Source organism: Dermacentor silvarum, chromosome 1 (assembly GCF_013339745.2).
Source record: "Dermacentor silvarum isolate Dsil-2018 chromosome 1, BIME_Dsil_1.4, whole genome shotgun sequence".
NCBI classification, from domain to species: Eukaryota; Metazoa; Arthropoda; class Arachnida; order Ixodida; family Ixodidae; genus Dermacentor; species Dermacentor silvarum.
Genome location: NC_051154.1, coordinates 192,317,400 through 192,389,488, shown reverse-complemented (window position 1 = coordinate 192,389,488; position 72,089 = coordinate 192,317,400). Strand labels below are relative to the sequence as shown.

Genomic DNA, 72,089 nt, shown 5'->3' with positions numbered 1-72,089 from the left:
GCCTGTTTCGCTAAATGAGGCAACCCTCAACCGCGAAACCTAATGGTGATCAGATTCAATCGACGATACAGTCACATGTGCCCAGCAATAACAATGAAATATACCGCTGATTATCACTTCAGGTCTCGACGAAGCAGACGCGGCTGCCGCCGCTACCGACGACGAAACACCACATCCACTGGCACTGGCTGGGCTTGCTGTTGCCATGGCACACCACACTGAGCGCTCACGCGAGCACGTGAAACATGTAACAAGTCAAGCCGCACAAGACAAGCGAAACGGAAGAAAACAATCGAAATAATGCGCGGCGAAGATCACACAACCGAAGTGCGGCCGGCCTGCTCTCTCGTAGTAAAGCGCACAGCCCAAACCGGCGGCATAACATGTTCTGACGCTAGACGTCGCCCGCGTCGGCAAATGGCGCTGCTCAAACGTCGGTTTTTTGTGAAAAGGTCTATAGCCATGGAGAAGGAGAGCTAAATTGCTTCTCAGCAGCGCAGAAGAGCGGAGAAGCTTAACTCATCGGATCCCGAAGTAGTTGCCTGGCAATTAGCGGTTGAGCGTAGGAAGAACGAACAGAAGAAGGCTAAACGTGCTGCGGAGACACGGGAGCAAAGTGAGGAACGTCTAGCGAAGCGGCGTCGCCAGGAGGCTGAGCGACGTGCCTGACCTGCATATAGGGACTTTAGCCTGACCATCTCAGCAGCAGCAACAACAAGACGCCATCGATGACGTCAAAGCTCGCCGATTTACTGACTATCGGTGCAATGCGAAAGCGCCATTGCGACTCGGACCTTCGAGACGGACTTCGTAAACAATCCGTTTGGATATGTGTGCGACGTGTGTGAAAGACTGTGGCACATGAAAGACTTGACGCCGGTAAGTAGAGCCATGCGTGAAACGTTGAGTTTAGCGGCGCCGCCTGAGTGGGGTGAAACCGTGGCGCGGATTTGTACAACGTGCAAGAACTTTCTCGTTAAGCAGATGATTCCACTCTTAAGCGTTGCCAATGGATATCGTTACCCGCCCATGCCACCAGGTCTACCGGTTCTGAACGATGTGGCCGAACGCTACGTGTATATCCTGGCATAGCCGAGCTAAGCCCCTGCTAATTTTTTCTTTGGAGCGCACCGCTCACCCGTAACTATGTATTAAACTTGTGTTATGTGTTTCTACGTCGCCTCGTCGTCACTGCCGGACCCTCTTCGATGGTCAACCTGGTTCGAGCTCCACGCAGACGCTGTTGAAGGTTTAACAAAGCCCGGCCCGTAACAACTGGATGGCAAGCGGTGAGATGTGGTTCGACAAGCCTCGTCTACCAAGTTGCAACTGAATGCAGCGCTTGCGATGGTCTACGCCGGATTCTTGGCTGCAAGGTGGTGAGTGTGGGACTTTCTTTGCTGATTTTTGCCAGGTTTTGTTGAAGTGTTAGAACAGAACGGGTAATTCGAGCTATTGTTGTCGCCTAGTTAGGTTGCGGCAAGATAGTTGTGTATACAGTAGAGAGAGCACCACTGAAAACAGCCATGAATTTGAAGTCGTTGCGTAAACCGGAGTTGTTGGAGCTAGCGAAGGGGTTGCGCCTGGATGTCACTGACGCACTCCGAAAACCAGAGTTGATTGAGGCTATTCTTGCTCTAAAGGCTGAGGATGTTGAGCTTACGGAATGCCTAGAGATCATTAGAGAGAGGGAAACTGCAAAAAGTCAGGCAGAAGAGCGAGAACGGCAGAAACATAAAGAGCAGAAAGAACGTAAAGAACAGGAACGTAAAGAACAGAACGAACGTGAAGAACAGGAACGCAAAGAACAGAACGAACGTGAAGAACGGGAACGTAAGAAACTGAGGGAACGCGCACTATAGAATTGAAGCGACTCGTGATTGAAATGGAACGAGCTCGAGGAGCAGGGCAGAGGAGCGATGGAAACAGTGAAGGAGAGCGCGTCTCATTAAATATGAGAGCTAATGCGAACTTATAAGCTCGGACAGGACATTGGTTTGTTCTTGGTGAACTTCAAGCGGACGTACGAGAAGCAAGGGTTCTCTCGCGAGTCGTGGCCACAGCATCTGCTCACACTTTTACTGGGCGAGGCAACGGACCTAATCGCTCGCTTAACCAGAGAGGAAGCTGAGGATTATGATAAGGTAAAGTCCAGTTTGCTGAGTAAGTATAGGCTGTCTGCGGAAGCGTTTCGTCAGAAGTTCCGCGGAATGCAAAAGGCTAAGAATGAGTCCTATACAGAGTTTGCATATAAGCTTATGTCAAAAATGGAGGAATGGATCAAGGAACAAAAAGCCTATGGTGATCACGTGAAGGTTGTTCAGTGCTTTGAACTTGAACAATTTTATAACCGGTTACCTGAGAACGGGAGGTACTGGGTTCAAGATAGGCCAGAAGTTAGAACGGTTGCCAGAGCCGCTGAACTAGCCCAGGAACTTGTGACGCGTCGGGCTCGCAACGTCAGCGATGGTCGAAAAGGCGATCGCAATTTCAGGTACGGCAGGCCGAAGCTAGGGCCCGAAAAGAGAAAGGACGAGGTTATGAGTGAGGGTACTTCAAAATGTAATAATTCCAGGTGGGAAGGGACCCCTGGAGTAAAAGCAGAATCGCCAAATAAATTGGGAGCGAAGAAACCCTTTCTTTGCTACAACTCTCACAAACCAGGCCACATTGCTGCGCAATGTGACAAAGCAAAGGTAGTGTTTTTATCAGTTGGTTGCAATGACGAGAACGTGAAGCTGCTCGAACCGTATATGCGCGACCTTGAGGTAAACGGGAAACCATGTCGCGTACTGAGCGACTCCGCGGCTACCATGAATATGGTTCACAGCTCTTATGTGGAACCTGAGAGGTTCACGGGCGAGTGCGTCTGGATTAAGCAAGCTGTAGGAACTCACATTGCATGGCTTCCAGCCGCAAATGTATCTATTAAAGGTCCTTTCGGCACACTTGAGACGGAAGCTGCTGTATCGCCTACGCTTCCTCCGCAGTACCCTTAGCTGTTCTCAAATAGGTCGGATGAGATTCTGCGCGAGAAAGGGCTAATGTTCGAAAAGGCTAGCGTGATGGCACAAACGAGACCGAAAGCTTGTGAGTTAGCTGCAGAAGCAGTCGCGGAAACGACGTTAAGTGAAGTGGGTGGCGGTTCGCAACCTCAGGAAGCGGAGTTCGAGAATTCCTCCGCGTTGGAACCATGGGAGTTTGGATCCGCGCAATCAGAAGTCCCCGTAGTGGCAGCAGTTGTCAGATGCAGGGGCGTAGCCATGGGAGGGGGGGGGGGGGGGGGGCTGATGGGGCTCCAGCCTCCCCCCCCCCCCCCGAAATTTTTTCCTGCTGTCATGCACCGCCGATTACAAAACGTTGACGAAAATAAAGCGACAGGACCAGATGGTATCTCTCCAAGGGTTTTGAAACATTGTTCTGAGGCAGTAGCACGTTATCTTTATGTTATATATAAAAAATCACTAGCTGAAGGCAGGCTTCCCGATGACTGGAAGGTTGCTAACGTTGTCCCTGTTTTTAAAAGTGGCTCTAAATTAGAAGTGTCGAATAACAGACCTATTTCCCTGACATCGATTTGTTGTAAACTACTTGAGCATCTTCTATGTTCCGCCTTAATGAAGCACCTGACTTCTGTTGGATTTTTTAATCCTAGACAACACGGCTTTCGAAAAGGATTTTCATGTACAACCCAATTAATTGAATTCTATCACGATATAGCGTCGGCTTTGGACAACAGAGGACAGATTGATTGTTTATTTTTAGATTTCCAAAAAGCGTTTGGTACGGTATCACATTCAGTTTTAATACAAAAGTTGCAGAATTTAAACATTGACAAAGCCGTTTGCAGATGGATTACGGATTACTTAACATCAAGAAAACAGAGGGTGGTTTTAGGTGGATCATGTTCATGTTTAGTTTCTGTCACTTCAGGGGTACCACAGGGTTCTGTATTGGGCCCACTTCTTTTCCTTGTGTTCATAAATGATATTTCGGATGTAATCGGATATAACCCGAAAGGTGCACTGACATTTCCAAAGGCGTGCTTCCGATTTTTAATTCTGGAACTTTATTGGTTTAATGTTCTTATAAACTTGGGCCAACATGCGCGCACTCGAATCCGCATGTACAAGCCGTTCCAAAAATGGAAGCACGCGCTCGCAATCTTCCACACACACGAAAATATTAAGTATCACCATGACTGTCAGCTGGCATCTGATAATTTTCTCCAAACATTTTGAGGAAACGCGCCCAATGTGATCGATCAGCTGGACCAGGGCAGGCAAAGTAAAATGAGAGAAAACAGAAGAAAGTTAACGGCCTGTTAAATTTGAGACAGTTCTTTTTTGCGGGGCAAGGTCTGGCTCTCCGTGACGATAGGCACACTGATCATATGGATTTAAGCAAAGCCCCCGCTGAAAATACTGGTATTTTCAGAGCGCTTCTTCGCATGCGAGCTGATTGTGGAGATACATATCTGAAGAATCATGTGGAAAGTTGCCCCAGCAATGCCTCGTATTTAAACCAGATGTACAAAAACAAATTATAGAAATTTATGGTGAAATTATGAAAGAAAGCCTAGATGCAAAAGTGAACGCTGCAAGCTGCTTCTCCGTACTTGCTGACGAAACGACGAATATTGCTGGAATCGAACAGCTTACTGTTTATGAAAGGTACCTAAACAAGAATGGCAAAGGCATCGAAGGAGTGTTTTTAGGTTTTAGCACAGGAATAAATAGAATCTCTCATTGAGACTGCAGGTTATATGAACATGTGTACAAACTGCTGTAGATTCTAGTCAACCTTCCAGTGCCACTGCCAGCGCAGAGAGAATATTTTTTAACATGAGATTACTCAAAAACTACTTGCGCTCTACAATATCTGAGGAACGCAATTTTTAGGCTGGCGCTTCTATACGGCCACAGAGTCGTCGCGCATCAACGTGTCCGAAGTTATTGAACGCTTCGCTAAACTTCCCCGCCGAGTGAAGTTTATCGTTTAGATAGCGAAGCAGCAAAAATCAATGCACGTAAAAATATCCGTTCCTTCACGTTCCTATATAAGCTCGTAATTATGAAAACGTATAACTGTTCATTAGCTTTTCAAACCACAGAAATTTTCACTGTTTATTGTAACAGTTAGCATGATGATCAAAATTATCATGCGAATACAAAAATTACGAGGACATCAATAACCGATTTTGACCGACCTTGCTCATTTCATTGAAAGCCCGGCCCACGCGGCGTTTCCCAAAAACGGACTCGGATGTTGGGTAAATCAACTTACCGCATCATCTGTGGCTTTCGTTTGCCCTTTTCTATCCTTTTTAGCTATAAGCTTTTACTTCTTTTTTTGAAACGAAGCAATACCCTTCTTTAATTTTGGGTGCAGAATAATTGTTGCCGCTGTGCAGACAGGTAAAATACGCATTTTTGTATTAATTTCTGCACTATTTTTTTATTATTCTAGCGACATGGTGCGGTCGCGACCGCAGCATGGCCCAATGCATATCACGATTTCTGCGATCATAGTTTTGTTCTTGCCTGGATAGTCTGTCTTTATACTCGTATGCGTGAAGCTTACTATCTGTGACTGCGCAACATGTTTATTTGTCTTGTTTGACGCATTATATACAGTGACGTTTCCTTAGATACGTAGATGCATTGCATACTTATACGTGTATTTAAATATCTTGTTGCGAGGTTTTGTCTATACAAGCAGTGAACTTGGTTTCCAGCGACACTTTCTTGCCGTTTATCTTCGCATTCGTATATTCCATTCTATCTTCGCATTTCTAGTGTATATTTTGCAAAACTCTTGCTTTTTATATGTACTCAATGTTGTGACTATAATCTCGGTGTAGTTACAATACACTACGGGTAACAGCTGCTCCTGCGCAATCTATTGCAACGAATGACAGCGTCATTGAGGTTTTTCCCTGGCCGTTGCATATATACAAAAATGTAAACAAGGTTGTTGAATGACAAAGATTCATCAAAATATTTGTCCTCAACTTGTCCATTTTATGGCCTTTACGTTTTTCATATCAGCTGCATGCACTGCTTTGCTGGTTTCGAACTGATATAGTTCTAAAGTTTACATGATATTTTCTTTACTTATTAAATAAAAAAAAAACGCGGAAGCATTGTTATACGTTATTTCTGCCACAATTTTTGGGACATACGAATATATTCTTTTATGAAAAAATACATATTTTACTTGTCTTGACAATGCGTCTCCCGGCCACGGCGGCCGCATTTCGATGGGGGCGAAATGCGAAAACACTCGTGTACTTAGATTTAGGTGCACGTTAAAGAACCCCAGGTGGTCCAAATTTCCGGAGTCCCCCACTACGGCGTGCTTCATAATCAGATCGTGGTTTTGGCACGTAAAACCCCATAATTTAAATTTTTAAAAATTTTGACAATGCGTAGCAGCGTCCAATAATTCGTGTGCAGCATCTAGTATACAATGGCAATGGCAATGCAGTTATTATTCATGTATTTGGTCCCTCGACAACTTCTATAAGGAGGAGGCCGCGCTGCAACTTGAGCCCCCCCCCCGAATCAAATTTCTGGCTACGCCACTGGTCAGATGTGTTTGCAGCGCCCACGTAGGAAGGCCTGCAACGGCTGTTAGAGGTAGACAGGTTAGCCTTGATTAGGAAACTGGTCTCTAAAGCGCAGCTGGAGCCTGAACAAATGACGGAGTTGCAGGAAGTTCTGCAATAATTTCAGGATGTATTAGTAGATAGGCCAGGAAGGAGATCGGTTCTTACGCACGACATCGAGCTCACTTCTTCGGAGCCGCTACGTTCATAGGCTAATTATCGAGTGTCACCGCGCCAACGTGAGATTATGGATGCGGAAGTGAAAAAAAAACTAGCGTAGCTTGCGCTGGAGGCGCAATGCTAACGAAACAGCGGAGCTGATGGGCACCTAGCTATAGTCCTGGCTTTTGGGCTAGGCTAAGCACTACCATGCGAGTCATCCCCAGCATTTTCCGGAATTTATTGGTTGTTGATCGATTAGGTATTGATTGGCTATCGCAAGGTACTGGCTACGTATTTTGGCTAGGCTAAGCACTACCAAGTCATCCCCAGCATTTTCCGGAAATTATTGATTATTGATCGATTATCGATTAGCTATTGATTGGCTATCGCAAGGTATTAGCTACGTATATGGGCTAGGCTAAGCACTGCCAAGTCATCCCCAGCATTTCCGGAGTTTATTGATTATTCATCGATTATCGATTAGCTATTTATTCGCTATCGAGGACTGACTATAAGCTTAAGTACTCCCAACCATGCTTATTTAGGCCCGGATTCAGAAATGCTCCTAACCTTCGACCGTTTCCCTACCTTACGCAAGGAGTCTTTTATGCTACCTAAACGTTAGGACGCCCTCAGAAGGCCATCGCGAATTCTTAAAGCTTCCTTTCACCTTCCCTGCGGAAGGAGCGCCTCACCAAAAGAAGTGGAACGTTAGGGAGAGGCTTCTGGTTTCGAGATTACTTACGAAAAATGCAAAATATTTGTAATGAATTGCCAAATGAAACTTCCGGCGCTGTTAGAATTGCATCTCTACTTCTATACCAGGGCATAAATTTGATTTATGTTGTTAATGACGTAAAAATAGCTCAATAATGATGCACATGACAGGAAAGCAAGCTCAGTCTAGCAACTCTGGCAGCATCTGACAGTTCGGTTGGTCAGGCGTCGCTCTCTTTTTCTTTTTGGCCTGCGTTTTGTTTCGTGCGTGTGTGTGCGTATTTGCCATGACGGGAAAAACTTATTTCACGGAGGAAGAAAAATTGGCTGCGGCTTAACTCAGTTATGCCTGGGTGCGCATAGCGAGAGGTACGGTTAATCTTATTGTTTAGCTTGGTTCTCTGTATACCTGTTACATCTTTATCGTTTAGCTGAATGTTTAGGTTGTTACCTCTCGTTAAGTTATGGTTACATTAAACACTAGACATTTTTAAAGTGTAAGGTATTTATTGTGAAAGTTGATGTGTTGGGTGGTTCATGCGAAGGAGCAGACAAGTTTCCAGGGGCGAAGCGACGTTTATTGCCACATGTTCGTCGGTGCGTGGCTGGTAGAGATAATCCCACGCGCAGGTTCCGGCGCACGCCTTTTATTCGTTTTGCGCGCCTGCGCATTAACAACTGCGGCGATAGGCCGGACACCACAAAAGTCTTCAGTTTCTCAATTGCCACAAAGACGGTGGTCGGTGAGGCGGGAGGATAAGGGGTTGTCGTCCAGTGACTTGAACCCGTTTCGGGTGCCACCCTCATCTGAATCCACCCACCTTGCCGCTTCGTACTTACGACGCTTCTCGAGGCGTGCGGCTCGTTCTTCCTCCGTTTCTTCTGCGTCGTCTACGCCGGGGCTTTTAATGGGTATATGAGTACAATCTCTGCACCCAGTAACCCCGGGGAATCCTCCAATGGCATAAAACCTAGTCATGACTGACCTCGCTTCACTGGCGTTTGGCAGCCGAACGTACTTGGGATACAGACGTAGGCATATCAGCTGTGTCACCTCTCAAATGCATCGGTATATAGAGGGTTGGGATACACACTCAAGGTCGCCTACAAGAGTTTGCATGGCACCCGTTCCGTAAAAACGCGGTGCGATGAGGACCTTCAACAGAGCAGGTAGCGGTGCTCCTCTCTGTTGTCAGTGTTACAATGCCGTTGCAGCTCTGCCAGTATGGCTGTAACAGCTCCATTGGAAAAACGATACCGGGTTAGAAACTCCACTTCGTTGTAGTATTCCAGTGGATACTGCCTGTCAATCATATGCCGGACTGGAGTCAACGGCGGAGGCTTGTACACAGTCCCGTAAAGAAGTTCATTTGCACGTCGAAGAAACCTTGCATAGCTATCGTCTTCGGATAAATATCGCAAGGCCGTCATTCTCGCCGCTCGCTTTTCACAGAAAAACAGAATCACAAAAGAAAAGGCACGAAGCGCGGTCCGCGGAACCAAACTGGAAGTCAATACACGGCGGCTGGCTAGCGCGGCCTTGGCGGCGCACGGCACCTATCCAAGCCGAGCGTACCGCGTGCAAAGTCCTGCGGAGAAGCATGCGTTCATCTAGAGGAGCGCGGTTTGGAAGCATGAAGGTAGCATGCCGGCTCCCTAAGCGCGAGGAAGCACCAAGGAGGCCCCAACTTAGTGCCCCTTAGTAAGGGATGTTCCAGAATTGACGCCAGGTCTCCTTACAGCGTGTGAGACGTTCTTAGTAAGGTAAGGAGTGTTTTTGAATCTGGGCCTTTTAAACTTAGCCAGGCTCAGCTTCGCTAGTTCACAGGGGTATGTGCCATTGCGCTTGGACCCTTTCTGCAATACCGCCAGGATCGGCCCACATTGTTTGTGGACGATCCTAACGGAATAACGGCCGGCTTAAAAAATGTTCACTCTAGGTGTAATCGAGCCTTGCGAGAGCGATTACACCTCGCCTTTGATCTTAATTGAGATGCCGGGCAAGGATCCGCGTCCTTGCGAGGATTACCGCAGGCTAAACGCGATCACTAAAGATCAGATTTACCCTATACCAAACATCGAAGCGCGCATCGAGAAAGTTGTAAGCGCCCGATTCATTTCCACACTGGATCTAGTTCGAGGCAACTGGCAGGTTCCGCTCACAGAGCAGGCTAGCAGATATATGCCGCCTTCATACCGCCGTTGGGAACGTTATGCCGTAAGGTCCTAAGCTTCGGTTTGAAAAATGCACCGTACTGTTTTTTTTTTTTTTTTTCAGGCCTTATGGAGAAAGTGTTGAGAGGGCAGGAAGATTCGCCTTGCCGTACTTAGATGATGTCGCGATATATTCCGCATACTGGACGGAGCATGTGCAACATCTGTGGACAGAAGCCGGCTTAACTGTCAAGGCACCAAAATGTGAGATGGCGCAAGCGGAAGTGATCTATCTCGGTCATGTGATCGGACAGGGCCTTCGCCGTCCCTCTGAGCTAAAGGTGGCTGCGACACGAGATTTCCCGCAGCCCCGTACAAAGACCGATATCCGATCTTTCTTAGGGGTCGCAGGGTACTATCAGCGGTACATCCCGATATATTCTAAACTAGCTAGTGCTTTGACTGATGCTCTGCGAAAAACTGAGCCACAGAGCGTCCTCTGGGAAGAAAAAAAAAATGAATCGGCTTTCAAAGCGCTGAAGAGCGCTCTGACGAGTCAGCCTGTGCTAAGATCGCCGGACTACACGAGGGGATTTGTGGTTCGTTGTGATGCGAGCGAGCGAGGCATGGGCGTCGTACTATGCCAAGAGGGAGAGAGCGAGGAGGAACACCTAAAACCCCTTGATCTTGAATGTAGCGACACTCTCCTCCGCGCGCGCACTTTCCTCCTCAATTCTCCTCGGATTTCTCCCCTCCCCTGGCCGGCGCGGTGCGCACGGCACGCTGAACCCTCCAATGGCTCTCTGTAGCCGCATTAGAATCAATGCGCGCGCTTCTTAATTCGGCCCTTTGAAGCGTTCTATGGGAATTTTTCCCTTGTGAAACTGCCATGACGAAAGTACGCTTCCGATAGAACGTCATGACAATTTTTTTTGAGGATGCGTCGATAAAAACAAGCGGAAGCGCTCCAAAAAAAAAAAAGAAAATGAGTACCAAGCAGTGGCTGAGCGGCTTGCCTCTACGTCACCACTTGGGTTTTCCTTAACGCGGAGGTGTATTGAGCGCATATAATTTAAGCAGCGTAGAATATACACGACAATTTGCTGCACAATCGCGGCTCTTAAAATGCTCAATGAAGGTAGCCAAGAAGAAATGTGATAGTTTACTTAAAGTGAATTCGCCGAAATGAGTGGGCCAATAGCCTTTGCACCAATGCCACTATGCAAAACACGTGCTGTGTTTGCGAAAGAGCCAACACAGAACTTAACACACGCGCCTGTATTCCGTCACAATGAAACGACGAGAAATTGTATTCCATCACCTCTTGGACTACCCTAAGTCCCTTAAAAAAAGAGAGATCGAGAGAGAGAGAAACGAAAGCTGATTGGCCACATGGAAATTTCTCAGACTATGAACCTTGAAATTAACTTACAGTATTCAAGATGTAAAGTTTATCATAGTTCAGGGAGATTATGAAAAGCGCGTGGCTTGTACGTCATGAGCATCCGCGAGTAACACATGCTAGATACGTAACTTCGCTTCCGTGCGTATGGTTTTTACTTCACGGCGGCTGCCAAGATATCATTTAGCGGTTGTTAATTCACTTATTTTAACTTTCGCTTAAGTAACTCACGTTCATAAGCCTATATGCACGAAAGAGGATAATTGTTTGGTTTAATTCAACAAAATAATTCTTATTCCCGCTTTTTCGCACGATGAAAATCGCTACCAGTATTGCATATCTGACGGCACTGAACTACAGAATACTCTAGGCGGCGCCGAAGGTTGCGGACCGTAAAGCCCCTATATATAAAAAGTAGCGCCATTCTTAGATCTTGCCGCCACCGCGCTCACCCCGGCGTTTCCTCCTTGCCGCCTCCTGTCGCCCCAGCCTCCTCCGCTCCCCCATTGGCCAATCCGTGTCACGTGGAAGCACGCGTTGCGCTTTTGTATATTTTTTTTCTTTCCAGCGCGCTCCGACTGCCATTCTCGGGCCTGTGCGACGAAAGTGCTGTACGCACAAGCAGATCAAGCGTGTTAGGGACAAGAACTTCGTTATGATGGCATGCTGCTGCGCCTTAAGTTGCCGCAACCGACAAGGCGAGGGCAAAAGGCTTTTTTTGTTTACCATCCGGCGTGCGCAAATGCTTGCTGCACACTTGATATTTGCGCCGTCTCGCATCGTCGCGTTGCTACTTCCAAAACGGCATTATTAAGACCAGTTACTGACTGACGAAGCAAAATCGCGCCTCAATAACTGCTCCGTAGGGCGCGATCGAAGTTTTCCTCGGATTTAGTCTGGTAGCGCGTTAGCTGTCGTCTGCCACGGCAGGCTCGACGCAGGCGGCGCCACTGTCGATATCGCACCTCGATCTAAAACCCCTATATATAAAAAGCAGCGCCATCCGCCTCCCTCCTCCTCCGTTCCGCTATCGCGCTCGGCGCAGCCAGTGACTTAAGGCGCAGCCAGCGAGATCGTGGCGCGATATCGACAGTGGCGCCGCGTACGTCGGGCCTGCCGTGGCAGAGGACAGCTAACGCGCTACCAGAGGAAATCCGCGGAAAACTTGGATCGCGCCCTACGGAGCAGTTATTGAGGTGCGATTTTGCTTCGTCAGTCAGTAACTGGCCTTAATAATGCCGTTTTGGAAGTAGCAACGCGACGATGCGAGACGGCGCAAATACCAAGTGTGCAGCAAGCGTTTGCGCTCGCCGGATGGTAAACAAAGAAAGCATTTAGCCCGCGCCTTGTCTGTTGCGGCAACTTAAGGCGCAGCAGCATGCCATCACAACGAAGTTCTTGTCCCTAACACGTTTGATCCCTTTATGCGTGCAGCAATTTCGTCGCACAGGCCCGACAATGGCGGTCGGAGCGCGCTGGAAAGAAAAAAATATACAAAAGCGCAACGCGTGCTTTCACGTGATACGAATTGGCCAATGGGGGAGCGGAGAAGGCTGGGGCGACAGGAGGCGGCGAGGAGGAACCACCGGGGTGAGCGCGGTGGCGGCATCATCTAAGAATGGCGCTACTTTATATATATATAGGGTCTTTACCTCGATCGCGCTGGTCGCGCCGAGCGCGATAGTGGAACGGAGGAGGAGGGAAGTGGATGGCGCTACTTTTTATATATAGGGGTTTTAGCGGACCGGACGGATAGGTACTTCGAAAAAAAAAAAAAAACTGCCACGTTAACTACGAAGTATTTCTCCTTGGCGCGCGCACACACGCACGCATTCACACACCGGCACACATACACGCACAAACAATTACAGAATACGAGTTACAAGCAATAACTTAAAAAATAACATTTGAAAACTAACGCACGCGCGAGAACACAAAAAAGCTTTGTCACGGCACTAAGAGTCAACAACAAAGTTCAGCGACTCACTTAAAAAAAAAAAAAAAACTATATGCACAGTTATAGGTGCTCTGTATGGAACTCAACGAAGAGTCCGGCTATGCAAAGAGCATTAAGATCTATATGCAACTTCACCTACAAATATAAGAAAATCTATGACATCTCACAAAGAACGACGTGCTTAGAAGGCGCGAAATCCTTTTTCCTGATGTTTTGGAGCCACTGCTTCCGCCGCACGACATTCCGTTCGCCTCGGGGGATAGAAAATAATGGAATCCCTTTCTCTATCCAGCGGCTGCATTGAAACGCGCAGCAGCAAGGCATTTCCACCGAGAACGAAGCTCAGATTCTTACGGAAAGACGGAATAACTTAGGAAACGCACGTTCAGAGCGGCAGGGCGACCACCGTTTGGCAAACGCATAGAGGAGGTTGACAGCGCCGGCGAGGGTGTCGCGGCGTAGATCAACGAGTGCCGCTACTTTCCAACATCAAGGGCCTTTAGGAACACCCCGTCTTTTACGCCAGCCGGAAACTTACTAGTCGAGAACAGGCCTACAGCGCTACTGAGAAAGAGTGCGCATGTCTTGTATGGGCTGTTCAAAAATTGTCTTGTTATGTTGCGGGCTCGAGGTTCATCATAGAAACGGATCATTGTACTCTGCAGATGGTTGCAGACGACTTCCAAAAATGGTCGCCTCCTGCGTTGGAGTCTCGCTTTGCCGCAATATTCTTTCGAGATACGCTATAAAAAGGGAACTCTCAATGGCGATGCCGATGGCTATGGTCGAAGCCCCTAGATCAAGGATCAGCCTCGATCGTTTTAGCAAAATCAAGTTTTTTTTTCTTCCTGACGTAGGATTGGACAGGTTTTATTTTTGTTTTCGCAGTTGGGTTAAGTCATGTCTTGTGAAGCGTATAACAAATTTATGTATGTATTTAGTGCTGCTGTAAGTTACTAAAAACTGTCAATTTTGAGCGGGGAAATAAGCCTGGTAGCACTGAGTGGGGATTTGTCTCGCGCTTGCTGACTGAGCGGCTGAGTCTCGGCGAAGTTCTGCAGACGCATGGCGGTGAACGAGAAACTGCTGTGGACTCTTCTGAGGCATCTAGACTCTGACCGGGACGTTGAGCTACGTTGGAGAACATCACACTGTTTCGTGCTCAAGATGCCTGTGCGACAACCGACGACGACTGCAAGCATCGACCTGCGTCATCCCTCTGGCCAGTGGATGCCGTCCCCTGCCCAACGGAATCTCCTTCGGCGGCGGGGCAGTCTGTTACGATTCACTTTGAGCGGCCATGCCCAGAACAAGTGCAAACGCGTGGGAAACGGCGTGCCTAATGATCTCGCTCGTCAACATGAACAGACGTGTCCGCCGTGTGGGTCCGAGCAATATGCGAAACCTGCCATGCCGCCTTGCGACCAGCTCACTCCCGCATGGGGCAACTCAATCCCGCTGGGGACTGTTGTCACCGACCCCGGGAACGAGGCGCATACGCCGGACCAAATTCCAAAGCCGACTTATCAGCTTCCGAAAATAATCCCACGAAAGCAAGGACAATTGAGAGTGGGCCCTCTGGTGCGCCAGCGAACGCCGGTTGCTGTCCAAAGACCGAGTCAGAGCCCAGAGTTGTCAAAACACAACAAAATATATTGTTCACACAAGGCAGTTACACACACACTTGCACACTTAGGCTGGACACAACACAATACAAATCAGATGGGTATTCACAAAACACATGAAAATAATTAACGACAAGCACTAAGAGTCCAACACGTAAAGTGCAAAATAAAAAGGAACACTAAGTGTCCAATCGTATTCACCAGTGTTGGTCTTGAAGTCGGACGATCTCGGCGTGGCTCGGGGCAAATCTCGAAGAAAGAACTTCTTCCGGAAATGCAGACGCTCGATGAACCCGTCGACTAGCTTGCCGGGGAACCCCCTTCTTCCGCAGACGCTTGGTCTTCACGTTACATCACTTCACCGGTGCGGACTGAACTCTCGAACTCCTGAATTCCACTGAACGATTCTCGCACGGCGGTTATATAGCTTCCGCAGGCGTTCTCGAACCTTCCTATTGGAGTCGTGATCTCGTAGCATGGCCAAAGCTTGGGAAGCTTCTCGTCTTTTATTGCGATAGCAATTATATGGACACTTCAACCGGATTTCTGCCGTCGTCGTCGCCGTCGCTGTGAGGTTCCGTATAGATAAAATCTTCGCCGCGCGCCGTATGCCCGAGCGGAAGCGTGCGGGGACGCGCGCTATCACGGAGAGCGAACGCACTCATCTCCCACGCGCAAGCAAGGAAGCAGGAAGCCAGCGCCGGAGGGAGCGGGGGGGGGGGGGGAGGGGGTCGCACTACTACTCTGCCAACAACCGCGCTCGTCGCTCGTCCGCACCGTCTCTTATCTCCACACGGCTCTGACCTTTATGCGCCGTGCATTCGCCGCTCAGTTTCCGTTGAAGCGATAGACCGCACGTACCTTCGCCCGCTGCGGCGTATGCTTGCTGCCAGCGTTTTGACAGTCGTTGTCTGCAGTCATTCAGTGTGATCTATTCGTGTTTGTTTGTGCGCGCTCACACCACGCTTGTTCATTCAGTTAGTACTAGTCGGGCGACATTTTCCAACGCACGCTACACATGCAATGCTGCCCGGATCGGCAGTGCAGCGCTACAGGTGTGTCCCTTCGCACGCGCTGCCCACGGGAACGCTTCTCATCAACACCACCGTTTCACACGCGTCTTCTCGTGGTCATCGAGTCTCTCTTCATGTCGGTCTACTTACGCCGCAGCACACCTGCTTACTTAATCAGCTCATGTTTACTACAATTCATATTGCTACCAAAGCCGCTCACCTTACTTCGTATGACATTGCTGTGTTGCTATCGCATTCATTGCTTCGCCCTTAGGGCGAAACTGTGACATTTTTTTTTCTGGTACCTTCGGCCGCCGCCGTCGGAGAGTTGTCAAGGGGGGGGGGGGGGGCGATGACTCATGCTGTTGGCTCACGCTCACGCTGTAGTTATCTCTTTCGACTCGCCGGGTGAGAAGGTGTCTCGGCGCGCGCGTGTCCTCTCTCTCTCTCCGGTTAACGTCGCTTCGTCGAGGCTCTTCTAGACGTTTCGGCGCCGTTGTTAGCGTTGTTGTTTGAGGCGTATGCGCTCTCCCCCTCTGTTGAAGTTGCCGCGGGGCCGGCGTGTTCTTTCGCTGGCTTGCGTGACACGCGGCGCGCGCTTGGATTACGCGCTTTTTTGGGACAGACGGTCACCCCGCTACGACCATCAACCCTTACTACTTCGTCTGGTTTGCCCTGGCACGTCCTAATAAGGCCCTCTGCTATGGGGCACGGGAGAAGGAGAATGCCCAAATGGTGGAGGGTATAGAAAGCCAGCAAGGTGCCACGTGAAGAACACATTTACTTTGCCCTAGCGTGAATGAGCATGGACGCTGGACGTTTAATTCGTGTATGTTTTCTTTGGAGCACCCCGCTCACCCGTAACTATGTATTAAACTTGTGTTATTTGTTGTTACGTCGCCTCGTCTTCCCTGCCGGACCCTCTTCGATGGTCAACCTGGTTAGAGCTCCAAGCAGACGCTGTTGAAGGTTTAACAAACCCCGGCCCGTAACAGTGTGCAACAATGTGGGCCGACCCTGGTGATAGTGCAGAAAGGGTCCAAGCGCAATGGCATATACCCCTGTAGACTCCGGGTGGGGCTCCGGGACCTGTAACGCGTACTTGAGCTACTCTTGTCATAACAAGGGTATCAACGGAGGTTTTTATTCAAATGCTGATAAAAAATAAGGACGGTAAGGAAAAGCTAAGAAGGAAAACAAAGGTAGGGTGTAGCGAGCGAGAGCAGATAAATTGAAGCTAGAGTCCACAGATAGGAGAATGAACAAAAGCCGGCAAAGGCATACAAAAAAAAAAGGTCCATGGTCTAGCAACGGATGACGTCAGCAGAGACATCAGATAGCAAGGCCAACTCTATCGATGAGCTACGTGGTTGGTGATGGTAAATTTAGCGAGACACGGTGATAACCTCGCTAACGACCAGTTTATTAAATAACTTAAGATATCAGCATGAACAAAGTTTGCGCATGAAGGAGTCCATCTTGGCGTCGCACTAGCCCGCGGCACCAACGACGATGGCGGCGACAGTCACTCGATCGTTGGTGACGCTGTGCAAGATGGTGTCGCACGGGCTCGTACTGGTGATCTTGGCGCTGCGGGCTTCGGAGAAGGTGTCGGGGCGGCGGTCGAAAGGACAGCAGACGTCGATGACGATCGCCTACTCGCCGCGCATCAAGACGAGGTCCGGGTGGAGATTAGGGCTGCCGACCGGGCGGTTCTCATGGGTGATGGTGAAGCAGTTCCGGCACGCAGTGCGGAGGCGAGCCACGATGCTATCGTGGCGAGCCGTATATACATGGCGCTATTCGACATGCAGTGGCAGAAAACGTGGGGTTTTCCCACGGCGCGGCCTCCTGCTTATAGAATTATAGAAAACACTTGCCCCAAAGGGTGCAACTGTTTTACAGTGTATACGACAGTGTTCCCCATGACCACCTGTTTCATCGGACGGCAGACATCCGCATGCCTGAAGTATGGATTGGTCTGCTACGCTGGCTCTACAAAGACAACACTATCGTTGCACGCTTTGGCGGAGCCCAGTCCCAACCAGAAGTCGTGATGCGGGGACAGTAGCGCACCCAGGATCTCTGCCAGGGGGGGAGGGGTTGACAGTTTGCCAATACCATCTCAACAGCACTAATTTCAATTTCTTCACGGGAAATTGTCAAAAAAATGCGCTTTTTGTGTAAGTTTGCGAGTGTGCAGACGATTGCGCGGTCTTACATCTTAGTTGCAGTACTCAAAGGCGCAAGGAAAGAAAAGGGGTTAAACAAAAAAAAGGGGGGGGGGGGTTAACTCGGCCTCAGAAAAGATTACAACCCCCCCCCCCCCCCCCCCCCCGTCGGTGCCGCACTGTGCGGGTTGCCGGGTTGCCCAACGTCAACGATGCAATATATGTTTTAAGTTTCAGGACTGGAGCGAGCACTTATAGCAGCTGGAGTCGGCTTTTGTTTCAGGCACATGTACGAAGGAACCTCCGTGACTCGGAAACTGCCTGTTTTAGTGTACGCTGACGACATAGTCCTGCTAACAGAGAGCCCAAATGACCTTGAACAGCGACCTGCTTACACCACCTCGACCTTGGCTTTAATGCCAAAAAATCTGCCGTGTTGCTGCTCTCGGGCCCACAGCCCAATGTCGACATATACCTGCCTGGAGGTCAGCTAATACAGTGGGCCACGGAATACCGGTATCTTGGTGTGGTGTTCAGCATGATAAGTGAATTGCTGACGACGCACGAAGAGAACTTGCGCAAAACATCGCCGAGAGCAGCAAAGGTTCTACGTCGGAAAAGCCTGTGGGGGTGCAACCGCTTCCTGATTGCCCGAGATATGTGGAAATCTGTGCATATACCTGGCCTGACTTTTGCAAATTCAGTTGTCTGCCTCTCATCAAAAACCAGGGAATGGTTGGAGCGGGGCCAGCAAGAAGTGGGCCGTCTGGCCCTTGGTTGTCATGGGCGCGTCGCAGTTGAGGCCATTCAGGGTGATCTGGCTTGGTCCACGTACGAGGCGCGTGAAGCAAGGAGCAAGCTTTCCTACGAGGGACGTCTGCACCCCATGGATGACACACGATGACCTAGGCGTCTGTTTAGATAAACCTGCATAACAGGCAAACAAACCCAGTGGTGTAAATGGGTCCAATTTCTGCGCCGCAAGTATGGATTTCTTGCGAAACCAGTATGCGAGGACCGGCAGTCCAAGTGGACAGTGACCGTAAAGACACAGGTGGCTGAAGAGGAGACCATGAGGTGGCGGAATGACGGCGAAATCTACCTTGCGGATGTACAGCACTCACAAGACCAACATTAAAATGGAGGAGCTGTACGATAACAGCGGTGGCAGTGTGCTCCTCTTTGAGGCACGAGCAGGAGCACTGCATACGCTTGTGTACCGTCGCCGCTTCGACTCGTCCGTTGACCCCATATGTCGGACATGTGGCCTGGAGGAGCAAAATCTTGAACACCTAGTCCTCCGGTGTGCCGGTTTGTGCCCACGACACACGGAGGGCACCACACTCCTGCTAGCACTGAGATTTGAAAGCGAGAATGGAGTGCGGGAACGGGGTGCGGTGGTGTCTACCGCAGTGCGCGTAACGAAGGACAGACTGGCACAGTGGTGGCGTACGACTTGGCAGCAGCACAGTGTGTGACCAACTCTGAAGGGTGAATCGCAGTGTCTCAACGTCAATGTCTGTTCATCAAGATGGGCTGTGTACGCAAAAGTGCTGGGGTCGGCCCTCCCCCCATTCATGTTGTCTTTTCTTCTCTTTCCTTTTTTATCGCCATGTATAATTATTTGCTCCGGCTAGGGTGCTTTAAACGGGTGAGCATGTAGGGGCTGGACAGGGAATGGCCATATAGTGCGCAAGGCGTTGCGCCATATGTTTAGCCTGGCTCTGATGAGCGGATCTTCGATTATCCAGTGGGCGGTTTCCTGCATGTTTTGCTGTAGGTTTGGTAGCGTAGTTTGGGCTCTTGTTATAAGAGCGGCTCGGCTTGAGTTATGAATTGGGCATACCCAGAGGATATGTTCCGTGGTTGGTGAGGCTTAGCATTAGGCACAGTTGGGGTCGGAATATTTAGTCGGGTACATTTGGTGAAGTACTGGAATTGTAGCGAAGCTTCCAGTTTGTAGTCGTCTTAGTATGACCTCGTAGAGGAGGGTGGACCTTAGTGGTAGGGCTGCGTGTAGAGATGGGCAAAACGGCTCACTAGCCACCCTAGGCTCACTTCAGTAAGCGGCTCGGAACGGCTCAGCTTTGAAAAAAAAAAACGATATATGCATAATTTAATAACCGTGTTATTGGTATTTTCGCTGTATTTAGAGAATATTTTTACATATATTAAAAGCGTGAATTTTTAGTTGTAATGAAACTTTCTTTTCTGATATTGGGGATAAAATGCTTATGATACTGTGACAGGCAGAGTGCGGCGTACTTTTTTCAGAAAAAATATGTAACTTCATTATCATTACAGAAGCTTGTCTGTTTTTGTGGTACTTTAAGATCAACTGTTGTCAAAATAAAAACACAAAATGATTGTACATTATGCTTCAACTTTATTCATTTATTCACATACGTACGTTCACTATAATATGAGTAAGCTCTAACGCCATGCAAAATGAATGTAGAAATCATTTCTTGAAGTAATATACAAAAATCATACGAAAGATCCACAAAACTGCCACACGTACCTTTCGTTTTTTTTTTTTTCTCTTGTGTGCACGCGCGATACTGGCGATCATGCCATCATACGCCAGGACAAAAAAAAAAAAGAAAAAAAAAGAAAACAAAAGAAATGAAGTTCTACTACAACACTACAGATCATTGGCCTCGTTTTAATGACGTGCTAATGATACACGCTCAGAAAATGCACTGAAGTGGATGTCATGGGCGACATTTTCATGGCTACACTAATTAGCACAAATGAAGACCAGGACGTAAACTGTACGTTCACCTGTTGTCTTTAAAGATATAGAAGACCATCTTGGAAGTGTTATTGGAACAGCGCACGATGTGCGATCGGTAGAGTCGTGAGACATCGTTCGAACAGCAGCAGGGAACGAACGGTACCCTCCTTTGCCAACTAAGACTTCTTTACTTCTCCCCTCGGTGGCATCGGGTGCCACACCATAGGACGCACAAAAAACCAAAGGGACTGCTGCTCACACCACACACTGCGAGCGAGTACCAGTAGCGCGAGTCTGCCCACACCGGCCACCATTCGTCGGTCAGAAATCGAAACCCAGCAGAATACCCAGCTCTGACGGAACGGTTCGACACGGCTCATTCAAGGAGAGCGAACCGGCTTCCTCACTCCGAAAGAAACGCCGCTCACTTACTGAACCACGGCTCAATCGCTCTTCAAAAGAGCGGCTCAAAAGATCCGGCTCGTTCCTGAGCGCTTTCTAGGAAAGGTTCCTCACGCTCACTGAACGAGAGAGAGCCCAGCCGGCTTCCTCTCCCCGAAAGAACCGCCGATCACTTACTGAACCACAGCTCCCTCGCTCTTCAAGAGAGAGGCGCGCTCCTGAGCGCTCAGGAGCGAACCGGATCTCTTAAGAGCGAGGGAGCCGTGGCGAAAAGATCGGCGCGCTCAGGAGCGAGCCGGATCTTTTGAAGAGCGAGGGAGCCGTGGTTCAGTAAGTGAGCGGCGGTTCTTTCGTTCTTCAGCCGAAGGCGAGGGGGTGAAGGCGATTCTTGCGAGGAAGGGTGGGAGGGCAGTTGCTTTCTCGTACCGCTAATAGATGACGCGGAAGTCGCACCCAGCTTTAACCCAGCAGAAGACACGGCTACAGTGGCTAGTAACACGGCTCTGACGGAACGCATCGGCACGTGCGGCTCTCTGAACGCGAGAGAACCGGCTCCCTTTCTCCAAAAGAACCGCCGCTCATTTTTACTGAACCACCGCTCACTCGCTCTTAAAGAAGAGCCGCTCACAAGATCCGGCTCGCTCCATGCGACCCATCTGTAGCTGCGTGTTTTTGTTGAGTCTGCTTAGCTCTTAATTCTCGCCGCCGGTGCACTTTCGCTCTGTAGTTGGCTTCATAAGCGTCGCCTTGGATGAACGTTTCGGACTGCTTCGAACTGTCATTTCCGAGTTGTTCCTTGCTTTGATGCTGCAAGGCTCGCTGATGAACTAGCTCGTTCCCCGGAATATTGGTGTGTCCAGGAATCCAATGGATTCTTACTCGGATGGATCGTTCTTGTAGTCGGGAGGCTTGGCTGAGGATGTACCTGGCGTATGCCGGTAACTTTCTTCGTGTTTGGAGCGTTTGTATTACTTGCTGAGAGTCTGCGAAGACGTGGATAGCTTTTGGTGATGAGTCTGTCTGAGTGTAGTAAGCTAATGCTTCCGCAATAGCGTACCCTGCGGCTGCTTCAAGTAGCAAGCATGGTTGTGTCATAGAGAGTGAGGATGCTTCACGTGTTCTGAAGTTCAAAAACGCCCCAGTGTTGGACCCTTCCAGAGTGCACGAGGCATCCGTGTAGAGAGAGAGAAAGAGAGAGAGAAAGCACTTTATTTGCACCCGTCAGAGACTATGGGTGATCGGGGTGAGACGCAGCTCCCTCTTTCACCGTCTACCTCCCCCCTAGACGTCGGCCGGAATCAGTTGGCTTCCGGCGGCGGCCTGGGCTTGACAGATGACTTGTTTTTGGGCTTGTTCTTCCTGGCTATGGAGGGAGGATTCCCATGACTCTTTGTTCCCATGTAGACCGTTTAGCGCTGGGCAAGCCCAGAGCATGTAGATAATTTCTTCTTCTTCGGATAAGCTTTTGAGGTACTGCGTATGCCTTTGAGCATAGTATTCCCTCCTCTCTTTGTCCGAGGCTTCATTCATATGCTTCGGAAGTGGACGGTTGTCTGTCACTGTGATATCTTCCCATGGAAGAGTGGTGGGCAGAATTTTAGGTAGGTCTTCGTTACAAAGAGATATGTCGCTTCTGATGGCTCTTCCTGCACGGATCACTGTGAGGCGCTGATTCTGGGCTTGCAGTGTAGATTCCACGTAGTCGCCTATTGGGAGAAGTAGACCTATTCCGTAGAAATATTCGACCTTTGCGTACGTACTTCGGCAGCCCTGTAGCGATCCCGATGCATGTTTCGTTGATGCTTTCAATTGTGTTGAGCTGGCTCGGTGTGAATGGAAGGAAAGGTAGGCCATAGAGGAACCTTGAGTGGACCAGCGCTTGTGCGAGCCGTTTGATTTGACCTTCGTATAGCCCCAAGCACTGCTTGTCAGCTTTCGCAGCACCCTTGTTGTCTGTATTGTCGTGAGCAACGTTTTTTCTACCCATTGCGTGGACTTGGCGTTTTGTTGGTATATGATACCCAGAATCTTGATGTGTTCATTGTGCTGGATGCTTGTGTTTAGAATATGAAGTTGGATTTTATCTCGAACAAATTGTTGCTTTCTGTAGTTTGTAGGCTTAAGAACCACTACAAACTCAGTCTTTTCTGGTGAAACTTCGAGACCCTGTCTGTGAACGAAATTGGTGATAGCGTCTAACCCTCTCTGGAGCTGCTGTTGTTGCACAGGGATATCTCGTGCGTTAGACCATATTGTAATATCGTCAGCGTAGATTCCCGCCGAGATGGAGTGTACTTCTTTTAGAAGATACGCAAGTGGACGCATTGTTATATTGAACAACGTTGGGGAGATGACAGCTCCCTGCGGAACCCCTATTTTATTAGAATATGGTTCACGGTAAATGAATCTATTTTTATAGCAAACGTTCTGTTCTGCAGAAAGCTTCGAACATAATTGTACAGCCTTCTGCCTACAGGTAGTCCAGCCAGCTCTCGGAGTATAGTGTCATGGGGCACCGAGTCTAAGGCCTTCTTTACGTCTGTGCCTACAATAGTGCTCGGCCAATATGGTGAGGGGTCCTTTAGCACATCGGAGTGCAAGCGCCGAAGTGTGTCCTGCGTAGAAAGGTGGGACCTAAAGCCAATTTGGGTCCCATGATAATATTCCCCACGTTCCAACATCCATGAGAGGTGTTTGTTAACCATATGCGTTCCATCACCTTGCCGATAACTGAAGTTAATGATATGGGACGGAGGTTACTGGCACATAATTGTCGGAGCTTTGTTTGGTTTTGGGAGTGGTATTACAGAGGAATTTTTCCGCTCTCCAGGAAGTGCCCCATCTTCCCAGGCATGGTTAATGATGACAAGAACTGGAGTCAGTTATCTTCTGTGAGCTGCTCTGCTGCAATTGTTTGTACGTAATCATATCTGGACCCGGTGCTGTTTTACTGTTTGACTCCTTCAATGCTGTCATAAGCTCCTGGATCGTGAAAGGAGCATCCATTGCTTCATTGCTGTGTTTTTCCTCAGGCCATTTTGGATATTCCGGATCTTTGGCCGGTTGCGGGAAAAATGTGTTGGCAGAAGTATCGGCAGTGGCACGTGCTGTAGATTTGGACGCCAAGCAAATATTTTCAGTGGCTGTTCGAGTTTTGCTCCGAGCTTCTAATTATTTCACAATGTTCCATAACCTTTGATTATTTATCCGGCCGTGTAACTGGTTGCAGTAGTCCTGCCATTGCTGCCTGCGTAACTTGCCCGCGTATTTCGATGCAATTGTCTCGTGAGGAGCTTAAGATTCAGGCGGTTACTAGTTGATTTTTCTCTCCTGTATGCATGTAGTGCATATATGCGTGCCTCCCGCAAGTTAAGGTGCCTGTCGGGCGCATGTTTCTGAGGTCCTTTCTTGTAGATTGCGCTGGCCTTTCGCGTTGCTTCTCGTATGTGTTCTGCAAGTTCCTGCAGGTCTGTGGTCTGCAGGTCTGCAGGTTTGTGGGTCCATATATATTATCGATACTTGTCCCAGTCGATGAATGAACCTTCCGTTGCCTCAGAGAAAATTTCACCCCAGGTAATCACAATAGGCAGGTGGTCGCTGCCAATGTTATCTGGCCATGTGTCCCAGTGTGTGCCTTTTGGTAGGTGCCTAACCCACGTGAGGTCTGGCGATGTCTGTCTCGCTCCTCCGATTCTTGTGTGCTGGTCTGGTGTGTGAAGGAGAGTAAAGCCAGTGTCTTCCATGACTTCCCTTAGTTGCTTCTTCGGAAGATTCTTGTTTGTATCCCCAGAAGACGCTAGGCGCGTTTAAGATCTCCCAGAAATAGTAGTAGAAGAGGCTCTGGCCAGAGCTAAAGTGTTCTTTACCAGAGCCACTCGCCACATGCTCGCCACTCTATTACTCTATGCCCCCATTGCCACTATGTGCCCAAAGCAAGGCAAGCCAAGCCAAGCTTGTCGAGCACGTGAGCAGACGAACGATACAGCAGCGCCAAGGCAGCTCATTCCCAGTTCCCGTGATGCACTTCCATCTGCACTTCCCACACTCAGCGTAGGAATTTCAGGAGCCGCATTTCACTGCCCGCATTTTCAGAGGGAGGATTGTAGCGTAGTAGACCAGAGCTTACTTGTCTCCATCTGACAGAGCGGATATGGGTCCCGAAAAGGACGTCGATCCGAAACAACCCGAGCCGGCGGCTGCAAGCGAGGTAAGGGCACGTAACGCAGCAAGCTCAGGCGTGCTCAGGCGCAACTTGACTACTCCGCACTACCGTCGCCGTGGCGCATGGTCTCCCGACCGCGAGGGAAACGTGCTGGCGCCGAGGCGACATTGAACTCGCCGCACCACACCCGTGTCGTATTTTTGAAAGACGAGCTAGCTCGTGCGACTTTCAAGCATTCCAATTGTATGTTTGTCTTGCTACCTTGATTTTAAATACCAGAAAGCATTGGAGAAACGTGGCCTTACAGCCGTTTTGCTGACGAGACACGAAAGGGCTTCGCTCTTATCGTCGACAGACCTTGAAAGCTTGGTCCATTATCGCGTAGACGCGATGTGTTGCGTTCTGTATTAAAGGAGCGCTCGGGTTGTCGTCCCAAGCCGTCAGCTGAAAAGTGCTGGATGAGGGACGTGACCAGCGCGCGAGACCCGCGTGTCGATGCAATATGAAATTAAGCGACGCGTCTCGGCGTTTGTCGGCGTGCGCCTCGATGCGCAGGAGTGGGTGGGAGCTGTGCACGCGGGCTCGCGGGCATGTGTAGCTTCGCCTCGTGAAATTGGAGCAGCGTCTACGGAATGGGACAAAGCGTGGGGGCAAATAATTTTTTTGCTTGGCTTTTCTTTCTTTTTTCGGTGTTCTGTTTGCGCAGTAGAACTCAACATAAAACGTGACGGGATAGCGAGTTGGCAAAAATGCGCTTCTTTGTGGAATCGGACTATGCTGAAGCGTTCGTTTTCGCCTCGGTAGCGGGAGTGTGTTTCTGCATCACGCTCGTTTTATTATTGTTTCAGAAGTCAAGTCACGCCGCTGAGGGCCAGGAAAAGAATACTGGCGGAGAGAATGCTGCTGCGTCAACCCCTGGTAATAAGTGCTTCTTTTTTCGAGAACGAAAATGATATTGTGCTGATAGCGAGTAAAGATACTCGTCTGATAGTTTTGTACGTTGCCAGCAACTGCAGTTTTCTTTGCTACCATCAGCGAGCCTACCGTGGTGCTCCTGCCATCACGACCCGCGTGCCTCGGAACGGCTAACACCAAGTTTGCAGAAATTGTTGCTGTTATCTTAGACGCATGGTACTGCAGGTATTGCTGCGCGTCACGTTTGTACTTGCGAAAATCCTTCACGCTGAGTAGAAGTTCCTGATTACGGAAGAAAAATACCAGCACTTCCCTATTGCGCGCGGTATCCGTCATTGCATGGGCGCAATGTTGCTTGCATAACTGTGATGCAGCACAGTGAGCATTATGTTTGATTCGATTAAGGTCATACTCCTGTTGCTTTTTTTTCCACCTAGCATTTTGTAATGTGAATTGGAACTGTCTTTTAGCATGCGGCAGTCGCTTATTAAAATTAGGTGCACATCTTTCTCATGAAGCATAGTCAAATACTTGTAAAGGTAACTGAAATGCTGCCTGCCAAATGACTGTAGTTAGTGTGTTCATTCACTTGAGAATATGGAGTGTTTAGAACAGAGGCAAAGCCACACACACTCCAAATTGACCTTTAAGTAATTGTAACTCTATCTTATTTCAAAATGGCATTGTGCTGACAAAGGAACAACTTTTAAAGTTCACTGGTGCTGGGTTTTTAGATGTAATTGTTTGTTATAAGCTACATTTTCTTTGATCAGTTTAATTACATGTAACTTAATTTAAAAGCTTTTACTTTCTTATTCAAAGAATTAGACCTGTATGCAGCCTGCGGTCCCTAATTGTCACTGCTGTTAGGAGCTCAACACTTGTAATAACACTTTTAATGTTTATGAAACATATTGCTTAGTTGCTCAGCCTAGTTCTTTCTTGCTACTAGATGGATGTTTGAACCTAGTTGCAGTGGTATAAAGTCTTGGTATGAGCAGAAAACTTTTGGTTAGACACCTGATGTTATCGTTTTCCAAAATGAGAAACCATTGCCCCTGGAAAAATTATGTAAAAGTAAAAGAAATACATCATGTGAATTTATTCCATTTTGTCAGTGAAAGGATAGACATCTTTTTTAATATGCAAGCTTGTCACAAATTATGACTTGTAGCATCTCTGACAGTGTTAGTATTCCAATGTGCGAGAGGGTATTTCTTGTGATGCTGGGCCACTACTCATTGCAGCACCTGTGTCAGCTGAGGCAACCAAGCAGGAGAGTGAACCGTCTACTGAAGCAAAGGATGAAGGTATTGCTGGTGTGACAGCTCGCTATGCCGTTGGCATACCTGTCAACTTTTACAATTTTATATTAAAGTGTCCGATTCTTAGAGCTTGTTTATGGTTCTTGTATTGACAGCAAGAATCTGATTTCCATCCATTTTAGGACAAAAGCTGATTTAAAATAAGGCAGAGCTAAGCAAAATAATACGAATACAGTTGCAGACCGATTTTACCTAGCCGTAAGGAGAACTGTCCTCGCGGGATGTGGCTTTGCGCTCGCTACAGCCTCCCAGTTTCGGTTTTGCCTGCTCTGATAGCCGAAATTCGTTGTGCCACAGTTCCGAGGGTAATCACATTTTTCCAAGTCCAAAAGTTTATATGGCTTGTTGGGAGAAATCGCTTTAATTTTGCAATTATGATGAGCCTGCTGAAATTGAAGGTTAATAAGTGGATTTTAAAAAATTTGCGACTAATTGCCACATATAAAAATATGGGGTTTTACCTGCGAAAACCAGTCTGATTATGACGCGCACCGTAATGGGGTATCTGGAGTAATTTGGACCACCTGTGGTTCTTTAATGTGCACCGAAATCTAAGTACACGGGTGTTTTTGCATTTTGTCCCCATCAAAATGCGGCTGCCGTGGCCGGTGTTTGATCCCGCGACCTCGTGGTTAGTGGCCCAATGCCATAGCCACTAAGCAACCACGGCGGGTCTAATTACCACATATCGCCCGTTACTCCGTGGTCGCCACCACTGGCTGCACGTTTCCGAAGGAACCATCTTTTATTTCAGAATGACTATTTTTAAATATTACTTTACAGGGTCTCTGTAGAAACACCCGATATAGTGAATTTCACTGTTCAGACATGCCTAGTTTTATTGCTTAGAACTTTATTTGGCACATTGTTTTCAATTTTTGCGATCACTCACTGAGAGATGACATTTTGTCTGCATGGCTGCACAGTACTCACATAAGGCCACATTCTAAATTCATCATAGTTTGGTGCAGCAATATAAATTGGTATTTTCATCATTCCTAAAGCAATACAATGCAGACCACTTTGCAAAGGTAGCCACAGTAGCTGTTGTGCAAATAAATTACTACAATTAACATACCTGAAACACTACTCGCTGTGGTTGCTTAGTGGCTATGGTGTTAGGCTGCTAAGCATGAGGCCGTGGAATCAAATCCCGGCCACGACGACTGCACTTCAGTGAGGGTGAAATGCGAAAACACCCGTGTACTTGGATTTAGGTGCACGTTAAGGAAGCCCATGTGGTCCAAATTATTTCAGTCCCCCATTATGGTGTGCCTCATAATCGGATCGTGGTTTTCCTATAATACTTGAAACACTATGCCTGGTACCATTTCTTCAGCATGATACCAGTTAACTGGTGTTCGTTACAAGTCAAATGATGTCCTGTGAGGATGCTCTGAAGCGCCACAGTGCAGTGTATGTGCCTTGCTTAGCAGGTGCTGCTGAAGTAGCTGGAGAAGGTCAGGAGGGCAGGAGACGACCATCGAACCGGGCCAATGGGCGTGTGAGTGAAGGTAGCATCGGTGGTCGTCCCAAGCGACGCAAGCCTAGAAAGGAGGGGGAGAGCCACAGCCAAAGTGAGCCTGAAGGCACTGACCGGGAAGGAGGAACTCCATCTCGGGGTGGGCCCCGGCCTTACCAGCGACGAGTCCCTCGGGACCGTTCAGACACAAGGCCACGTGTTGATGTTGATGGTGAGTTTGTTTTGCCCTGATACTCATAAGAATTTTGCAGTCCAGCATGCTGGCATTAGCCATTCTGTGTATATTTGCGGAATTCACTGTGAATGCTGCTGACCTAAGCAGTGGTTCTAATGCTGGAAATTTGTAGTGCCAGTGCAGAAGCTTGTGAGCTCATAGCACTATCCTGTTACATGATCCTTTTGATGTAGCCGAGCACGGTGAGCGCTCACCTTGCATGGCATGCATGAAAATGTTCTGTCATTGGTTGGGTGTACATTGGATAATGGTTTTTACTTTTTACGAGCACAACGCATAAGTGGTGAAGAGAACCTTCGGGCCTGTTGTGTGTATTTGGTTGCAAACATTTGGTAAGCCGTGTAACTGCCATTGTCTTCATATTAATTTGTGGATCATTTATTATTCTCATGGTTTTGTTTTTCTTTTTTATTTTTTTTTCAGAAAGCATCCCAGAGTCCCATCGTTACGTCTGGGGTGAGAGCAGATATTTTATTGTCGCTTTTCAACACTTTGTGTGCCCACAGTGGATTGCAGAGTCTGATCAGCTTCTTCTTCCTCAACTGTAGCTGATGACATGTGCAAGCGTTCATTGTACATTGGAAACATGTCAAGCCAGGTGACCAAGGATGAAGTTCGTGCCTTGTCGGATGCCATTCGCAGTGTCCGCTTTGTAAACAGGTATGTTTCTCTTCAACATACTTCTACTTGCGTCACCAAGTACTTCCCAAAATAGGGTATCTGTGGTACTGTATGAGATCTTGCCTTGTTGCCTGGCAAGAAAAATTATTGTGGGCAGTATGCCTATTTTTCTTAGTTTTCGGTTGCAACATAATTTGTCACGAACAAGAAATACTGTTTTGTAGAAACTAGGCTTGGGCAAGTCTTATTTATTGATAAATCTGATATATAGTGATTGTCGAATAGTTTTGAACCTGAGAATAATTGTGTGGTTTGCAGAAAAATGCAGTTTTGTCTCTAAAGGAGCCCTTTATTTGCAAGGCATTGTCCATTCAGATATGGTCCTGCAAAAGTACTATAGCCTCGTATTTTCGGGATGTGATGTCCCCTGATGCAGGAGCACTATAAAGTGCTCCTGCATCAACAATGCAGTGGGCAAATGCACACCTCGAAGGGAAATACTATTACATTTGTGCTAGCTGCTTGCTGGGAATTTTCCCTGTTATAGCATATGTGTGTGTACATGTCCACTCATTGTTATACTGACTTGCCTTTTTTCTATCTATCCGATGGCTACTGCCGAGTACATGCATGATAGCGTGCACCATGCTGGATGAGAAGCACCTATTCCATCCTGCTGTCACTAAGTCTCGCTTCTTACATTTGTGTCATATCCACTCGGCATTCAAACAGCTTTCCATGATTCTTAGGCACATTTATGCAGTGAACTTTCTGCTTCGTGCCTGCACTGCCTTTCTCATACAGCCTCTTCTGGCTGTAAATTGTGGCCATGCCATGTATTGCTGTTTACTACTGTCACTGGCAAGATTTTTGTATTGGTGAGAAAATTGATCCAAGCGATATTTGTGTTGTTGCGGCCAGCTACTCGCTGTGCCAGCCAGCTATAGTGAGTCGCCAGTGCAGACAACCCAAGTGTTCGTTCAATCTTTTTGAGCACAAAGTAATGTTTGATAGAAAATGGGATGTCTTAATTTTATCTTTCGTGATATATGATGACCACTGTCATACCTCTAGCATGAATGAGAGCTGCGATTTGTGGCAAGTCCAACTTGGTGCTATTGTCCACGGCCCCCATTGCCCAGCTGGGATACGGCTCGTTTGCATCTCACTTTGCATCCTAGAGGCTGCGACTAGCAGCCAATCTGCTCTTTTGTGCAAATTGTTGAATGAGAAGGTAATGTTCTCAAGACGATGTATTTTGTGATTGTGAACGCTAGTTTTTGAAATGCCATTTGCTACGGATTTAAAGCGAAGCAGGATGAGTCATACTAGGCCTAGGGGCAGTGAGCCGCTTGTGTGGTCGTCCCGAAAAGTCGTTAGCCAGTGGTGCGTTATGTGGCATGCGGTTCCGCAAAGCTTCCCACTAGTGTGTTCATTCCTTTGGAGAAAGTGATGTCCATATTTTTCACAAGCAGTTGGGAAAAGTATGTTGTATGTGCCTGATCTAAACAAAATTTGCCCAAAATTGTCCATTATAGCCAGGTCTATTAAAAGAAGGCTGTTGCAGGAATAATAAGGGAGACCAAATTATGTTATAAGTATGCTCTGTTATAGCTCAAATTACTGTATGTTGTATGCAGATTCATTGTAACAGGCATAGATGTGGACAAATACTTCTAAATTAACCATAACACAATGCCCTTATGTTCAGATTGGATGGCTAGTCAGAACCGTACAATTTTTGTCAAGAAGGGTCCAATTAACAAGCTTTCACTGTAGTTAAAAATTTTATTTTCAGCCACAGATGTGCACACCATGTTGCTTTAAAACCGATTGAGGTAAAGAAATGGTAGTACTGAATATGAGTCACTCTTACAGCTCAGAAGTAACAGCATACATGGCAAGCAGATAAACAAAGCACTGATTTATGGAACGAGGAACACTTTTTTAAGCACACAAACTGTGCTTGATTTATCATGGCCCTTGTCACATTTTGTCGTGTCACTGGTGTTCACTTGCTCAACAAAACTGACACTGCCACCTATTCTGCAAGGGTGACAAATTACCTCCAAAGCTCCTATGAAAATAAATTTGGGAAGTAAAAATTGTTTTTCAAGGTGTCCACAGCACGGGTTTTGAAAGTCTTGTATTTAATAATTGCAAAGTATAATATGTAGTCATGTAAATTAAGGGGGCATGGTAGGGTAAATATAACACTTCTGTTTAAGCGTTCTATCATAAAACCTACTGAAGAAAGCAAAATGAAAATCTTCATGATGGAGGGGGATACAGTTTAGCTTCTTTCCCTACCATGGGGGAAAATAGGTGTTTTGTAGGTTATGCCAGATTTTTAAGGAACTACTGCACTCAGTATTTTATAATACATAAACAAAAAACAGAATGAGTGCACTTTTCACGAATAAAAGATTTATTAACGACATGTATGTTATAAAAAACATAAATTGTGAAAATCAATATTGTGGGATAAAATTGAAAAATTTGTAAAGACATGCTTGTATCTACTAAGAAAAAAAATTCGAAGAAAATTATGGGGTACACGAAATGTATAGCTGTCTAATAGGCACTATCGCCAAAAAAATATAAAATTGTCATTGAACAGGTATTCCGCTACAAAAAATTTACTGCGAGCACTGCAGTTGGCCATGCCGGGCTGCAGCCGCCAATGTTCCAGGATGGTTTGTCGTCGTCGTCGCTCTGTCAGTCCAATGAAAAAGCAGCATCTTCATTCGCTGCTGCACAATCCATCGATAAAATCGCCTGCAGGCGCAGCGAAATCACAAGTTCTGTGATCTTTCGAAGCGCACACTGCTCTCGGAGTCGGACATTTTTGCTTTCTACTTTGACTATCGCGAAACTTCAGAGTACGTTCAAAAATCACTGCCTTGTGATAAAGCTAACTGTTCAGAAAACTAAAATATAGTTCTTCACGTCCGATAGCGCAGTGTGTCCGTGAGCGGCGCAGAAAGTCTCGAAGAGTGGCGTTTCAAACCATCGATGGCAGGCTAACGATGCCTAATGGATGCGGGACGGAAAGAGTTAATGTCCACGTGTTGTTGTTTTTTTGTCAAAACATTTTGAGCAATTTTTGCAAATAAGTATCAAAATTTGGCTAATTTAATGTTTCAACGTACTTTTCTCAGTAACGAATAACAGGATAACTTCTAAATTGGTAATTATATTTCATATATAGCTGTTGTCAAATGGAACAGTGTTTGTGAAACAAAATTTGATTTGTGCATGCGACATGCAAGAAAAACATTTTTTTTTTCGCTATTGGTTATGTTTAATTAGAGGTGAACATGAAGATTTCATTTATTCGGTTATCACGTTGACATTATTATTATTATAATAGTGATTCAGGTTGTTGGCAACACATTGCACTATAACCTGCAAAAGTTTCACAGGGATCGGTTGCGTACTTATTTAGAAAAGGTACATCAAATTCATTAAAAAAATGAAAAATGTGATACCAAAAAATACAGAATATTATCTAGGTGCTAGCCCACTTCTCAACTCCCCTTCTTCCAGGTGAAGCTCGCCTTTCTTACACTTCTTGCACACAGCACTTTATTGAAAAAATTCCCCGAAGGATCTTAGTGTTAGTAAAATGAAACCCCGATGTCTTTGCTTCGTCAACATTCAAACTACCACATGTAGAACTTTCACCTGTATTTAAAAAGTGCGCGCTACGACGTACATCGTTGTTGCTGCTCTTGTTGTTACTGGTATTTTTCTCCACGTACTGATTACGTTGACGTTCTCTTCCTCGTCCACTTTGCATTACTACTTGAAATGTTGTGGCACCACAACATACTAAAATAATCAACAAAAAAATGCAACACATGGGCAAAATTACACAAAACGCCAAAGAAGCGGCAAATACAGTGCATTAACGCCCTCTAATGGCAAAACTTGCAGTCTCAACTGACAAACTAGTTGTAAATTGCCTAGTTTTCCGAACAAGTAAAATTAGGTGATAAAACGCAAAAATACAGCACCTACAGCAAATAACATGGCACTGAACTGAGGCGTGCGCCTGCCATTTTTGAATCGCAAGAGGTGCGACGTTTGGCGCGATGTTTAAATGGCTTGGAGCGCTTGTTCATAGTTGCCGTTCTACTGACTTGCTCCTCGGGATTTGTACAATTTTTTGGTGCTAAAACCTAAAGATGCATTTGTTTGGCCGGTTTACCCTACCATCCCCCCTTAGTAAAAACATCTGGTAGTGTGTGCTCCTGATCTTAATATTTATTCACATTGACTGCTTTGATATATTTTAATTCTTGAGTTTGGACAAAGTGGATGCCAAATAGTGTAATATATCTTATTTTTCCGCCAGCTACATCTCCTGCCCCTACTAACCCCCCCCCCCCCCCCCGTGGGAATCAACCCCCGTGGGAATCAAACTTGGGAATCAATGACCCCCCGTGGGAATCAAACTTGGGGATCAATGAGGCAGGCAGACTGAAGCAGGGCTGCTTTCTGTGTTACGACATCGGTAGTTCACAGTAAAATAAGGGCTAGCAGCTCCGAGAGATTTGGAACTGTTCCGTCTCCTGACACCCATCTTAAAGACGTAAGAGATATTTTCTTAGGATGGGCTCTTAGCAGCAAACAGCACGTGTTACGACGGGGTAGGTGTACTGTAGCTAGGCGACTGGCCAAGGCTGTCTTGTGTCAAGGGATCAGGCATTGATGAGATACCCTTCCTAATTTTTTGCCACCTTCGTTCTTCGTGCCATTTATGCACATTTTAGTGTGTACTCTGTGTGTATTTTTTAGCGCTCATCTCCCCTCAGTAGTTATAACTACTGAGGGGAGATTCACACGATCCGGAATGAGTGAGAGGCTAGCCTTAGGTGGGGCCGCGGTGTTCTAGCTGCTACTGGCATCGGGCAACACCTTTCTCCTACTTTTCTCTCCGAAAGCGGCGCACTCCTCGCACGCATTTGGCGACATGAGAGTTCCATGATGAGAGGGTACTAGACAGACAGTCTAGTAGACTTAACCCCAGCCCCTGACAGCAACGGTGCTAAACATTGGATTCAAAGAAGGGCAGATTCTACAGCTGAAAATTTTTCTTTGCCTCTCTTCCACACTTCAATATCCTTGCAAGCAGCAAGTTCAGGCTGCACATCTCTTATCCACGGAGGATCTCATCAGCACTGCACATTGTGTGCGCCCCAAACTCCACCTCTGGCTACGCTAATGCCCCGTTTTAAGGAAGTAAATAGGACGGCGCAAAAATTCGATAGAAGTGATAATTTGATCTCCCTGTTCGTGGAGCAGAGATGTGTGGCGCGAGCGCAGTTTCCGTGGGACCAAGTACGCAAGTCTCTGTGCGCTGCAGGCCACACCTTTACCTTTTTTTTTTTTTTTTTTTTATTTGCCGGTGTCATGGCAGTTGCTCATGATTGCAGTGATCGTGGATCTAGCGATCGTCATTAAAAAGAACAAACTGAGAGGGCGAGTGGCGAGATGAGAGGTCATGAGCGCTGCCATGAGTGCGCAGGCGGCGATGGCCTAGCTGGCGACAGAATGCTTCGCTCGGCGTGTAAGGCTCGGAGCGCTGCCATAGGCACCAGGCAAGGGATGAGTTGGGATCAGTGGCGCTTTCATTGCGGTGGCACCACAAATGTAACGGCATGTGATGGCCGGGTGCAGCAGGTGCTGCTGCCAGCTACATTGGTTGAATATGCTCCATCGTTTCTTCTGTTTTGCACTGCCGAAATACTATGTGGAACCAAATCCGAACAAATGCATTGCCTTATTGGGTGCATGAACAGTTACTGAATGAAGCATGGCTGAAGTTGGTGAGGTCATTCCATTCAATCGGTCCTCATCGCGGCCTCACCATTCCAGAATGGCGGAAAGCCTGGATATGCACTGTTTGTAAGTAACAGTATGTACAGTGCTCAGCAATTAAAATGCAATACTCTGAGCGCATGGCTGCGGTGCTCTTTGCGCTGACTGTGAGGGTTGGGGACACCCAGCTGATGCATCGTGGTATACGATGAAATGCTCATGAAGTGCAAACATATGGAGCAGAAACTTAGAGGTTAACAAAGAGGCTCGAGAACAAGTTAAGGACCGCACAAAGAGCGATGGAACGAAAAATGTTAGGCTTAACATTAAGAGACAGAAAGAGAGCGGTGTGCATCAGACAACAAAAAGGGATAACCGATATTGTAATTGACATTAAGCAGAAGAAATGGAGCTGGGCAGGCCATGTAATGCGTAGGATGGATAACCGATGGACCATTAGAGTTACAGAATGGATACCAAGAGAAAGGAAGCGCAGTCGAGGACGGCAGAAAACTAGGTGGGGTGATGAAGTTAGGAAATTTGCGGGCGCAAGTTGGAATCGGCTAGCGCAAGACAGGGGTAATTGGAGAGCACAGGGAGAGGCCTTCGTCCTGCAGTGGACATAAATATACTCTGATGATGATACGATGAAGAAAGCGGCACCCGCCCGCTCTGATTATTGCATTTCAATCGCTGAGCATGTACGTTTCCAACGCTGCTTTTCTTTTGTCTAGTTGTTCTAACATAAATAAAGGAGCCATTCATTCGCAAGAGCTTCGTGTTACATGCGAGTTGCGTTCGCCTTTGCCACCGCCGGTGTAACGGCTCTGGAGCTTGGGCACTGAAGGCACTCGCATTTGTAGTCATCATTTTGCCGTCCTGTCAGTGACTTAGTATTTTTCTTTTGGGGCATATTCCTTTTTCATGCTTCACAACTCTGGGTGCGTCTGGTGCATAATCGTTTGCTGTGCACCGCAAGTGAATGTAAATGCAGCGTTGTGTTCACACTCACTGTCAACACCAGCCTTACAAGTGCACTGGGACATTAAGATAGGCGAAGCATCTCAAAGAAAAAATACGGATGGAGAATGAGAACTTGTAACACGTGAGCAATCGGTGAAGCAGTACAAGAAACAAAAAAGGGAGATGCAAGTCTCCCTTTTTTGTTTCTTGTGCTGCTTCGCCAATTTACATGATAAATATGAGACAAGGTCAATGTGCACAGCAAAATATCATCTGGAAAATAACTGCTCAAGTACAATGTCCTAGCTTGCACAGGGAGCTATGCTTGCGGGGTGCTTTTGCCTCACAATTAGCGCTCGTTTTCTACTCTACATACACAACCTGATGCCATGAATGTCACCAACCTCATATGGTGGCCTTTCTCAAGAGCAGACACAAGAAAATGTTTTCTGGTATGTTATGTCTTAGAATCAGTGTGAAATCACTCGAAGCATGTGTGTGCCTTCACCCCGCCCGCTTCACATGCCAGTGCTCTTACTGCTGCTGGTCATGGCGCTGTTCGCCAGTGCGCCGCTGGCACCTTACGATGGCTGCCCGGTGCCTATGAATGCGAACACACCGCTTGACAGTTCGCTCTAAGCGAAGCAGCTTATCGGTATGCTTTGAGTAATCCGGTTTAATATGCATGCGTTTTGGTCGGGACTGAGAGCAATTTCGAATATGATAAATTGAGTATAGCGGCTTTGCTAGGAGGGTTTACTGAAATCCGCACCCTGGCATTACAGTGAACTTTTTCGAATTTTTGGTGTGGATTATAAGCACAAAAATATGGTACTCAACCAAATGTTTGCAAATTTTGCTTAATTGCCCAAGCCTAGTAGCTTTCACAGTGAACTAAAACCAGAGTTGCTTGTAAGAGAAGCAAAACCTTGTGTCCACCTGCGTGAATGAATAGCAATGCATTCTGTCCTTCTGGCCACTTCGGTGCAGACCAGCACAGCATTTCTTAACCACACTCACCAATTTAACTTTGCACTGATGGTATCCTGCCATTATGAAGTTGCCAGTGCAATTTTTGGCTACAGCACTGGCACCTTAACTTGAGCAAAATGCAACAGTGGTGATTTACGGAGATTTTAATGCAGGTTAGAGCCCCAACTAATCAATGTTCGTCTCGCATATTGGCTACTTGTGATGTCATATTGAATTTTTAATCAAGTGGGTTGCATTCTCACCTGCTGCAAGTGCTCTTCCACTCTATTCTTTAATTTTTACTGTTAGGTAGACTGGCTCTTTGCATGTGAGAAAATTTAGCAGATATGATAAATTGCTAGCTGCCTTTGACCAAGCAGAGGGTTTGCAAAAAGTGTGTTTAGAAAAGTACTTTCATTTTCATGTGAAACATAGCTGTTAGACGATGATGCTTGCAAGTGCAAAATTTGATTTTGTAGCTGCTAACCTTCATTATAACTTGTCAGGATGTCACGGAAACCTGAAATATCTGTGGTAATGTCAGGGAGGCCCTCTAGCATGGTTTAAGCATTAATAATGCAGTGAAGTGAATGGTTGCTTCAGACTGGCTTATGCTAGTGTTTGTGTAGGTACAAAATAGGTGTAAAAACCCACAGGTGAGCATTTACACTGGCCACTAGTAGTGCCTTGTCTGCTGTCTTGGTGCACCTCGTAACTTTGTAAGCCACCCTTATGTTCAACATTGCACAAAATTTAAAGCTGGGCCAGTCTGTTTGGTAGCACGATGGGATGGCATGGTAGGCACACAAAGGTGTGGAAGGGGAAAACTGAAAACTCGCAAATAAATTTATTCGGAGTGTGTGCCAATTTTTGAAATAAGATTAATCGGGAGAGGTCATGTTATCATAAGTAAAAAGGCTGCTTCATTGGGCAGCATTTCGGTGCACTTGCTAAGGCTGCCAGCCAATTTCAGCAAGCAGCATTTATGTACGAAAAGTTGTGAATGTGGGCCCAAAACCTTCATTAGATGTTTCATTTCATGCACTTGAAGTACTCTTCGAAGCCCACACAACAGTTGAAATTTTGTTCAAGTTGATCTTCAGCAAACTGTTGAAAAACATTTCAAGGATAGTTGATAAATGCTGTCAATACAGGGTTGCTTTGCTTTTGTGATGTAACGCAAGCAAACGCCACATTGGAATGGCTTAACTCAAAAATGGGCACTTCTGTCAATACCATGATGTGAAACATTTACTACAAGAAAAAATTAGCTGAATATGTCAAATTAAGCAACTGACCTGACCTGGACCCATTTCAGTAAGGTTCCTTCACCAAATAATTCTATCGTAAATCTCTTGCAACCTTTGACTGCATATGCCATGGCTTCAAGGCAAGTTCAAATAGCAGCTAAACGCAAGCTTTAGAGAAAATATTAACATGATGTATATTGATGTGATTTTTGTGTTGTTGTTGTACACTACCTCACAGTACTCAAAAACCCAACTTTGAAACTGCTTTGCAGACGAAGCTCTCACATTGTGCCATCATGCCATTATGATATATACCAGAATTTGGTAGATGTAGCTCAGTGAGGAATGCTAGGAATGCAGATGAGTGTGACATTTTTTGCAGGAAAGGGTAATTATTTTAGTGCGAGTGTTGCATAACAGCTTGTACAACATTGATTACTGAATTCTAAACAAAAGGCACATGGCCTTTTTTTAATTTTTATTTGGCAAAAGTTTAAAACCAGATTTGTCTCAACTTATCAGCGAAATTTTTTGTTACCCTTCAAACTTTGAATTTAATATACCTGTAAACAAGGAACCTTGTGTGTGCTTCAGTGGGCTCCACTACAGTCATACTGCTTGCAGGCAGCTCTTACTCCGTAGTTATTTAGTGAAATAGGACTACAGTGAAAAAAAATTACAACATTGAAATGTAAAATGTTTAAATATCGATGTTACCAGTGTCCACTGTAATTTGAGAACTGTTCTTTCAGAAGTGCATGGTAAGTGCAATAACAATGTGCTTTTCTTTTGTCAGTTGTGCATGGTCATCGGTGAGTCCTTGGGAAATGCTTTTCTTACCAATCTTCAAAGATTAGTTCTTTTGCATGTCTTTTGCCACGTTGGCACTTTGTAATAGCTTGACGCACTTAGCACATCTTTATCTTCTGTGCATTCTTGTTGTCTTGTGTTTGCTCGTGCAGGATTTTTCAGCTTACACTTGCAGGGCTAAAAAGGATTTTAAGTGGTGGTTTCTAGTGCACCAAGTTTGTGAAATTCGTGTAGTTCAGTCCCATTGACCTTATGTTTATTATTTTAGTGTCCAGATTGGTGGCCTCTATATAAGGAGCAATTTGTACAGATATGCAATCAATTATTTTAACTTTTTATTGATCTTGGAGCGCTGGTGCATTCCCACATTTGAATGTGCCCTCGACATTATCTAGCTGGATCATGAAATTAAGCTTCTGTAGGAGCTGCACAATTCGTTGTAATACTTAAAATTAAATTATGGGGTTTTACGTGCCAAAACCAGTTCTGATTGTAATACTTCTTAGCCGTTGTAGTCGATAGTAATACAAGAGTACTTCCTTTAAGATATGAAGTTTGTGGTCTCATCGCTACGCTACACTCACGGTGGGCACGCTCTGATATCGCGCACGCCGGACGACCACTGTGGGTTCGAGCACTCCGAGCCGCGATGCATACATGTAGGGTGCCGCGTCCGTGCCTGCACCGGCCCCCTGCGTGTGCCGACGCACCGCGGCGCACGCCTGCCAGTCCCAGCTATAGGGGAAGGCGAGCCAGCGTGCGCAGCAAGGGAGACCCTGGGCGAAGCTCTCTAGAAGGAACAAACATTTATTAAGCTGGGGTTCGATACAACATAAGTTCTAGCAACATATCCGGATCTAACTCTAATTGAAACGCGAAACATGGCCTAATGGTTGCCGGTAGCCACTAACGGCGCACCGCGATGAAGAAAACAAAGAACCCAGCAGGGAGATGCCGCCTATCCTTCGACCAGCGCCTGTCATCGCGCGCGCACCCCACAGCAGAGAAAATTGAAACAGAAACAGAACAACAGATCGGGGCATGATCGGAAGACGCTGCCTCAAGACATCAAAGCGACAGAAGAATGTCCGCACCAGCCGAGGCCGGGACCTCGACGAGCCGAAGTAACCATTGGCCGGTGGCGAACAAAGAGGGCCGGCGGCGGCGGCGGAGAGAAACACGTACGCACCTTGTGATGCCTGGATGGGGTCTTCCTGGGCCCATCATGCGCCTGCGTACCTGGAGCGCACGCAAGCAGGGCCCGAATCCTGCCAGAATGTCGGCCAATGGGGAAAGTCCGCTGACCTTGCCGTGGGCGGGATGACAGCCGAGTGACGGTGTTTTATGACCCACTGCTACCCTGTCCAGGCAGAGAGGCGAGGGACATGGAGCTCTCGGAGACGCAACACAATGGGACAGCTGCGAGCGCCCGAAACCCCACAAGTTCTAACATGTTAAAATTGACATCATAGCAGATCTCTTTTCCCATTCAGTTTCAATTTCTTCTGAAAATAAAATATTTGTTTGCACAGCTCCTACAAAAACTTCATTAAAATTCAATTGTTTGGCTAGATGTCAACAATGGGTTATGTTTCAACTGCTTGAATGCATTAAAGGCAACGGAACCCTTACACGCAACTGACAAAATTACTTCATTGCCTAAATCTGCACACTTAAAAACTTCAGTTACTGTAATTTGTCTCTTCTAACCCTTAAAAGGCTCACTGCCGTAATGTTCCTTTGAACCTGATATGCCTTAAAAGCTTGGTTAGAACAAATATGCCTTTAAATAAGGTGGGCAATCTAATACAATAATAGCAGTGATAGCATGTATACGTCCATCTACGTTGTGGGGAGGGCTTGTCTTAAGCCAGAAAGTGTCACTCATGACGAGCTGAGATTTTCGAGATGCCTGAAAGGCGCTACCACAAATGTGCGATTTTCGAGCGATGCCTACAAGTGATAGGTTTGGGCGTTGCGAATGGCATGTCGTCGTCGCTTGTCGCATCTAGTTTTCGGCCAGAAAGAAAACTTTACTTGTCCGCAAGTCTGTGCGGGGGCTTCTGCTGGCTACCTTAATCGTGTGGCAATATGGCAGCAGCCAGGTCGCTGACATCGATCTGAATTCACTCTTGCTACTTAAGGACAACATATTGGCGATGTTTTGTCATTATTGAAATCGGTTTGTTTTCATGCTGTTAGGCCTGAGACGCACCGAGAGCCGCAAGTCTTTTGGTTCCTACCCACCAGACGGCGCCACCGCATTTAATGGGGGTGACATGGAACACATTTTTACTGATGATGACGATTTATTAAAACTAGATCTAGTATGCGTTAGCTAAAACAGGCGTACGATTGTATTTATTCACAATGAAAACTTGTTGCTGCTGCTTTTCACAACGTTGCATCAGTTTCGTTGCCCTGCGCTGCGACGCAACAGCCTTTTGTGTTGCCTGGATGTGCCATGTAAGGGTTAAAAAGAAAACACCCTGTATATTTGTTCAGCTGCTCTGGGAAAACATTGTGCACAAATTATGTAAACTATATTTTAAAGTTTGTACTATATATGTAATGAAACATGTTCTAGCGTCATTAGTGTTGACTGAATTTTTGCCTATAGTAGGTAAATGAACTGGAGCAGCTTGAAAACATATTCATTCAGATTATATAATAATATCCTGTCCATCTTTACTATTGCTGTTGCAGAACAGTGCATACACATGCGTGGCAGTTCCAGCTGTTGCAATGACATTCCATTTACATGACATATGTTTGTGAGTTTTATAATTGGCTTGCCCAAGACCCCAACCTACACTTGGCTTCTTTAGTACACCTGGCTGATAGCATCTGTAAACTTGGGTGCACCTATTTCTAGTTGGGGCTATTCTTTTTATCACTGGCAGGTGCAGTCTTTCTGTTTCTGTGGCGAGTGCAAGGCTAGGCAAATATTGTAGTTACTCATGTAAGGCCTGCACCCCCACTTTGAAGCATGACAGCTTTATGGGGGAAAATTTTCAGCGACACGCGCATACCCGCGTGCTGGTTTATTTCCGCAAGTGGCTACTAAATTGCTCTAGTTACTGTAAAGTGTTTCCGACCGTAGTGCAGTTGATATGTTAGGCAGAGCAATTGCCAGGTGGACCTAGCCTGCAGTAAACAGCACCCGTCCTTTTCCTCCTGCGTAGTATAGATCCAGCACACTTTAATGGTATTTGCTGCTCTGCAGTGTGTTGTTTAGCTGCCTCGTGCTTCCAGGAATGTTCCACTGGATGATTACCAAGATCCCCCCTGTGTGCATGAAGAGGGCAGTGCACGGATTTTGAATGCATGGTGTGTGAAGCTTTTAACAATGACATCGGATGAAACCAGTGACTGGAATCTGAGTGGATGGCGCAGAAGGCAACCAGCTTTGGGAGGGCATCGATGAGGCAGACTTGAACGGCAAGGGCAGTGAAAGCAGCAAGGACTGAATACAAAGGGTCATAGTCAGACACCAATGGTTGTTATTCTGTATAGCAGTCTGAGGCCTCGGTATGAATCCATAAGCCTGCCTCGTTCAAGGCCTGCACCCTGTAAAAAATGAAGTGCAATCCTTACATGGAATATGGTATATAGAAGCAAGTAAGAGCCTATTTGGATGGTGCTATAAACAGTTCCATCTCCAGCCAAAGACTTTGGCGCACACATGTGCTCTAAGAGTTGCGATCAAGAGTTGTGAAAACATTAGGCTTTAGCTAGCCAGTACCATGCAAGTTAGCCGTAACCTCGCAACACATTGAATCCCGGTCACGGCGGTGGCATTTCGATGGAGGCGAAATGCAAAAACGCCCATGTGCTTGCGTTGTAGTGCACGTTAAAGAACCCCAGGTGGTCAAAATTAATCCAGAACCCTCCACTACAGCGTGCCTCATAATCAGCACTGGTTTTCACACGTAAAACCCTAGAAAGAACCATGCCTCTGCCTGTCCCCCCCCCCCTCTTTTTTTTTTTTTTTCCGCTGGTGATATATTTGTTTGCACTTGGCATGAAACAAAAAGCAGCATGAGCATGGACTGTCGACTATTTACTGAAATTTTTGAATTGGGTGTTCGACATGTTGTACCTTTACTCTGTGCTCGTGCTTTTCGTGTGTGCACCCTTCTCACAGTAGTTTCAACACTAAGTGCATCTGCATGTTGTATGAAGTGGTCTCGTTATTTCTTTTCTTGCATTTGGCCATACAGGCGCAGTGCATTCCTGGACTTTGAGAGCCCAGAGGTGGCTGCTGCACAGCTGGAGCTCCTGCGCAGCATGCAGCTGAAGGGGCAGCCAGTGCAGGTGGAGCCTAGCAGACCCCGCAGCAGTTCCACATACAAGTCGGACCGCCTGCTGTACGTGCGAGGGTTCCCTGATGACAAAGGCATGGATGCCCTTGGGCCGCTGTTTCCCGATGCCCTACTCATTGACCGCCGTGAAGGGTATGTCAAATTAATGAGGACGCTGCCACAATAAGATTATTTTATGCGACTGCATTTTGCCACTTCTCACAACTCGGGTGTAACTCGTGCATGATAACTGGCAACTTTCTTGAGGCTATTGTCTATGTGCATTAGTGTTCACGTGGTATGTGTTCATTGTTGCTTCTATGCTGCTGCATGCTAAAAAAATTGGAAATGGTATATCTTAATATTATAAAGTAGCATATACTTGGCAAAATGAAAAGTGGTGTAAATCTGCTCTTCCTTTTTTTCTCCCTTAGCAAAGTGCTGCTGAGATTCAAGGACCATGAAAGTGCCATAACTGCCATCAAAGAAGTTATTGCTCATGATGGGACAGACTACAAGTTCAGCTTTGCTGCTGGTAAGCACCGTGCTGCATTGTTTTCCATACGACCGATCCAGAAACTGGAAAACTTACAGTTGAACCCTGTTACAATGAAAGTATTTCCAGGTATAAGCATTGACTGTTTCTTTTCTTTATTTCTACAGCACTTCCATGACACCATTTCTACACTGTGAGCTATTGATTGGCGACTTCATCAGGCATTCCGATACATTTATAATAGTGTCATGAATTCATTATTGCCTCAGATGCTTTTTATTGCATTATCTCCTGCGGTAGCTCAGCAGGTGTGGAGTTGTGCTGCTGAGCACAAGGTCTCGGATTCGATCCCAGCCACAGTGGCTACATTCTAATGTGGGGAAATGCAAGAACACTTGTGTATTGTGCGTTTGGTGCACATTAACCCGTTATTCTAGTATGTATTTTCTATGTTGCCTACGGGCAACATACTAGAAAAACAAATTTTTTTCTTGCTGAGTTTCGGTATTGAGTATGAAGTTTCTGGCTAGATGTATTTGGCCAACACTTAACGACAGGTACCAAGTGTCATTTGTTGGTTTAGAGCCGGAACACTGGACTAGGAAGAAGTTAGGCGCGTGACTCGCTGTCTTTTGAAAGCAAAGTCAGAGGAGACAGGCTCATGCAAGATATCCAGCTGCTGTGGTGTCACACATGTGATGTAAAGCAAATGAAATGTGCACCTGTGGTTCACATAGGGTGGAGCTGTCTATACAAATTGAAAACGAAGCCTTAAGTGGCTTGGGGTGATGCCCACTACAAATTTTATGCCTAAGGTTCCCCCCAATTGCTGAAAGATTTCACAAAGTATTTTTTCTTTCCATTGATTATGCTTATTCTCGATGTGTTTTGTACATTTATATATAAAAAACATTTTTTTTCTGGTATTTATATGTGCCGTCATTAACTCTTTCCCTACCATGGGGAAAATAGGTGTTTTCTGTATGTTATGGCAGATGTTTTTTTCTGAAATAACTGCTGCACTCAATATTTAATGTAATACATAAACATGAAGCAAAATGCACTTTTCACACATAAAAATGTTATTAACGAGATGTATATCATAGAAACGATATAGATTGTTAAAATCGAGATTGTGCGATAAAATTGAACAAAGTTTGTAAAGACACGCTTGTATTTACTGTGAAAAAAATGTTACGAAAATTATGAGAGATACAAAATTTATTGCTGCCTATTAGGCACTATCTCCGAAAAAATCAATTTTTCATTGAACAGGTACACTCCGCTACAAAAATTTAACTGCAAGCGCTACAGTTGGGCATGCCGGGCTGTGGCCGCCGATGTTCCGGACTGGTTTGCGTTGTCGTCGCTTTAAGTCCGACGAAAAGTCGGCGTCCTCTGACTCGCTACTGCTCGATGTATTGATAAGATGAATCGCAGAAGCAGCGGAATTGAAATATCGTTGATCTCCCGAAGCACGCGCGCCATTTCCGGAGCTGGGACATTTTTGCATTCTGCTTTGACGATCGCTAAACTTTGGAGCGCGTGTAAAAATCGCCGCCAGGCGTACTGCTTAGAAAACAAAAATATACTTTCTCCTCGTTCATGTCCGATGGCACAGTGTGTCCGTGAGCGGCCCGGAAGGTCTTGAAAGCGGCGTTTCAAACCATTGATAAGAGCGCTAGGGATGCCCAATGGGTGTGGTAGGGAAAGAGTTAAAGGGTTAAAGAACCCTACATGGTAAATATTGATCTGAGTCCCCCTACTACGGCGTGCTTCATAATCAGATTGTGGTTTTGGCATGTAATATTCCAGTGTTTAATCTTGTTATTGGCGTTATTGTGTAGCGTTTCACAGCCAACTGCAAGTTAACATTTCCATGAATGCAGAAATCTGCAACCAGTTGTTAGGCGTATCAGTTTGTCACTTGTAAGTTAGCTCAATGACAAATCTTCTTTGCAAAGCGCACAAGTGGGGTCATTTGTGGGAGCTTGCTGGAGATCGCAGCAGACATTGCACACTAGTGTTGGACTCAGCAGATGAGAAGGGAGTTGTGTGCATGCTGATCGCTGCAGCTGCATAGCACAGCCAATACACTGTTTATTTTGGTCCAAAAGCCTGCAGTGGTGCCCCTCAAGCGCATCAAAATGGTTGTTGCATGTTTTTTTTTTTTTTTTTTTTTTTACAAGTAAGGTAAAAACAGGCTGAGTGTGGTACCAAACCAGCCTCTATTAAAACTGCACTGTGCTAACACTATGTACTGCAAATCACGTGGGTGAATGTGCCCCACGTGTACATTACAAAATATAGTCATCTGTTTGCAACAAGAGCTGACTAGGCAGACGTTGAATAAGTGGCCCTCATCTTTCAAAACGAGTTGATTCCCGCTCACGAGTTACAAACCACCCTCGCAAGGGTGGTTTGTAACATGCTTAGTGCGGCAAATTGCACAGGGAGGAGTCTTGTATGCCTCTGCTGCATGGGTCGGACTACTAATGTGCAGATGTGATGTGCAGTAGCTTTGTCAAATTCAATATGCAGTGCAAAGTTTTTCTTTAAGTCTAAAAATTGTGGAAAAGAATGGAAAATCGTTCTTCCCTCTTCCACATTTTGTGGTTCTGCTCATGGAACTCTAGAATGCTATTTATGGAACAGAGTTCTAGAACCCCTATCTAGGGCTTCATGAAAAGTTATTTTATAAAATTTGGCAGTTACTGCTCTAAAAATGTTCATGTGACTCTCATTAGTTGCAAAGACGATTGCTTGAGAACCTGAGTGCTTAGCATTTTTGTGGTTTATTTAATATTAGGGAGGTCAAAGCTATGCAACTGAGGAGCCACTTTTTTTTATATTGAAATACTACTTCGCGTAAAGAAAAAAAGTGTACATAAGACACCACTCAAAATTTCGATTTTTATTTGATAAGGAAGGCAAAAGTTTTTAAAAAAATTAAGTGGACAGTAGCATTCTGCATGCAATTTCGCCTCAGAAAGCGGTCTCTGGACAAGTTTGTTTCGCATATAGAAAAAAAAACTATAGTTTTTGCTTGTAGAAATTTCAGTTAGCAAACGGAGAAAAGTGGTTTCAAAAATAGGTAATTCTGCCATTTAATTTTTATTGCATGTATGACCACTAGAATTTGCCTCGAGACTGTGGGGCCTTCAATAATGCTTTGTTCAGTGGGATCAAGGGGGGTATTTTATAAGTGTTCACCTAGTAGACATGTCCATCTTGTCTGTTGCTGAAGTGCTGATTGGTTGGGGCGCCTGTCTCCTTCTTGTACGTACCCAGCCCGGCCAATCAGAACCTCAGCAGCAGATGAAATGGACATGTCCACTAGGTAGACACTTGAGGGACACTGGATGCGGTGCACATAGAGGCACTGGTGGGCTGTTTTCACAATCACTGGGATATAGAGCTTCAATGTATGATGCTGCTCCATGTGTACTTTGTCTGGCTGGCCGTAGCCAGTATAACTCGACTGCAGTAGCAGAAGCTTACTGCCAACCTGAATAACTGAGAGGAAATGGAATGCAAGTCCATTGTGCTCCACACCTTTAGACAATGCAACAATGAATGGTGGGGAATGTAGAAGACTACTATGGGTGCCCAGCCACTAGATCGTACTGTCACCATCTGTTGCGAAAAGACTGAACAAGCAACTTTTCCACTGATATTAGTCTTGGCAATCTGAAGGCAACGCTACTGTTGACTACTGGCTGGCCTTTAGTATTCTTGGCCAGTTTTTTGCACCAGTGAATTTAATATTGTGAAGATTGGCCTCTGCCAGGCTCACCCAGCAAGTGATAGTCTAGAAAGGGCATGACACTCTTCTACTCTGCAGCACATAAGGGATGCAGAGTTACATCTCAGCACAATTGTGGGCGAAGGCTCTTGTAAGACTGATCGAGCGTGCATGGCCATTGCAATAGGCTGACCAGGTTCACTGAACTTATGAAGTTGCAGGTGGAAAGGTTCAACATCTAACTCGTGGCAGGCCTGTGGAGCCTCTGCCTCAGCAAGGAAGGGCTCAGTGGTTCAGACCTCAGGTGTGGGAGAAGGGTGCTCATGGTGTGGCCATTCTGTGTATGTTTGTGTCATGTACTTGCATATGTGAATTGACTTTTAGATTGGAGAAGCATGGTGTGCATGGGGAGTGAAGGCTTGTCAAGCTTCTTTAAAGCTTTTGCCTCACTCCCTACAAGGTTATGAACATCACTTCCTAAAAAAACAGTAACATGGGGTAAGTGTACTAGCTGTGGTAGCCATGAACCTGCTTCAACAACGGTTCCTGAAGATTGAGCTTGGAAAAGTCTGTTGACATATGCCAGCAGAAGATGGTATGCAGCTTTGCACCTTAATCCCCACATGTGGAACAGCCAAGAATATTGCTTTGTGCTTTATTAAATAAAACTGCTAAGCAAGATTCCTAAGCAAGATTCTGACACGTGAATCCTGAACCTGTTGGCATGTGTACATGGTGCAGTCATAGATACGAGTGTTAGTCATATTGAAAGCATACCAGCAGCCACTACCAAAGGCTTCAGAGGAACTACTGATGCAAATACATTAGAAATAGGTGCTTGAAGCTGTTTGCTTTTTTCAGCACTCACTTCTGTCTACTACTTGCCTTTGTGTAGTGAAACCTGTTGAAATCTGGCTCTTGCTAATTTACTACCTAGCCGCAACCTGCTGGAACATCGTCATCACTTGCCCATCTAGCAGATATAATTCTTGTGTGGTGTCTCATGTACAAGCCGAAAAGAAAGTGAAGTCAAACTTGAGGCCTGCGTGACAAATCGCCCATATTCCCCGCAAACATTTGCAAGCAGCGTAGCATGTCACTAGCACTTTATGGCCGCTGCAGTCTGCTCTTAATGTGTATTGGTGGCTGTGGCGCTTCTGTCTGTGTGGCTTTTTCAGGGGTGAGCAGTCTCTTGGTGCATTTAGTAAAATTTGTATTTTGTCACAAAAAGGAAGTGCAAGATGTCTGAGGTTGGCAATCGCCCTGGGTGTCATGGTATTCCACTTGGAATACCACTTTATAGGTGTATCATGAAGTCTAGGGTAAGCTTTTTTGCATCGCATAGATGCCTGTGGTCAAGCAGGATGCTCGAGGAAGTCATTGTTGGTAGCATAGTTCTGAATGTAGTGTGGTGGCCGATGGTATGCTGCATGTTATGTGCACTTGCTTCAGTTATCTTGCTGGTCTCATTGCAGCTCGTCCTAGATGGAATCGCCGGGGGCCGCCTCGAGCAGTGTGGCGTAGGCACCCCCAAGGCAAGTTCATCAAGCATGAGACAAGGCAGGACTGAATTCTGCCCACCCAACTGCCTGCCAGCCATTCTCCTTGTAAGTGGTGGAAAGGGGAGAAAGGAGGCGCCCAGAAAAGAAAGCCATGTGCAATAACGGTGAAGAAGCCAGGGTGATGTTAAGGGATTGTCAGAGTCTAGATTGTTGAGAAACATTAAATTTTTTTGTTTTTCTTAAGTTATTTTATATTTTTTATTTTGTTTTTATAAGGACAACAAATAAAGAGTGCCTTAGCAGTACAAGGCTGTGTGACAAGCTACCTGGTCTGGGGCGCAAGTTCTTGTGCCGGACGTAATGCACTGTTTTTGTTCTTCAGAATCTGTGGCACTGTCGCCCTGCGTGGAGCAGAGCAGCTGTGCTATGTTGTTCATTTATTGGCGTAATTTCAGAGAAGTCATTTGACGGCATATACCACCCATTTAAATGTCAAGCCAATCGCCTGCAGAAGCAGCAATAAGTGCTCACTAGGTGACGTTGATTGCTTCCTACTGAGGTTGCTCATTGCCTAAGGCATTCTGCTATTAAGCAGCCGTGATACTGGGCCACAGCAGCCGTATTTCCATAGTTGTGTGCAGCATGAAGGCTTAAGGTCTGCTATACAGGGTATTTCTACGAAGACCTTAAGTAATATTTTTAAAAATACCCGTTCGGAAATAAAAGGACTGTTCCCTTGGAGACATGCCATCAGTGATGGCGACCACGGAGTGACAGGCGATACATGGTACTTAGTTGCTAATTAACAAAAATCTATTAAATTTTTAACTTTTAATTTCAGTGGGCTCATCGTAACTGAGAAATTGAAGCGATGTATCCATACAAGCTATATCAACCTTTGGACCCAGAAAAATGTGATTCCACGCAGAAGTTTGGCACCAAGAATTTCGGCTACCAGAGCGCGCGAAACCGGAACAGAGGCTGCAGTGAGCGCAAAGCGATGCTGGCTGCCTGCTGCTGGCTGACGTAAGCGGAACATCTTTTCGAGGGGCGCGGAGCAGATCTAAAAGTTTGTATGGCTTGTACAGAGAGCTTGCTTCAATTTCCCAATTACAATGAACATGCTAAAACTCAATGTTTAACGTTAAAAGTTAATGAATGAATTTTTGTTAATTAGCAACTAATAATCACCCTTCAACCTGTGGTTTCCACCACTGACATCATGTCACCAAAGGAACCGTCCTTTTCTTTTAAAACTGCAGTTTCAAATTTGTAGCAACATCCGGCATACTGATTCTGTGACTGCACTCCTAAAGCAGCCATAGGCAGTCGCTCAGAAAGTTAGCTCGCAAGCAGCTAGTAGTGGCATAGCAGTGTCGCTGTTATGTTGGGCTATTGCTGTAGTGGACACCCATGACTGCAGCCCCACTTGCGGAAGCCTCATTGTGGCCAGAAAAAGTTCACCAGTGAACTCTTGTGCTTCCTGTAAACGCTGGCTTCACTATGGCTCCAAACATGGTGTTCAGAGGGTAAAGGGCTTGCATTCTGCTTGAATATTGAAACTGGAAGGTTTTACGCACTTTACCATGCTAACTGTTCACTAGCCAAGTGATGTAGCATAAAGCTTTGGAGCACTGCTTTATAAAGCAAGTTTTAATTGGTAAGTTTTGTGGAACAGCAAGGAATATTGTCTCAAGACTAACATGGGTGCTCTAGACTCTTCTCATTCGTGGTTTTTCTTTTTTTTTTCTTTACGTGGGATGTTCTGATGTTGCAGCACCAGCTTTGATGTCACTGTTGATGAGCTGGATCAGTGCCACAGCCAGTATGTGCTGCATTTGTATTCAATGGGCTTGCTGTGATCCGTACTAAAGCAGTGGTGTTTGGCTGCCATTCCGAGAAAACTCGCGTTTCTTCGAAAGTTCTGGGTCTCGTGGCGTCAAAATCAGCGATATTTTAGCTTGTGGCTTGCATGTTTGTAGCCGAACATGTGACGCTTACGATTCGACGCAAAGTGGCGCCCCTCAGGCTTGTTTTTCCATGCTCATTGCAGCAAAATCATTAGACTTGTATGCACTCTCTCAACATAATTTAACATTTTCTTTGATTTTACTGTGAAAACCAATTTTAAGTATAACAGGCGCGCAATAACAGACCATCTTTCCTCCATGCAACAGACTCAGTAGCAGACGACGTGCGCTTCGCAACACGCCTCTGACGCAGCGCCACTCCTGCTGTCATGTGGAGAAGCAGTGAACTACGTCAGTCAGCACACCTACCCATCTAGCCACTGCAACGTCAGTGCGCGCATGTATTTTCTGGGTGTCATAATGGAGCCCATAAGCAGTTTCCTTCTCAAGACAGAGATATGCATACTTCGCTTAAAATGTTCTAAAAAAGATTCTGCGTTTACCGCTGCACTGCTCTTGCTAAAATTTTGCAGAAAGATCGCATTTTAGAATCTGTGTTCATTGTAACACCTAGCATAGGTAATTGCCTGGTTTTTATGAAGAGGAGCTGCTGCCGCGGCAGTGCAAGCATAAACTTCTGTCGTCGCCTGCCGGCAGCTACAGAAAAGAGCCGGTCAGGGATGGTTGCCACATGTTGCCCCACGGCCGCTCTATGGAATGCACGTCGTGCGTTCAACCGGCAGGCAGTGACAGAAGTTTGTGCTTGCGCTGTCGTGACATCAACTCGCATCCACAAACGAAGGCAAATTTGCACTTTTGCACACACTGTTAAAATTGTGATTGACGTCGTCGGTTTGAGGTATGAAAGAACGACTGCTGCCTTCGTGACTTTCGTCGAGTTGTCTGCCCATGGAGGAAGATCCAGGACAGAACACACCTCTCTGCTTGTTTTGTAATGAGGAAGAGGCAATACACCACTTTCTTCTATCTTGTCGCCGCTTTACTGCAGCAAGATTATTGGAAATACCTTTTCAAAGACTTGGCCTGGACGTAACAGAGCCTGCTATTCTATCGTTTGGGGCCTACACTTTGGGATTCAGCCACAGGGATGCTTGTTCTGCTGTCCAAACATTTCTAACAGAATCCAACCGAACACCTTGATAAATTCCATCTTTCCTTTTTTGTGTACTTTTAAATTAATTATTCATTCAATCTGGCCTTACTGATTTTATTTCAATATAATTCTGCACTATACAGCGCTAATTCCATAGATATTTGGAAATTTATGCTTCATATTAAATTAGAATAATCCACCCATTTTTTGGCCAATCCCCCATTGTGAGTAGGAGCCACAGACGAACGAGATAGGCAACACCAATTAGAGAGGTACTGGTAGGCATGTGGATACAAGAGAACGGCAGGGTATCACACGCTAGAAATATTAAAACAAACCACAACGAATGTGGCGCGAATGATCCACAATCGCAAAACAATGAAGTTGCTTCAAAGAGGCGGAAACGGTAGCATTAATTATAAGCAGGTTGACCTCCCCTTTCAAAAACTAAAGGCTGAAACAACCAAAGTGAACATCACCAGGGCAGCGTATAACGTTGCCCTGGGGCTACCAAAGAACATGAGCACCGAGAGGCTGGAGGCTCTCGGTATTTACAACTTATGTGAAGAACACGCCACGGCGGTGGTCGTGGTACAGAGAGAACATCTGAAATTGACAGGACAAGGAAGGGCCCTGCTGCAAAAGATGGGATATTCCCTGAGAGCTCAATATGGTGGGGAAGAAAGTTCTACTACCCATACAAAGGAGAGAAAATTCTAGTTTCACTAATCCCAAAGAATATGAGCACGGAACACTCAAAGCAGAAGAAATGCGCAATCAACGGCTTTACAAAACAAATATGGAAGAAATAGACTATATATACAGTGATGGAAGCGACATTTTGCTTTTTGTAGCAGATTTTGGAGCAGAAAAAATGCTAGTTTGAAGCAGCTACTATTGGTGTTTTCGTAGCAGATGGCAAAATATGCCATAAGACTCCTGGAGTTAAAAGCATCACTGAAACATCTCATAAATCATATTTATTACAAAACGCATTGCACATACAATAATTAACGTGCAGTAAAATGAGCAATATATTTAAAATATGTACTTATGGCAGAAATGAGAAAACCAGTAAATTGAGCACATTATAAAGGTAACCACAATCACATATAACCATTGCCAAAGCAGCAGTTGATAATCGGTATGAGATCTAAGTAATTTCAGTCGCTTTCACATTTAACCAAAACGTTCTGCATGTGGCAGCGACTTCCCTACACACCCCCTATGGGGGGTGTACCCCCCCTGTTTTTAAGCGAAGCTTATTGGCTCACTTGTCAGGATCGGTGTACATGGAAAACCATCAGCATCGGCTCGAGCAGCGTCGTCTTCTGCAGCTGGCTCATTGGCGCCCCTTTGGTTGTGCTCGTGCCACTGCTCCCGCGTTCGTCGTCGTCGTCGTCTTCCACAGCTGGCTTTGTTGCTGCTCATCATTCCAGCCTAGAATTTCACTTCTGTCCTCGTAATGGGGAGGCCGTGTTTACGGGGGTATGAGCCATTGCTGAAGGGGGTTTGAGCCATTGATTGTCTTACTTGACGGACACATTTAATTTTGAAGCAATTTAATTTCGAAGAATTGCAAGCGGCAATGGCCGGTGAGTGTTGTTAACCACGCTGCCGAGCGATCTTGAGACATCGAACGCAAGTGACAAAAGCAACGAGCAGAGAATCGTACAACGCAACGGAAGGAAAAGTTGCACAAAAGGGAAGGAAAAGTAGTAGGTCAGGTACACGAGAAGCTTCACTTACCCCCATTTTCTCGATAGAGGAAGGGTTGGTCATTTTTCTGAAGGCGCTCTTAACCCTTTCAGATGCTGTGTACACCATTATGTACACCAAGATAGTGGATCAACAGCAAAAGCACTGTTAAAAATATCTAAAATGTGTCGCATAAATCTTGAAACACTTATAGTTTGATTTGTGCTGCAATTTTGGATTATATGTGCAAAATGTTTTAGTAAAACAAGTGGGAAGGTAGACATTTGGGTGTTATTGCTCGGTGTCCGTATGTTCTATGCAATGGGTTCACTTCTTTCGTGGTTTTTCACAATGCCATGCACCAGGCATAATTTTCAAGCGGCTGGATAAGTGTTTTCCAATCTTTTCAATACATGAAATAGTTGACGTTCTCATATTTGATGTTCCTGTAGTGAATTTTAGCGTGGAGTGCACATTCTGTAAACTTGACAAAACTCACTGAGGAATTGAAAATTCTTAATCATTTCTGCAGCTGTGCACTTTCTGATTCTGAAGGTGCAAGAAATGTGAGAGCAAGCTTTCAATCACCAGGATAAAGTGGCGTCTGAAAGGGTTAATTCGCAATGACTTTTGTTGGTTTTTACGCGCGACGGAAAATTTTCTGTAACAGCGCCGGAAAAGGGGCATATGTACGCGAAAGGACACATTGTCCATATATATAGCTTGCTTGTGATGGGAGACTTCAACACGAAAGAAAGTATGGCGAATACGACGACCGCCCGGGCTTCAAAGCGTCAGGGCGCAAGCGTGGGAAGCGTGCAGCAAGGTAGTGTTGCCGCGTGGTGACACCGAACAAGGCCGGTATTTTGTAGCGATGCCTTTCCGGTAATAATGCCTTTTCGTGCTTATCGCTCTTTGTCAGTGGTCGGAGCGACGGTCCGCTCGCGTTATCAACGGGATCAGCCGGCCGTTAGCGGTCGATGATAAGACTAGAGTAGAATAAGTCATAATGCCTCGCTACAATATCGCGGCCCAGAACGCCGCATCCGTCAAAGGCGGTGACACGCCGTCTGTGAAGCCGCTATGGACAGCGCCGAGCATATGGCGCGCGCGATTCTTCTGGAACAGATGCTTCTGGAACAAACTCCTAGGCGCTCGCGCCAGTAAACATGTCCCAGCACACGGCCCTGGCCCTCGAGCCCCGCGACCTTCGCGAAGTGGCGCGCGCCGGCGGGAGGCTCGAGAAAGTACCGGCACTGATCTCCACAGATCAGTGAGTACCGGAGCTGTAAAGAAGACAGGGGAAAGGGAAGTAAATGTCCTTCCGTGTACTGCGGCGCCCACCCACTTTCTCGGCGCCTCTTTCCGTTTCTTGATTTTTCGAGCGCGCTTATGAAGGAGCGTGCCGCATGACGTAATTCGGTTTTAGGTCAGACACGGGCAGTCAAAACGTCCACAACTCGATGAAGATCTGTTTCCACCCACTTCTGACCAGATTTCCGCATTAGGGTAAGTAATCCTTTTGTTGACTCGCCTTCATACGCATTTCTTGCTTCATTTCGATTTTGGATTTTATAACAAAAACTACGTTAATACTGTCGAAACGATGTTCAAGCATAATTCGATCGATGGCTTCATAATTCGCGAGTTGCCCAATATCTCGTATATAATAATACCTTATGGAAATATATGTTGCGGAATAAACTGTTCAAAAAAAAATTAAGCAGTAACCCACTTGTAACGATACCGGTTTTAACAATATATCGGTTATAACAATGAGAAGCTGCGGCACCGTCAACTTTTGTATGTTTTCTATGGTGAAATAACCCGCTTACTACAACGCCCCCGTGCCGCATTAGCGGTTATAACGAAGTCTGGCCACTGGGTGTCCGTGCCGAAAGGGAATTCAATGCGAACACCTTGAATGTACAAAAATTTGAAAAAGTTGAGCCGTTGCACGCCGCCGCATGCTGTTTTCCACCCGTCTCCACATCGCCAGCCTCGCGCGCCTCTGTCCCGTTGCCCTTCCACCTCTCTGAACACGAATGGGCTGCGCCCATAGCTCTACGCCGCGCCACCCTCCGAAACACGAATGGACCGCGCCAACCGCTGATAGGGGTGGACTAGAGTGTACTAGAATACGGGGTCTCGCCATAGAATAAATCACGTATCACCATATGGATCACTGTAAGTTTGTATGGGTGTTCTGTGGTATCACCATTTTTTTCCTCTCTATTTGGCGGCGCGGTCGGTGTGCGGCGCTTCAGTTCGGATCAGCTCATTCCACGTGAGCGAGAAGTTGGCGCGCGTATCATATTCGCGGCGTGCGTTGTTTTGTTTCGCTTGTGAAAGCGCGGAATGCAACAATGAGCGAGCCTCCTGACCGACAGAAGGTGATCGAAAAGTACCTCCAGGGGTTACATCATCATTAAGACGGCTGCTCCCATGGCTACCTTAAGTCAGTTTAGGCTTTTCGAGAGGTCCTTGGCTGCCGTCAGCGAGAGGCATGCTGTGCGGACGCGCATTGTAAAAAAAAAAACATTCAGTATCCAGGATGGCACAAATTTGAAAATCAGGCACACATCTGCACAGAAAACAGCAGTATTAGATGGGGTGCACAAAGATTTAAAAACATGTAAATGTCACGTAGCTGAACAGAACCAAGGTAATGTTGTTTTCCGTCCCTTGGAGATACTGAGATTATTTTTTACATTCGGCCTAATTACATGATTAGTCTTACTTAATTAATCAACTTCTCAAATATTATAATTATATTTAAAGTTTCAATGAGAAAATTAGAGAGCAACATGAAAAACTCCCGATACAGCTTTCTATTACTGAATACACGCTACGTAGAACTATTTTTCCGAGCGTGAAAGAGGCCCACGAATACACGCGAAGTGCCTCGAGGCAATTTCGAGTCTATTCGCGGGTCTCTTTCACGCTCGGAACACTTTTATGTATCACGTATTGAGCAGCAGAAAACTGTATCGGGAATCTTTCATGTTGCTGTGCAATTCTCTCGTTCACACTTTTTTATCTAATTATAGCATTAGAAAAGTTGATTAATCAGTTATGAAAATAATTATGTAATAAGGCGGAATGCAAAAAATAATCTGAGTATCTCCAAGAGACGACAGACAACATTGCCTTGGTTCTGTCCAGCTATGTGACATTTTCATATTTTTAAATCTTGGTGCATGATAGTTAAGACACCCAGTGTATATCTTATACATGCAGCAAAATTTGCACAGACTGCTGTGGCACACAGCAGTTTTTGTGGCACACAGGAGGTTATCTCTTCCGCAGCGGCTTTCGAGGTTTATTTGACCGTGTGAGGTTCTTTGGACAGTTCGCAAATAAGGTGGGAACTGTATTTGCAGACAGAACAGGGCTCTTTGGCGCGTCAAGTAGCACCATTTTATCGAGCTCCGCGTAATATGCCGTCGATATCATATCCTCTGAGAAATGCTTGGCGCAAACATGGTCGGTAGGCATTATAGTTCAGTCTGCCCTCAGATTTACACGGCGCCACTGCTCTAGACGACCGCTGTCGGACGGCACTTTGAATAGAGGCACACGCTCCGCACAAGTTCGGTATCCAGAATTGCAATTCGTGACGAAGCACTTTCTACCCATTTCAAACTCTCAGAAGGCCGCTTCCACCTTGGTCGAGGGCCCGTGGCGACAATACACAAGCACAAGATTATGAAAGGCGCGTGAACAAAAAGTGTGCCTTCAAAACAGCACGGCCGCACATGCAAGCACAAAGCGCACAAAGACAGCGAAGCACGCACCTTCCCGCCGAGGCTGGGACCGCATACCGCAGCGCCCTCTACGACGGCGCCGAACCGGCTGCAACCAAGCCGAACATAATCTGGACGCGAGCGAGCGGCGCATTCGCGCGCGTTGGGGGGAGAGTGTCAGCACCTCTCCTTATTCTTACACCGTGCTATTATTAAGACCAGTTACTGACTGACGAAGCAAAATCGCGCCTCAAAAACGTCTCCGCAGGGCGCGATCGAAGTTTTCCTCGGATTTCCTCTGGTAGCGCGTTAGCTGTCGTCTGCCACGGCAGGCCCGACGCAGGCGGCGCCACTGTCGATATCGCGCCTCGATCGCGCTGAGCGCGATAGTGGAACGGAGGAGGAGGGAAGTGGATGGCGCTACTTTTATGCCAAGCCGAACTGAGGCGCCGCACACTGACCGCGCCGCCAAACAGAGAGAGAGAGAAAATAAAATGGTGATACGTCATCGAGGCGAAGCCCCGCCTCTGCACGGATTTGTTGTGAAAACAGTCGCACCCCGCTGATAGCGCTCGGCGCTGGGCTTTATTTTTTTTGGCGTAGAGGCTGGGCTGGGCTGGCGGAGCGCCTCAAATGTGCGACGCAATAAAGCCAACGAGGTGTTCGCATGGGTGTTCTGTGGTGTTCGCGCCGACGAAAACGAAGTGACGGAGTTCGCATCGCCGTAGTCATTAGGGAAAATCTTACTGGGCCGCTATTTTGTAGCGATGCCTTTAAAGTAATACCTTTTCGCGCTTATCGCGCTTTGTCAGTGGTCAGAGCGACGGTCCGCTCACGATATCAACGTTGATAACGCGAGCGGACCGTCGCTCTGACCACTGACAAAGTGTGATAAACGCGAAAAGGCATTATTACTTTAAAGGCATCGCTACAAAATACCGGCCCTGGAGTGCAGAGGAACGCCGGAGCGCTTCGTGCCTATTTGTGCCTTTATTCTTGCGTTTACCGCCGCGCATAGCACCGCGTTGGCTGCGTGCCTTCCTGACTGCGTAGTCACCAACCATGATCGCGTCGAAGGCGGCCGCGATTTCGTCCGCAGCGGTTGCGGCAAACAGTAGTTTTGTTTTGACTCGGTACGCGTGTCGGCCGCCTGCATTCATAACTGTGTGCTCAGTGCATAACTCAGTGCATAGCTGTCGAGGATGAAGAGCACAGTCTACATCGCGATGGGCGGCGACCTGGCGACACAGGCGAAAAAATAATCGGGATGTGCGCGCGGTAGTGAAAAGCGTGTCTCAGATGAAGACGCGCGCCGCGGCCGCGCTGTGACAGAAGTCGCGAGGCCTTCGCCGCTTCGAGCGCTAATCAGTCACGAGATGACGAGAATTGCAGCTTCTGCATTGCTTTTGTGCAAAATAGAAGCAGGATTCTGATGATTCATTCAGTAAATAAAAGCGTGTTGACGTAGAAAGCATTTGTTTGTTTTCTTGATACTCTCGATAATTCGACATTCGGTTAATTCGGTCATTTTTTTCGGTCCCGTAAAATCCAAATTAACGAGGTTTTACTATATCGGTGCCATCCTTAATGCCGACATTCGCGACTTATTACACGCGATCAGAGCGTGCAGGAAGCACAGTTAAACGAGTCAACACAATCGGCAGCCAGATGGAGGAAGGTGGTGGGGATAAAGCCCCTATATATAAAAAGTAGCGCCATCCACTTCCCTCCTCCTCCGTTCCACTATCGCGATCGGCACCAACGTTTATAGTTCTATAAACGTTGATCGGCACGACCAGCGCCATTTCACGAGGGCGCTCCCGACGGTCTGGCGTGGAGAGTATGTGTCAGTGTTGCCTGCTCGGTCTGGACTGTGAGCTTGCCTTGCGCTTGCATTGCGGAGTGGTAGCTTTCCATCGATGTTCCCGTTTATTTTTGTCACGAATGACTTACGCTCGTAAATAATGGCATATATACTCATAAAAAGGCTACAGGCCAGCACTGGGCAGTTTATGGGTGCACAAACAACCAGCGGAAAATAACGATTTTGGGGACCAAGTGTGTCCACAACACAGCACTCCGCGAGACCACTGCCGCGATGTGGTATGCTCACGCTTCGCCGATTTCCTGCATCTCCTGAGGACTTGGCATTTCAGTGTAATGTGAACCAATGCACACATCAGTAAAATAACGCATTTTGGTAAACTCTTTTCGGCACATTTCCCTACAGGTTGCGAGAATTGTCGGCTCTTCGATGCAATATTTTCTCGTATGTAATGGCAGAGGCTACATTTGTTATTCTTTCATACACGACTTCATTCCAGTGCCTAATACGGGGGTCACACGGCGCACTTTTGATCGTGATCGAGCCCGATATGGGTCGAATTTCTTGGTCGCGATTGGATTTTTTGCTCAATGTGCGGAAGGGAGCCAATCGCGGTCGAACATTCCAATCCAGATCGGTCTCGATCGCTATCAAAAGTGTCCGTGTGACACCGGTATAAGACAAATTAGAGCACTCTGCGAGAGAACTAGTCGGTAAATACACTTCGCAACGATCTGGAAAAATCGTGTCCTATGGAAGATGTATGCGGACCCTGTGTCCACCAAAACATTGTCTCTGCGTTCACACGCACCCTGTATACGCGGCCCTGCCCATAAAGGTAATTAACTTCAACAGTGTGGTGCTGCATCGAGCTCACCCATCTTTGAGCGTTGTCTATGTGCTTGGGCAGCAAGAGAACGCAAAAACGAACGTGTCAACCTCATCAGTGCGGCCTAGCGCCAGTTCGGGAACCGTAATGCGCTAACTGTGCGTGGCGTAGAAACGCGCTAAATGAGCCCGCGCAAGTAAGAACGTAAAAAAAAAAAAAAAAAAAAAAAACGGTATTCGCATGGGTACGCGGATAATAGCATCATGCTTGAAAGAATAACAGTAACGAAAAAAATAAATTCGCACAGTCGATCAAGTGAAATACTTACGTGCGTGCAGAGACGGCTTCGCTGACCACTAAGCGCTTTTCACTCACGGTCAGTAGTGGCTTACAGTCATATGCATATGCATTTATTCGACAATTGTTAAGACTCGACATTACTTTATTATGAACATAGCACAGTGAGACGGTGTAAGGGAAACAAGAGAAAGAGCAGAGATGGCCCTAACGCTGCAATATTATTGGCTTATTTCGCTTCAGAGATAGCGCACACGAACAATTCTTGCCGTACGCGATATCTTCAATACAAACTTCGCGCACGATCTACGATATCACCTTGAGCGAAGCTTGTTCCAAATTCAGACATTCGAAAGAAAAGCCATTCCGGGTAAACAAACGTAAAAAATAGGTAAACATATATATCTTTATAACAAGTCCTGTTATAATCCCTATTTGGATTGACAGTATGTATAAATAAATAAATACTAAAAATAAAAATCTAGCACCTGGGCTGTATCAGTCGCGCTGGCATCTGTGATTACTGCCGCGCGTCGGTTTATTTATTTATTTTATTTATTTATGAGTACCTTACAGCGCCCTCGTGGGACATTGTGTAAGGGGGGCAATACAGCATGTACATAATAGAGAAATACACATAGGTGAAATATTGATTATTACAAATGTAAGTGAACACACGAACAGAGAAACGCAAAATATACTAAAACAGCAAAGTGTAGTGTCTGAAGGCGTTACACGCGAGTCAGGTTCGCTGCAGGTACCGCGCTGCTCGATTGCCACGCTTTATGCTTTGACATTTGGTTATAAGCGCCCTGCACCGCACCAGATCCAATACATTTTGCACATTGATTGAGCTGTTCAGTTAAGGCGCAAGCGTATGGAGTAACCACCGCATATCTACCAACCACTGACACGCGTCGTCGGGTCGCCGGCGCCTGGTTCTATAAGCATTGCCCGACAGCTACGTACGCGCCTGCTTTCGCTAAATGAGGCAACCCTCAATCGCGAAACGTAATGGTGATCAGATTCAATCGACGATACGGTCACATGTGCCCAGCAATAACAATGAAATATACCGCTGATTAGCACGCCAGGTCTCGACGAAGCAGACGCGGCTGCCGCCGCTACCAACGAAGAAACACCACATCCACTGGCTGGGCTTGCTGTTGCCATGGCACACTACACTGAGCGCTCACGCGAGCACGTGAAACATGTAATAAGTCAAGCGGCACAAGACAAGCGAAGCTGAAGAAAACAATCGAAATAATGCGCGGCGAAGATCACACAACCGAAGTGCTGCCGGCCTGCTCTCGCAAGGCGCACAGTCCAAAATGGCGGCGACGCTAGACGTCGCTCGTGTCGGCCAATGGCGCTGCTCAAACGTCGGTTTGTGAAAAGGTCTATACCAGCGCGATCGAGTTGCGATATCGACAGTGGCGCCGCCTGCGTCGGGCCTGCCGTGGCAGACGACAGCTAACGCGCTACCAGAGGAAATCCGAGGAAAACTTCGATCGCGCCCTGCGGAGAAGTTTTTGAGGCGCGATTTTGCTTCGTCACTCAGTAACTGGTCTTAATAATGCCGTTTTGGAAGTATCAACGCGACGATGCGAGACGGCGCAAATATCAAGTGTGCAGCAAGCGTTTGCGCACGCCGGATTGTAAACAAAAAAATGCCTTTTGCCCTCGCCTTGTCGGTTGCGGCAACTGAAGGCGCAGCAGCATGCCATCACAACGAAGTTCTTGTCCCTAACACGTTTGATCCGTTTGTGCGTACAGCACTTTCGTCGCACAGGCCCGAGAACGGCAGTCGGAGCGCGCTGGAAAGAAAAAAATATACAAAAGCGCAACGCGTGCTTCCACGTGACACGGATTGGCCAATGGGGGAGCGGAGGAGGCTGGGGCGATAGGAGGCGGCAAGGAGGAAACGCCGGGATGAGCGCGGTGGCTGCAAGATCTAAGAATGGCGCTACTTTTTATATATAGGGGCTTTAGGTGGGGAGGGTCCCCGCCATTGTAGTTTTCTCACAACAGCTCTGTCATTCCCATATTTTTTTTTTTTTCATGCAACCCGGTTAAAAAGTGATCAGTTATAACAATGGAATTTTCGTGGCACTTGAATATTGTTATAAGTGGGTTCGACTGTACTTAGATGACCAACCTTTCTGGCATTGTTTTCGATTCGGAGGGCTTAAGGCACCGAGATTTATGCTTCGCCTAAATATTTATATAAACGCTGATTTGTTTCAGCACGGTCGATAACAGTCACGCCTTTCATTGTCGGTATCCTGTGCAGAATGTTGACCTCTGTTCATAGCATAATATCCCTGGTATGTTACATGGTAATCTTTCTTTGCGAATTTATTATTTCCCGGATCGTGAGATTATTTTTCTCGCATGTTTGCTGTGCTTTTTTCTGAACAGTAGAATAAAAAGTGATAAGCGTTGTTGAAACAATTAGTGTATTAACAAAAAGTATAAGCAACAAACTCGTACTATTGATTCTAATCGCAGAAGCCTTTCGGCGCAAGGTGAAAAACAATTTATAACGCAGGAAAGATGTTCTGCCTTAGAAAACAAGAGCGTGTGTAATGGGCTATTCCGCGAAGCAGACTCGTTACGGCAGATCATACAGTAGATGTAACGAACACACATCAGAATTCAATGATCAGACTTTACTTTTTTGTCGTATAGGTTATGCCGGCAATGAAGCAGCAACAACCTATCCGGGGCTTCTTCCTTCCTTTGAAAACGTCGAAGCAAGCTCAAAGTGTAAAACCGTGGAACGCTTCCACTAGTGCATCTGAGTGTAGTTTCGTGCCAGAAGGCCCGGAACCGACCACCGAAGAGTGCGCGCAGCTGAAAGGACACTCCCGGTGTTTCATCGGTCACGAGATTCTCCTTCATTGAGGTTACCAGTGACGGCTACTGGTGCGAAATTTGCAAAAGGGTATATAATGAAGGGAAGCTTCTTGTTGACGGAAAAACTGGCGGTGCATGGATCAAGCCAGTCAGCAAGTCCAATGCATCCAAGCTTGGTGAAAAGTCCGCGAAGCACGACGCCTCGGCACACCACAAACATGCTGTAAACATTTTGAGCAAGTCGCAGATAATTTCAGAGGTCATAAGGGAGGCTGCAAAAAGTGCCGATGATCAAACTAAGGTTATGAGAAAGAACATGGCTGTGGCATCCTTTCTTTTCAAGCAGGAAGTAGCCCACACTGCGAACTGGAGATCCTTGCTGACTATGTTTTCTATTATGAATCCTCAAATCGAGCAGTGGTTCAGAGGAAGACTTGCAAACGCGCATTACCTTTCTGCAAAGAATTCAACTGACTGGTTGGAAGCATGTGGGGCGACGGTGAAGAAATTAACTCTTGAAAAGTTCCAAACCTCTGTTTCCACGTTCAAGAAGTTTTCCTACATGGCCGACGAGTGCACCGACATTAATAAACGCCAAATCCTGAGTCACTGCATACGCTATCTTGTTGTGAATGGCCAACCGACGGACGCGTTCCTCGACGTCGAAGTTATATTATCTCTGACGCATCGGCTTCTTCTGTGACCACGCATATCCTGCACGTGTTGAGCAAGTCTGGCTTCTTGTTCATTGGATAGGGCTGCGAACTTCTCTGGAAGGCAGGGAGGGGTGCAGGCTTTACTTAAGCAGAAATGCAACCATCATCTATGTTACACTGACTGCAGAGGTCATTTACTCCAGCTTGCCCTAGTGCGTGCTGCAGAGTCGTCGAAGAAATCAAAAGGACTCTTAATCTCGTCACTCTACTCTTTCTTCAGTAAGAGTCCTAGACGCTTGAGCGTTTTCAAAAACATCGAAGATGCTGTCGAGTTAAAACTGAAACTCGTGCAGCCAGGCAAAACTCGGTGGCTCTCTCAGAGCGATCTCTGGCTGTGATACTGAAAGTACTTGAGCCGCTGATACTTGCTTTGGAAAGCATTCACCAAGATGGTGCTGACATGAGCAGTGAAGCTGCATGGTGGACTATTGTTACAGCTACGTCCAGAAAAAACAAATGTAGGCTGATGATGATTATTATTACACTTGTCGATCGTTTCCTGGGGCCATTGGCGTCTCAAACAATGCCATCCAGGCAATTGCAACGACATCGGTAGATCTTTGCCCTGTGATTGAAGCAACCACGGAGGCTGTTGCGGCGATTTCTGTGGAAGCAGTATTCAAAGTAAGAACGTCAGCAGAGAAGCTCCTTGAAAATAGCACTTTTGTGGCGGTATTAACAGACAAGAACAAGAGCAGCCTCACGCATGAGTTAAACTAGTACAAAGCCCTAATTCTGGACAACCTTCGGCAGTGACTTGTCGACCCCACTTCAACCCTGCAATCTTTCCACGTGTGCCTATCGCGTAGCAAGACACAGTAAACTGGAGGGAAGTCCTCCCAGCAATTGGCTTGCTGTACGACGAAGAACACACGAGGAATTTAGATGCGCAATGGAACGTCTTTCGACACCTGAGGGAGGATTTGACATCCACCGCATTTGATTGTTCCCTTCTCATTGTTCCCCACTTCGTCACTATGTTTCCCAAGTTGCAAGATGTTGTCGGTCATCTTTTGTAGCTACCGATCACCGTGCACAGCCACCGCCGAACGCTCCTTTTCGTCCCTGAACCGGGTTTTGTCGTCGGAAAGAAGCCGCCTTGTCCCTAACCACGTGAATGAGCTGCTGAGCATCACCATTGAAGGCCCGGAACTGCCAGACGTCTGAGATGCCACTGACAGTGACCGACGCGTTTTTCAACATTTTATCGCGAAAGTGGTAGGGTGTTGTAGCAAGAAACCCAAGCGGCATGTAACTGTTCGGAATGTGATTGAGAATGCACATATATTTGTGGCGGTTTAGTTTTATTGGTACGAAGGACATTGATGCTCACTTCTTGGTTCATAATTATTTTATTAGTTTAGTTATGCAGTGAATTGTCGGTATGTACAAAATACCTGTGCTTGTACATATTCAACCAATTGTGTGTAGCAGCCGTAAATTCATATCTTGATATGTCAATGTCATGCATATCGTCGTGGCCGATATTGAAGCTCCCATATGCACCTTCCGCGTGTGCCTACAGTGTTCAGCATAGATTCGACTTCCTGATGTGAGGGCTTAATTAAGAGTTGATATGTTATGCCAAGTGCACAAGCGCGCATGTTTTACAGCATTATCCATGTCTGTGTTCAGCGAGTGGGGTTAAGCAGCTAGATTTTGTAGATTTTACTGCAAGTTCGTCTGAACTGCCGCGTAGTTTCTTGACACGTTTTATGTAGTCTTTGTTCTTTAATTTTGTCTGTTCAGAAATCATACATTCGTCCTTGTCTAAAGTGAAGTAACTGTTCGCAATCTTTGTCACGAGTGTTGGAGTCAAGGACTCAAATGAAAAATAAAGACTGCCGCTCCTAGCTCCTATATTCTCAATGCCCCTCCCCATCCCCTAAAAATTTAGACACTCCCTTAATTTCAGTTCCTGGGGAAACCGATGTGCATGTCAAGTTCAAGAACAAAGCTAAATGAGCTATATATTTAAAATACCAGTTTTATGGCAGAAATGAGATCAAAGCCGATAAAGCCGAGTATCGTAATGTAAAAATAATCAGTCACATATCACAGTTGCCACAGCAGCAGTTGGTAATCAGTATGAGATCGAATTTTTCAAGCCGTTTCAGAGCAGGTTCGGAGCAGTTACTAACAAAAATGAGTTTGGAGCAGCATGTAGCAGCATTTCTCTTTTAGGGCAGTTTGGAGCAGCACTTCCATCACTGCATATACTACACGGACACGTGTAGAGTAGCAACAGACAAATTAACAATAGTGGCCCTCAGTCCACAGTGATAATGGCCTCCATTCGGGCCCCTTCGACCTGCACCGCGCAGGCCCTTCGAGATACAGAGGCAAAAGAACAATCTACATTAGTCATGACAGACTCCCAGGCAGTATGCCAGTCGTTCATGATGGGTACCGTCCCACACAAAATCCACAGAATGCTAGGCACCGCCATAGAATTGCAGCACGCGATAATGTGGTGCCTGGCACACTGTGGACTCAAGGGAAACGAGAGGGCAGACCGAACTCCTCAAGGAATATGCATCTGAGCACCAGTTGGTCCTTTCGAGGAAACGCTCATTCACCCGCACGACATCGTCGAAAACCACAGAAGACAAAAAATTCAGAGCCCTTCCACTGCTGTGAAGATCGAAGCCAGCGAAGCTGTGACTGTGGTGGGTCAGCTATAGTGAATATTGCTATAGTGAATTTATATATTATTGACTATATTGAGCGTCTTCAGCATGTTCGTCAAAGAGCAAGGACACCGGCATCTTGTTTTCGCCCGGCGCGATGGCCAAGTAGTGCGTTTGCTGCGCTAAGTCCGCCCCATCGTCATAGACTACAGCGTATGAGCCACAGCGTTCATAGCCGCGGCACACTGCACGGCATCGTAAGGATCCTGGAAGATGTGGTTAAACGAGCGTCCGTTCCATGGGAGTCCAAAGGGCAACTGCTGATAACAGCGCTAGCGCGACCTCTACGTCACGAGAGAAAGGGGCACAACAATTGGTGGGACGGGCCGCCGTCGAGTATCGCGACACTTGTGAAAGAAGCATCGGCGATGGCGAGGGGTATAACAATGGGCCATCCATCATCCGCTTTGACACCTGTGCTAAGGCACAACTGGCGGGAAACCGCCATGCACATGGAGCCAAAGCAAATGCTGATGGTGATAGTTTTTCTACACGCGGACACGATCCTGGGGAATCTATAGCCCTTAAGAGGAAGCTTTAGCTCGGGTGCTCCTATGTAAATACATGTAAAAGGAGAATCCGTTTTACTCTGCAATCACTGCACCAAATTTGACGAGGTGTGTTGCATTTAAAAGAAACTTAAAATCTAGTGATTGTTGGTTTCAAATTTTTGATTTAGGTCGTCAAATTTTTTATTAAAAATTGACAAAAATAGCAAATTTTTTGAAAACAAAACTATCAAGTTTACAACTATGTAACTCGGCAATAAAAAATGATATCACAACTCTGTGAATTCCACCTAATATAGTACATCTAAAGCGGACAAAATTGATATATTACACATGAATCTAAAAAAAATTTGTAATATGGAAGCCTTTGCAGAACCCTTGTACACAACGTAACAAATTTACATATTGAATTTGTCCGCTTTGAATGATTTAATGGATGCCGTTTACAGAATCACGATATCTGTTCTTGATAGTTAGCTATTTGTAAGCTTAATACTTATATTTTTTTCGAACTTTCCAATTTTTGAAAATTCTTTTAACAAAATTCAGGCCCTAAATCGAAATTCCGCTTCGAATCGTCACTAGAATTTAACTCTCAAATACAACTGATTTCATTAAAATCGGCCCAGTGGTTATCTCGGAAACGCGTTTCTGCGTTTCACATGTATTAGTAAGATACACCCTGCACTCTATGAAGATACATGCCCATGGTGCGGAGAGCGGCCAACTCTTGCCCACTTCTCGATCAAGCCCAGCCAATGCCTTCCTCCATGAATGCCTCGTAGATGCCCGCCAACCGCCACGTCGCTTGCTTTCCCATTGGTACCACTGGTACTGTTACAGTGTATGTTCACTATAGTACGGTGGCGTACCATTGGTATATGCCACCATACTATACCATTAGGGCGGCGGTTTCCCTGCCTTTTCAACTTCCGGCGACGGCGGCGGCCGAACATGGAGAAAGGGGAAAAAAAAAAAAAAAAAAAACCCGGCCAAATGCGCTGGCCGAATGCTTCCGCCGGTGCGTCGATAGCGCCTGCCGCCTCCGAGACGGCAGCAAATGCCATAGTAACCTAATCTCAAACGCATACGTTTGAGGACGTGGTTCCATAATCTGTTGATAACCTTTGTGCCGCTCAGAAAAAGACGGTACAAACGGGACTATTAAAGCTGTTGGATGAAATTCATGAACGTCGTACAGGACTTCCGAGGTTATATAAATGAGGTTAAGCTGACTTATCGAGATCTTCGCATGACTGAAACACTAGCGCCGTCGGGCGACTTCCCATTTTTACCGTGAATAGCTATTCAGAGCGTACATATTACACAGTTCCGGGTAACTCTATTTCGCGGTATTTCGCAGAGACGAGAAAAGGGAGAGGGCACGGAAGCGGGATTTATCGGTCTGGCGCTGAGCCGTGCTCCCTCAAGGGCTGCAGAAGATAGTTCCAAACGAACCACCTTGTACACTCACAGAACACCCATGTAGACTACGCAGCAGGCACAGCCGCTCGTTGAAACGCGAACGCCGCCGTGCGGCAGGCAAGACCACTAAGAGAAATAAAGTTTTAACTACCATACTTTGATATTAAGGCTCATTGCAGACCAAAATCGGTGTCTTGTCGGCCTAGTGAATGAGCCTTTAAAGAGAAAAAAATGGAGCTGGGCTGTTGGCTGGGCCAATGTTGCTTGCTTGCTTGCTTCCTATGCCATGGCGCATAGCCACCACGGGGGATTGGCCAAGAAGCCGGCGGTTAAACAGGTGGGATGAAATTATTCAATGAAACTAACTGATGTTAGAGCCGTATTTTATTTTATCATATAGGGAATCGTGTGCTTTTTGGAAGGAAAGCAAGGTAGAAGGTAATAAAGTGCAATCAGTTTAATTGGAATTTTCGAAATTAATAAATAATCAATCAGTAAATTAATGTAAATTGGAATTTTGCAAAATATTAAACAATATATCACTAAATTAACTTGGTATTCCCCTTGTGTCAATGAGGAACTCGCATACGGCCCTGCATACGTTCCTGTGGCTAAAACCCAGTGTATATGCCCCGAAAGATAGAATATTTTCAGTGTTTATAGCGATGCCTAATTTTCGGAACGGAATTTCGAAGTATTTCTTTCTATGGATTGCGAATCGGTGACAGTTTAATAAATAATGATCAATGGTTTCAGGTTCATTGCAGAAATGACATAGAGGGGATATCGCCAGACCAGACCTGTGTAGATAAATATTTAGGGGTGGAATACGGCATCGTAATTTTGTAATTGAAATTTCCAATTTACGTGTGGGACACCATTTATTATCCCAAGGGTAAAGCAAATGCTTTAAGTCTGTGATTTGGAATGTCTGTTTTGTAGAGTAATTTAAGAGACATAGTTTTCTAAACCTAGCCGCGGTGATGTAAGCAGAAGTCGGCAGAACATGCATGACTGGTCCCTGTAGGGATGTACGTGCGAGTGCGTCGGCCATTTCATTTAAAAACAAATCATGGTGACCTGGTACCCATATTAAACGCACCAGACGTAAGGTCGAAGGGATTAATCTTTCTAGTTCGTTCAAAACTGTGTTGTCTGAGGATGAGGTGAGTGCTGTGCACACTGACAACGAATCTGTTACTATTACAGTTGTCGAAGAATTTCCAGGAAGTTTACGAAGAGCTAATATAATTGCTAATAATTCTGCCTGAAATATAGGTGTAAAATCAGGCAGTCGCATTGAATAAGACCAGGATAGCGCCTCAGAAAAAATACCTACATATACCCGCTTTCTCGTCACACACTGATGCATCCGTCGCTATTACAGTATTGATTTGCATTTGCGCTAAATGATCATGCAGTAATCCGCTTAGATATTTAGTTGGCAGGAGTTTTGCATTGGAAGGAAATATGTCATCAAATTCAATTCTAATAGCATTTAAGGGTATTTTGAGGGGAATAATCTCGTGTATCTGAACCTGTAATGGTTCTAGTTGAGTTTGCACAAAAAGAACCTGCGGATTGTATAGACGGGACCATGTTTCTTCAAAGAAGGCAGATCTTTCCGTAATAAATACATACTGCGATCATCTCAATGAAGATGCGTAAATGTTTAAGTAGGTTTTTACTGTAAGTATGCGGAATCTGCTAACGAGTGTGGGTAATCGGGCTTCTTGATATAATACATTATTAGCAACAAATTTTGGCAATCCAAGACAAATCCGGAGGGCCTCTCGCTCTAGAAGAACGAGGGGGTTGATCTTGTATGCTGGACCACCAGAGAATAAAACGCACCCAAATTCCAATATGGGTCGAACATACATACAATAAATCATAATGAGAGTGTCTCTGCATAGGCCAGAGCGGCGGTGACCGAGTTTTCGAATCATGCCAACAGCGCGCGCTGCCTTAGACGTAACATGTTCGATGTGGTTGCGCCAACTAAGTTTTTTATCGTATATAACGCCTAGATACTTAATAACGTCGCGCTGAGGGATTATTTCTTGACGGTATTGGAGAGAGACATTAACCGGTATATTTAAGGGAAATACAAGCAAGGCACTCTTGCTAACATTTAATGTCATACGAATATCATCAAGCCAATCTTCAAGTATTGCTAAATATGATTGCAATATTCTTTGCAGAGAGTGAATGTCACTCGCTGACGCAAAGAATGCAACGTCATCTGCGTAAACATACACTTGTACATCATCACACAGTGGAATTGAGCTCATTAGAATATTAAACAAAATGGGAGAAAGAACGGAACCCTGTGGAACTCCCCTGGACTGATTATATTTAGACGTCGAAACACCGCCTTGTGAGCAATAGAATTTTCTGCATCTTAGGAATTCATAAATCCAATTTGTTATATATGGAGGAAAATTCATGTTCTTTAGGATATTGAGGAGAATGATATGCTCTACACTGTCGTATGCCTTAGCTATATCAAGAGCCACTAGCGCTGCAAACTGTCGCCTGTGACGAGCAAGCTTAATACGTCCCTCCAAATCAACGTGCGCGCACCAAATCGAGCATCCCGGCCTAAATCCGATCTGACATGAGCTCAGTAACGTGTTAGTAGTTAAAAACCTCATTATACGGATGTATAACACTCTTTCTATTAGTTTCATAATGTTAGATGTTAATGCAATGGGCCTTATGTTGTCCATATGCAATCCCGCTCCTTGTTTCTTAAGTAGAGGGACAATTTTAGCAAGCCTCCAATCTGGAGGAAGCCAACTGTTCTTTAGGGAGTAGTTGACGATATTAAGTAAGTCCTGTGGAGACACATCAAATAATATTTTTAGCATGCTCGCTGTTATGCCATCTGGACCTGGAGCTGAGGCAGG

The 72,089-nt window shown here is 46.2% G+C and overlaps 1 protein-coding gene across 5 annotated transcripts; it reads left to right on the top strand.

Moving 5' to 3' along the window:
* Positions 1-24,917: 24,917 nt before the first annotated feature.
* On the top strand, positions 24,918-49,884 carry LOC119436569 (uncharacterized). 5 transcript variants are annotated; one of them, XM_049658648.1, is made up of 10 exons: positions 24,918-25,157; positions 25,961-26,030; positions 27,275-27,346; positions 28,786-29,046; positions 29,494-29,526; positions 29,619-29,730; positions 43,736-43,969; positions 44,251-44,351; positions 44,480-44,505; positions 49,533-49,884. In XM_049658648.1, the coding sequence occupies exons 1-9, from the start codon at positions 25,101-25,103 to the stop codon at positions 44,488-44,490; spliced, it is 951 nt and encodes a 316-aa protein (XP_049514605.1). In that variant the 5' UTR covers positions 24,918-25,100; the 3' UTR covers positions 44,491-44,505; positions 49,533-49,884. The 5 variants fall into 5 exon arrangements, with proteins under 5 accessions (XP_049514605.1, XP_037559378.1, XP_049514591.1 ...); XM_037703450.2 differs by lacking the exon at positions 44,480-44,505 and having other exon boundaries at positions 24,920-25,157; positions 27,275-27,337; positions 28,789-29,046; XM_049658634.1 differs by lacking the exon at positions 44,480-44,505 and having other exon boundaries at positions 24,920-25,157; positions 28,789-29,046.
* The last annotated feature ends 22,205 nt before the right edge of the window (positions 49,885-72,089 follow it).

Bases quoted from the DNA above. Each gene is read 5' to 3' on its own strand.
- LOC119436569 (XM_049658633.1), top strand. From the start codon at position 25,101: ATGGGTCCCGAAAAGGACGTCGATCCGAAACAACCCGAGCCGGCGGCT. The intron at 26,031-27,274 runs GTAATAAGTGCT...TACTCATTGCAG, and splicing joins TGCTGCTGCGTCAACCCCTG to CACCTGTGTCAGCTGAGGCA. The intron at 43,970-44,250 runs GTATGTCAAATT...TTTCTCCCTTAG, and splicing joins CTCATTGACCGCCGTGAAGG to CAAAGTGCTGCTGAGATTCA.